Here is a 70,847-nt window from a genome sequence, read left to right on the forward strand (position 1 = left end):
TCTTGAGTTTTTAATTAATTTATCAAATTTTTAAGTAATTTTCAATTTATTAGTTTTATTTTGATTTTATGTATTTTTATTTGTGTTTTGTATTTATTTTGTTTAATTATGTCGTTACTAATTTATGTGTGTTTAATTTCTTTATGTAGGTGTATTTGTTGGGAGCAAATAAAATATTGGTATAAAGAAATGAAGAAATCAAGCCCAAAATGAAAGGTCCAATCCAATTCTTGACAATGCCATGTCATCAATCCACGTGCTTCTTTCTCCACCATTGGATTTGTAACTATAGGAAAAAATGACAATTTTGAGCATGAATCCATGTGCTTCTTTTTTTAGACCAATAGGAGTGTTATCATTTACCAAAGAATTTATCTATAAATAGGAGTCTCATTTCACCATTTCAAACACACCTTCTCTTACACCACTTCTTCCATCTCTCTATTCTCTCCATCTTTTTCTTTTCTTAGATTAGTTTTTATGTATTTTTAGAGGAATAATTTGGAGGCTCCTCCTCCAAATTTTCCTATTTATGTTGTAGTTTTTATTTTGTTTTTGATAGTTATGGGTTTCTAATCCACTTAAAATTATTAAGGTGGATGATGAACCAAGATATAACTATATAGTGTTTATTTTATGTTGACCTCTCAAAATGAGCAATAAAGTTTATGATTTTTCTTCTTCTAAATATTTCTGTCATCTATAATATCATGTATTTTAGATTGTTAGAACATATTTTACTTGGTTCTTAATTGTACAAAAACATAGTATTCTTTTAATAAGATGTGCCATTAAATTGTTCACATCCAATGCTTAGAACAAAAATACTATATTTTGCTTTAGAAATAACATAATTTGATTTTTTTTGTAGTTTCATTAAATTGATTCACAACTAATGCTTTGAAGTTATACTATTGAAGTGAAGAAAAATCTATATTTTTTAATTAAAGGGAGCTTAATGGAAGTATAATGTTTTGGAAAAGGTAATTAGATTCATTTCAATTATCACTAAAAATTGGGAAGTCAACATATTAATAAATATTATTATTTATATTTTGTGGATTCTAAAATCTTAATAATATTATAAATAACTATTAAAAACAAATCTTTTTAGTTTATTTATTTTAACTTTTTTTAGTATTTTATTTCTTTATTTTAAAACAAAACACATCAATCTTTGGAACTAGGTTAGAAATTTATTTCACTTTGGTAAAAATAGTTTTGTCTTATGATTTAAGTCAACTCCTTTGGGTTCGACCTCGTGCTTACACGAACACTATTCTATAAATACGATTTGTGCGCTTGCGAGTATAAATATTTAAAACATGTTTGTTTTGGGTCTATCACCTCTGAGTAGATTAAAAAATGGAACGCACTTGTCCGTTGATTTTGAAATAAATCTATTGTTAGCGGCAATTCTTCCGGTCAAACTTTGAACATCCTTAATCTTTGCTGGCGATTTCATATCGATCAGGGCTTTGATCTTTCGAGATTGGCTTCAATTCCTCTCGAGTTAACTATAAATCCCAAGAACTTTCTTGATCCTACCCCGAATGAGCATTTGAGGGGATTCAGCTTCATCTGATATTCGTTCAAGACGTTGAAGCACTCTTGCAAATCCTCTCTATGCCATTCTGCCTTCTTCGACTTAACCAGCATGTCGTCGACATAGACCTCCATGTTTGTGCCGACCAGCTCCCTAAACATGTGGTTGACTAGTCGTTGGTAAGTCGCACCAGCGTTTTTCAAACCGAAGGGCATTACTTTGTAACAGTAAAGCCCGGTGTCAGTCCGAAAGCTAGTGTGATCCTCATCACGAGGATGCATACTAATCTGATTATACATGGGGTATGCATCCATGAAAGTGAGAATCTCATGCCCTGTAGTGGCATCGACCAGTTGGTCGATCCTAGGGAGTGGGAAACAATCCTTGGGGCAGGCTTTATTGAGGTCTGTGAAATCCACGCATGTTCACCATTTACCATTCGGCTTGGGAACTAACACGGGATTAGAGACCCACGATGGATAAAACGCTACCCCGATGAACCCATTCTCCTTCAGCTTCTCGACTTCTTCTTTTAGGGCCTTTGACCTATCTTTGTCGAGCAGCCTTATTTTATGTTGCACCGGTGGAAAACTCTTGTCAATGTTCAGGACATGGCTGATGACTGCAGGGTATATTCCAACCATGTCTTTGTGTGACCAGGCGAAGGCTTCCTGGTTCTTCCTCAAAAACTCCACCAGTGCTTGTTTTGTTGTTGTCTCTAAGTTTTTACCGACTTTCACAACCCTGGTCGAATTTTCTTCATCTAGTTGGACCTCTTCAAGGTCCTCGATGGGTCATATTTCTTCCTCAAAATCCCCAAAGCGAGGATCCAAGTCTCTATCCTCGCTTTGGGCAACGCCCTATTTGGTGACATTATCACCTGACTGGGCCTGAACATCAACTACCATTTGCAACTCTTTTCCGGGAACATCTCTTGACATACCTTTCTTTGCTTTGGATATCGAGGCGTTGTAGCATTCCCTTGCTTCCCGCTAATTTCCCAATATGCATCCTACCCCTGCGTCCATTGGGAATTTCATGGCAAGGTGCCATATTGAAGTAACGGCTCGTAGGTCCCAATTACAGCGTTATATGCTGAAGGATAATCAACTACTATGAGAGTAGTGAGTAATGTCCTATTAGCAGGTGCAGTACCTGCTGTAACTGGAAGCCTAATCGACCCAGTTGGGGCGAGCCCTTTGCCAAAAAAACCATAGATGGTTTGGTTGCATGGCTCTAGGTCCTTAACGGACAGCTTCATTCTCTCTAGTGAAGGCTTGTATAGGATGTTGACCGAACTTCCTATGTCAACCAATACCCTCTTCACCATCAAGTTGGCGATTTGCACGTCTACGACCAGTGGATCAGAGTGTCGGAATCGTACGTGCTGGGCATCATCTTCAGAGAAGGTTATCAACTCCTCCTCTGTTCGAGCCTTCTTTGGTGCTCGATCCTCCACACTCATCATCTCGATGTCCTGGTCGTGGCATAAGGTTTGAGCGTATCGTTCCCTTGCCTTCCCACTATCCCTTGCAAGGTGTGGGCTGCCACAGATAGTGAGTAAAGTGCCTACCACAGGAACTGGATGTAGGGGTGGCAAGCATTGGCGTGCAGGCGCCTGCTCGTTGCCACCTTGAGTCTCTCGCTGAGACCCTCTTGCGGCTCGCACATACCTTCTTTGATGTCCCTGCCTAATCAGGAACTCAATTTTGTCTTTCAACTAGTTGCGTTCATTAGTGTCGTGCCCGTAGTCGTTGTGAAAACGACAGAACTTCGTCGTATCTCTCTTGGAGATATCTTTCCTTATAGGTGCGGGTCATTTATAAGGCACGTTGGAGCTGGTCGCCTGGTAGACTTTCGCTCGGCTTTCGACAAGGGCCGTGTAGTTGGTGAATCTTGGCTCATATTGATTGCCTTTGGGGCGTTTATTGTCAGAGGCTGACGACTCATTGTTTGCCCATTTTCCACAGTTCCTACCATTGCCATTCCTGTTGTCCTTGTCGTTGCCATTGGGTTTCTCTGACTCGTTGGCGGCCTTGGCTTGTTCTTCCTTTGGCCCCTTTTCTTTTGTTGGCGATTTCCCCTCATTGGCAATCGTGTTCTCGAGCTTGATATATCGATCAGCCCGATCCAAAAACTCCTGGGTACTTCTTACCCCATTCTTTCTTATGCTACTCTAGAGGGGTGAATGGCGCCTAACCCCAGCAGTTAGGGCCATCATCTTGCCTTCGTCACCCACTGTCTTGGCTCCAGCTGCTGCTCGAATGAAGCACTGGACGTATTCCTTTAAGCGTTCTCCTTCATTCTGGTGTATCTCGACTAGCTGGTTAGCCTCTGTGGGGTGTATAGAATTGTCCGTAAAATTCCTTCACGAACATCTCCCAAGATACTATACTAGCAGGAGCGAACTTAAAGAACCACTCATGGGCGGTGTCAGATAGTGTCGCGGGGAAGATCCTGCAGTGAGCATCTTCCGACACTTTCTATATATCCATTTGTATCTCAAACTTGTTAACGTGAGATACTGGGTCTCCGTACCCATCAAAGTTCGGCAATGTTGGCATCTTGAATTTACTGGGGGTTTCAGCCGCAGCAATCCTCTGTACAAAGGGAGTGCCCCTCCTCCTATTGTACTCTATATGGGACGTCCGTCCCCCGACCAGCTGTTGTACTGCCTGGTTCAAAGCATTAATCTGAGCCTGAACTGCTTCTGGGACCGCAAGGGCGACCTGAGGCGGGGGAGCGTAGTCATCATGCCTTTCACGACTGTCGTTGAGTACGTCCCTTAAATCTTCATCCTTGCGTCTCTGCTCGCTAACCCCTAGCCAATCAAAGACGTTTTGCTGCCTGGGTTGCCCCCCAGCGTTATGGTTAGCTGACCTATTTTCTCTAGGTGGGGGGCTTCTGTCTCCGCCTCTTTCCTCATTCCTCCGACCAGCATTTCCTCTGCTAGAGTCATCTTCATTATAATCGTAGCCGTCTCTAAACTGGGGCCGGCTATGGCGTGACCGACTGTTCACGCTATTTCCTCCTCGGGCTGGAATTTCCCGAGCGTCAGGGGGAGGCCTGCGCTGGTCGTTGGGTCCCTGTGCATTGTTATGTCGTGGGGGGCCCTTGACCGCAGAACCTGACTCGATGTTCCTATTGTTGGCAGAAGGATGCTATCCCCTGCTTGGTGGATTTGACTCTTCATCCCCTAGGCATTTAGGGCTGTGGGGCGGCTGCCCGACCCTATTCTGCCTCGGGCGCTAAGGATTTCCTCGACCAGTCTGAGATGGAGGCTGCTGCTCAAGATCCCTAGCTGGGACATCATCCTGAGCCACAGGTGGCTGCTCCGGCCTTTGAGGGATTGCTGGCTGGAGCGGAGGACTAGGATTGGGAGCCCTCTGAGGCGGCGCACTCAGCGGCTAATCTGGCTGAGAGGCTGGCACAGCCTGGCTCTGAGCCAATTGGATGGCTGCTTCGAGAGCAGCCATGGCATCCCTCTATCGACGGTCCATGTCCGCTTGTCGCTCACTCAGCTCCTGACGCTGTCGTTCTATTTCTCTCTGTTGTAGCGCCATTGTCTCCGAAACATTCTCCTGATTCTCAGATTAGCCAACTCATCCTGCAACACCCCCAGTGTTGGCCTCAGTGTTTCCGAATCTAACTCCTCCTTTTCAAACTCCAAATGTGGTTCATTCTCAGCCACATTTGGGGGAGGAAGTTGGGATGATGCAGCGCCAGTGGTTTGTCGAGCCCTCTTGGATGTCTTCGCCATTAGATTTTCTTACAGTTTTTTATCAATCTCTCAATGAAAGCACCAAAATGTTGACCCTCGATTTGGCCAACGACACAGAGTCAAATATACGACAAGTAATGAGATGACAATTAAGAGTTTAATCTAATGGTAAAGAAGAAAACACCAACGATTTATAGTGGTTCAGCCCCAATAAATGGCAATGACCTACGTCCACTTAGTGTTATTATTAATATTGAATCCCAATGCCGTGATCAAAGAACTAGGGTTCTTGAGTTTCACAAACCTTGGGAGAATTACAATACGACGATGGATAATCGCACTATAGGCTCTCTCTCTCAATATTCAGGAAAAATATTCAAAGGTCCAATAGTCCCTTCCTTGAGCTATTTCATGCATATTTATAGGCTCAAGGGGGGTTACATTGGCCATTGGGCCTTAACTCTCCTTAATATCTATGTATCAAGGTAATAAAGATGAAATAATAAATATAATTATTACAAGATCACAATCTTATAAGGGAATAACCCGAATCATACGACCAGCTTGGTCGTACCTAATAGTCAGTCTTGATGAAGCAATGTGTAGCTAGTCGATAACCAAACAGCACCGCCTTATTTCAATTATGCCACGTGTCATCCACGTGTGAGAAATACCTGCCACGTCATAAGCAGTCGTTTTTGGGTAAACAAAGTATATTAAAAGTTATCGTGTAGTATATTTATTTACCAAAAAAAGACTTACTTGCTGACGTGGAAAAATAAGTACGCACGCAGGTTTCACGTTACTATTTAAGTGGTTACGTTCAGGTCGACCATCGACCAGAGGTGAAGTTGCTCAATAGATCAAGAAGATGCTTAACCGTACGATAGAAGACGTGTTTCATATGCAACCAGGTTGGTCGTAGCATATCAGATATTTCTAAAGATATTTGATCCTATTTTTATGTAAAGATTGTAATTTCTGTTATTATTTAAATATGTTTGTATCAAAATATATACACGGCCCATCGGCCCGTAAAGAGGGCCTTGAGCCTATAAATAGGACTCGAGGGACTCTTTGGAGGGGGGAATTTTTTTTGTAATCAAGAGAGAGAAATATAGTGTTTTTATCCATGAAATTTGTACTCACCTCCAAGCTTGTGAAACTCGTGAACCCTAGTTCACTGATTGCAGGTTTTGGAGTTCTTCTAAAATAATAAGAACACGAAGTGGATGTAAGTCATTACCATTATTTGAGGCTGAACCACTATAAACTTTGGTGTCGTTTATCTTCTTGGGTTTAATTGATCTTATTTCTATCATTTTTATTGACTCCATGTCGTTGACCAAATCGATGGTCAACATTTTAGTGCTTTCATTGAGAGTTGAACTCAAAACTTTCAAGAAGATCAAATGGAAAAACCAACCAGGAGAGCGGGGCAAACCTCTGAGAATATGCCAAATTAACCTCCTCCATAAGGTGTAGCAGAAGATGAGACACATGTGGAGTTGGAAGAGGAGGATATGGATTTTAAAACCATGCGGACGACTTTGATTGTATTGCAAGAGGAATTAGCTAATTTGAGGGCTAATCAAGAGAACGTAGCCGAGACAATGGTGTTGCAGCAAAAGGAGACTGATCGGCAGTGCCAAGAACTGAATGAGCGGCAGGCTGACATGGACCACCGACAGAGGGATGCCACTGCAGCCTTAGAAGCGGCCATTCAATTGGCACGAGGACAGCCTATACCTGCCTCCCAACTGGATCAGCCACCCAACACTCACCATCAGCAAAATCCACATTCAGAGCATCCTCAGTATCACCATATTCCACCACAACCAAGGAATCCTCAAAGACCAGAGCGACCTCCTATTGCTTAACAGAAGAGGCCAGTCCAAGCTCCTTAGTAGCGACCACCCTCTCGCGCCTAGCAGCAAAGGAAGAATAGGGCCAAGCAGCATCCCAGAAGCCCTAGACGCCAGACAACTGAGGAGAAAAACCCTCCTAGCAGGGGACAACGTCCCTCGGGAAGTAGAAGACAGATGGATTCAGGTTCTGCGGTCAGAGGTCCCCCACGACATAGTAATGTTAGAGGACCTACCGACCAATGCAAGCCTCCCCCTGTTTATCGAGACATACCAGCAGGGAGAGATGGATACAGTGCGAACAACAGGTCACACCCCATAGGTCACAATTTAGAGATGGCCATGATTATAATAAGGCGGATTCTGGCAGGAGGAGCACTGGTCGACAGCAGGAAGAGAGAGGTGAATGACAAAATCCTCCACCAATGGAGAACCGACCTATAAGCCAAAACACTGGGGGGCAGCCCAAACAGCCCAATGTCTTCAACCGACTAGGTGTAAGCGAACAAAGGCGAAGGGATGAAGACATGAGGGATGTACTCAACAATCGAAGGGAAAGGCATGATGAGTACTTCCCCCCGACTCGGGCGCTCCAGCAATACCAGATGTTGTACATGCCCAAATAGATGCCTTAAATCAGGTCGTGCAGCAATTAGTTGGGAACAAGGCGTCCCATGTAGAATTTGATCGGAGGAAGGGCACCCCATTCATCCATAGAATTGATGTGGCAGAGACTCCAAGCAAATTTAAGATGCCCACTTTACCCAACTTTACAGGAGGAGAAGATCCTGTATCTCACGTAACAAGTTTGAGATATAGATGGACATCCAAAATGTGTCAGATGATGCTCGATGCAGGACTTTTCTTGCCACGTTATCCGAATCTGCTCAGGAGTGGTATTTCAAGTTCCCTCTTAATAGCATAGTTTCCTGGGAAATGTTCGTAAAGGAGTTTTACGGACAGTTCTATGCTGGTCAAATACACCCAACAGAGGCCAATCAGCTGGTCAAAATTCGGTAAAAGGAAGGAGAAACCCTAAAAGGGTATATCCAACGATTCATGCGAGCCACTGCTAGGGCCAAAACTGTTGGAGATGAGGGAAAGATGATGGCAGTCACTACTGGAGTACGACGCCATTCTCCCCTCTGGAGTAGTTTACAAAAGAATGTAGTCAAGATCACTCAGTAATTCCTAGATCGAGCAGACAAGTATATCAAGCTCGAGGAAGCTATCGCTAATGAGGGGAAGTCTCACGTGGACGACCAGGGCAAGAAGGAAGACCCCACCAAAGCCGCCAATGGAACTAGTAAACCCAACGACAACAACAAAAATAACGGAAAAAATGGGGGGAAAAGGGCGAACAACGAGCTAGCAACATCTGATATCAAGCGCCCCAAGAAAAATAAATACGAGCCAAGGTTCACCAATTACACTACCTTGGGCAATAGCCGAGCTAAATTATATCAGGCCAGTCACACCACTATTCCCTTTAGGTGGCCAGCACCGATTAGAAAAGATATCGCCAAAAGGGACACAACCGAGTTTTGTTGTTTTCACAACGACTATGGCCGTGAAACCAACGAGTGTAACCAGCTCAAAGACGAGATTGAGTTTGATATTAGACAAGGACAATTAAGGTGGTATGTATGAGCTGGTGGAGGTTCTCAACAGGAGGCTCGTGGAGGCAATGAGCAAGTGCCTGTACGCCAGCGCTCGCCTCCTTTACAGCCAACTCCGGTCGCTGATACATTGTTGACCATCTGCGAAGGACCACAAATAGCAGGTGACAATGGTAAGGCAAGGGAAAGATTTGCCAGAACCCTAAATCATGATCAGGATATCAAAATGCTAAGGGTCAAGGAGCGAACTCCCAAAAAATCTTGAACAGAGGAAGAGTTGATAACTTTCTCCGAGCTGGACGCTCAGCATGTTCGAGTTCCCCCTCAGATCCTCTAGTTGTAGATGTTCCGATCACTAACATGGTGGTAAAACGTGTTCTAGTGTATATAGGAAGCTCGATCAATATTTTGTATAAATCTTCACAAGAAATAATGAAATTATCAATGCAAGATTTAGAACAATGCAACCAAACCATCTATGGTTTTTCTGGCGAAGGGCTCGCTCCAATAGGGTTGATCAGACTCCCAGTCACAACAGGAGCTACACCTGCGAATAGGACATTACTCACTACTTTCATAGTAGTTGATTGTCCTTCTACATATAATGCCGTGATTGGGAGACCTATACTCGTCGACCTGCGAGCCATAGCCTCAGTCTGGCATTTAGCCATGAAGTTTCCAACTGACTTAAGAGTTGGGTGCATATTGGGAAACCAGCGAGAAGCACGAGAATGTTACAATTCCTCGATCACAAAAGCAAAAAGAGGCAAATCGGGGGATAGAGCCAAAAGAAGATTGTTGGTAATAAATGAAACACATGCCCAACCAGGTGAACAAGTCACCAAATAGGATGTTGCCCAAAGTGAGGAAGGTAGCTAGATCCTCGCTTTGGGGATTTTGAAGAAAACATTGGACTCATGGAGGACCTTGAAGGGGTCCAACTAGAATAGACAGATCCGACCAGGGTTGTGAAAGTCGGTAAAAACTTAGAAACAACAATGAAACACAAGCTAGTGGAATTTTTGAAGAAGCACTAGGAGGTCTTTGCCTGGTCACATAAATATATGGTTGGGATAGACCCAACAGTGATCAGCCATGTCTTGAATGTAGACAAAAACTTTCCACCTGTACAACAAAAATAAGGCTGCTCGACAAAGATAGATCTAAGGCCTTAAAAGAAGAAGTTGAGAAGCTGAAAGAAAGTGGATTCATTAGGATAGCGTTTTAACCATCTTGGGTCTCAAATCTCGTACTAGTTCCCAAGCCAAATGGCAAGTGGAGGACGTGCGTAGATTTCACAGACCTTAATAAAGTCTGTCCGAAGGATTGTTTCCCATTTCCAAGAATTGACCAGCTGGTCGATGCTACATCAGGACATGAAATTTTATCGTTCACGGATGCTTACTTTGGTTATAAACAAATTAGTATGCATCCACCTGATGAAGATCACACTAGCTTTCGAACAGATACAGGACTTTACAACTATAAAGTAATGCCCTTCGGTTTGAAAAATGCTGGTGCGACTTACCAGCGACTAGTTAACCATATTTTCAAAGAGCTTAACATGAAAATCGATGTCGATGATATGCTGGTTAAGTCGAAAAATGTCGAAGAACACATCAAGGACCTACAAGAATGCTTCAACATCTTGAACAAATATCAGATGAAGCTGAACCCTCTTAAGTGTTCTTTTGGTGTTGGGTCAGCGAAATTTTTGGGATTCATAGTAAACTCACGAGGAATCAAAGCTAATGCCGAAAAAATTCAGGCACTGATCGAGATGCAGTATCCTGCCAAAATTAAAGATGTCCAAAGCCTAACCAGAAGAATTACGGCCCTGATTAGATTCATATCTAAATCAATGGACAAATGTGTTCCATTTTTTAATCTACTTAGAGGCAACAAAAAGTTTGAATGGACAAAAGAGTGCAAACATGCCTTTCAAGCGCTAAAATCCCACATGTCGCAACCACCAATCTTGTCCAAACCGGTCGAAGGAGAAACTTTGTTCATCTACTTAGCAATCATAGAGTACGCTGTTATTGCTGTTTTGATCAGAGAAGAAGACAACATCCAAAAGGCAGTATACTATGTAAGTAAGAGGCTAATGGGAGCAGAATTACGATATCCGCCCATAGAGAAATTGGCTTATTGCTTGATTCTAGCCTCTAGGAAGCTGCGACCCTACTTTCAGGCTCACCCCATCATAGTACTCACCAACCAGCCACTACGGCAAATCTTACAAAATGAAATGCCCCGAATTCTCCGATGTGGTTTAGTGGCGGGATTAGTAGGCCAGGAGGGCCATACTTGTTTAATTAAGCCATTAAATGATATTATGCATGTATATGTGAATTATATTATAATATGATGTTAAATGCATGCATGTGGGTCCACATTTTAATTACAGGGGTGTGATGGTAATTTAGCCCATTGAGGGCATAACTGTATATTTGTATGCATGTCGGTGATATATGTTGAGACCACATCATAATGTGGGTTTGTTCGAGCCATTCGGCATGAGACAATCTTGGAATGTTGATTAGTGGTCTAGTCACAACAGGTTTAAGATCGGGGCTCGGGTTGAGTCTTGGGGTGATTTTAATGATTAGAGCGTTACCGGGTATTAAAGGGTAACAGGATGTGAATTATTGGTGTTTGAGATTATTGGGAATATCGGGAATTGGAGAGCGTTAATTATGATTAGCGAGATAGGTGGAAAATACCAGATATGCCCTTGGGAGCCTTTAGAAACTTTAAATTGACCTAGGGGTAAAATGGTCATTTCACCCCTAGGATAGATATAAGTCATTTTTGGCTAAGGAAGAGGTAGAAAAATAGAGCACGTTTAAGAGTTTTCCCGTACCATCTTCCCTTCAGTTTTCTTTGTGATTTTTGAATCAATCTTGAGGATTCAAGCTTGGGAAGCAAGCCTTGGGAGTTTGGGAGTGTGTTTCTCCATTGAAGAGCTTCATAAGCTGAGCTTTGGGTAAGTTTCTAACCATAGAATTCCCTGGTTTGCTCTGTTTTAGCTTTGTTTTGCAGTATTTATAGTGACTGCGACACGATAAAATAAGTAATCATGAATTACCTTTTTCAAAACATGGGGAAGTGTAATAGCCGTCAGACAAGTTTTTGGAAAGCTGAAAAGACGTGATTGGACATGATTGGTTACTTTTTTCGAGAAGGCATGAGCAGCTCTGACAGATTTGGTGGGGTAAGCGAAGAGTCAGTTTCCTAAGTTTACTTTATGCTGGTCGCAGTAAAGTAAACTTGGGGGGCAAATGTTTATCCAAAAACGACTGCTTATGACGTGGCAGGTATTTCTCACACGTGGATGACACGTGGCAGAATTGAAATAAGGCGGTGTTGTTCAGTTATCGACCAGCTACACATTTCTTCATCAAGACTGACTATTAGGTACGACCAAGCTGGTCGTATGATTCGGTTTATTCCCTTAAAAGATTGTGATCTTGTAATAATTATATTTATTATTTCATCTTTATTACCTTGATACACGGATATTAAGGAGAGTTAAGACCCAATAGCCCATGTAACCCCCCTTGAGCCTATAAATATGCATGAAATAGCTCAAGGAATTGACTTTTGGATATTTGAATCTTTTTCCTGAATATTGAGAGAGAGAGCCTATAGTGCGATTATCCATCGTCTTATTGTAATTCTCCCAAGGTTTGTGAAACTCAAGAACCCTAGATCTTTGATCACGACATTGGGATTCAATATTAATAATAGCACTAAGTGGACGTAGGTCTGCCATTCATTGGGGCCGAACCACTATAAATCGTTGGTGTTTTCTTCTTTACCATTAGATTAAACTCTTAATTGTAGTCTCATTTCCTGTCGTATATTTGACTCCGTGTCGTTGGCTAAATCGAGGGTCAACAGACTTTTTTAGTCACTCATGTAATTCATATGCCTTATTATTTAAGATATTTTTACGTTAACTTCAAGTCTATTTTATAAACTAATTAGTTATCATATAGTATAAAAAATTACTCCTCTAATTCTAAGTTACCACAGATATCTTATTAGAAAATTATATTATTTATTATACTACATAGTTACTTTTAAAAGCTACATTTTTCGTTGCTTTTAAAATCATTTAAGATATCACTTGATTACCTTTTGACATATGACTAAATTTTTGGGTATGTCACAAATTCAAAGCAACTAAAAAACTTAGTGAGTTACCAAAAAGAATCTTCTTATGTTCTTTTTAAAAGTTACCAAACAATATCCTAAAGAATCTATTTCAAAAAGTTACTTGAAATATTTCTAAAATATCTTTAAAGTTGTTTAGAAACCACATGGTATCTTTTAAATGTAAAATAATAATACAAATTTTAGTATAATAAATTTTGTTTAAGTTTAAAATTTAGTTACTTTTTTGTTAACAAAATATAAAAAATAAACTAAAGGTTGCATTTTATTATGGTTATCTTCTCCGACGATGGCGAAAAAATATATGCTTCCCATATATCAAAATGAACACCTTGAAGAGTAAGTCACAATGGTTGAGCCTAATCGACTAGCGGTGTAATCAGAAAATATTTTTGAAGTTAAGGAGAAGAGAGAGTAAGAAAGAAACACATATAAAAAAAAACCGTGAAAAAAGATAGAGAGAGGGAGAGAGATATAACAAAAGATAAAGTAGTAACAATATTTTTTTCTTTTCTTTTAAAACGTTATATTATTTAATAAAGACGGTACATCAAAACAGTAAAAATGTAAATTAAATAAGCAACGACATTTTTGTAATTAAGTTAGAAAAAACGCTACCACATGTAAATTTTCATTTCTTTTTTTTTTTCTTTCTATTGTACGATCTTTCCGCCCAATAAACGCGGATTAATTTTAATCAATGTACTTGATAGACAAAAATAATAAATAAGTGAAAAATAATTATGAAAGTACCTAATAACTTATACCCAATTTATAAGGAATGCATTTTGTTCATACCATTTTGTTTTTTAAAAATGTTGTTTAAGTTAACAAAATATTTGTGTTATAAAATATCCTACAAAGTGTGAGGCTAAATCCCACAAAAGCTTAGCATTTGCCAACTCTGCATGGAAAAACTAAAGGAAGTTAGGAAGTCGATTGTTTTGTTTGTTTTTTTTAGGTTTTTAAAAGTTATCTTTTAGACTGCCTTTAAAATTATTGTTGTTTAAGTTTTTAAATATGATTTATTTTTTAGGTTATATTATAATTACTTATTATTTAAGATAAATTTTGGTTTCTTTCAAATCTATTTTATAAAATTAATAGGTTATCAAAAAGTGCATTTTTATTTCACATTTAAAAGTTACCATATAGCTTATTATCAAGATTACAATTTAGAATACTATATGGTAATTTTTAAATGTGAAACAAAAATATATTTTATGATTATCAATGGAATTTATGTTTGAATTAAAGTTATCATGACACAAATATATATTTTGGCGACTCATTGAAGTTAATTTTTGGTTACCAATATACACTTTTGAATCATAGCATAACATTACCCACTCAAATCATATTATTTGGCGATGATAAGAAACATATACTTAAATGATCATCTCGAAGAGTATGTTGTGATTGTAGTATTCTTAAGCCCAAATGGGCAATGGTGGATAGGTTTTATTATCGAAGTGCTCGTTCCAATGGTACCACCCTAGCCTTGAAGTGGATAGAGATTGTCGAAAAACTTAGTCAAAATCTCATCAGCATTCAGTTTGACCGGCGCATGCGACATCCATTGATAGTGTCTGGTGATAAGCTTTAGACGACAAGGTCGTCAGTAGATGGGATTTCATAAGGGTTGGCGCGTGTGGCATTCAGAACTCTAGTGGTCGACGGTCAGCACTTGCGTAGTTAGAGAAGGAAATATGAAGAAAGATGCGATAGGCTAGATCTGTAAAAAGTGGGTAACATGAAAGAAAGGGGGTTGTTAAGTTTTTGGGAATTCATTATTTTTAATATGCATAATTTTTTTTATAAGTAATGTATTAAAATTTTGTTGGACAATTTTGTCAATAAAAAAAATTTAGATGTAAACATAACCATTAAAAAAAAGTTTGAAAACACCATAGACATGTAAAGATTCCTATAAAATGGCTATAGAGCTCAGTTTATCAGTCTTGTACGTTTAATAATGGGATTTTTTTTATAAATATGGCTTTTAAGCCATTACTATGCAAAATTATGGGAATAAAACTTTCCCTAATTTGAATGGAAATATTTAATTAAAAAAAACCCAGTTCATGGGAAAAATAATCACATATGGTAACTCAAAATTAAACAAAAACACATCGGCAAAAGGATGGGTACTATAGCAAATAAAATTGCAAATACTCATTTGCTGAAACTTGAGTCGATCAAAAGCATCTCCAACATAAATGTTTCTTCAGCAACGACACCCATCTCCGGCAACACCTTCCATCTCCTGTAACAACTTCTAATCTCTGAAGAGATCCTCAAGATCCGATCAAGAACAACAATCAAAATCAATTCCAACAACAATCAGCAACCTCCAGCCAACTCCGATCGACAAACCTCCAGCAACAATCGGCAACCTCCAATCGATTCTGCTGCACTCTTCGACATCTCCGACGACGTGGTTTTCCAGCGTCCAAAGCATCCAAGAAACAAGGTTTGCAAATCTTTTTCTGTCGATTCCTATTTTACTGCAATTTACTTCAATTTCAAAACTATTAAATTCCTAAATCTTCTACTTATTCTGGAACTATTAATTTTAGAATTATTTCAGAACTATTTTATTGATTATAATGATAATGATGAAGTTCTTGATGTCCATTCTCAAAACACAAACCAATTTATGAACTTAAAATTTGAAAAAAAAATTATTTAAACCTACTAATATGTGTACATTCATGGACTAGAAATAGACAAAAATCAAGAACTGTGAAATTTTTAGAATTTGTAATTTGTCTTGTAAAAAAAATCATTTGATATTGGTAAAGTTTATCTGCTAAAATATTCTGTAAGAACAGGGTAACCAGTTACCTTGTAAAACAGTCAATATATTCAATAAAGCGTTTCAGTGGGGTATGTGATTACAGATTAAGATAACCAGTTACCTTCCCTAGTTACAACCAACTAATTCCTTAAAATATTGCCAAATTTTGCAAGTATGAACATTACTACTTCTTTGGTTCAATTTGGGGGCAAGTGGAATGAAAATAATGAGTACCAAGGGTACACAATGACTGAGATATTAATTCTACCAAATTTTTCTCATGACAACTTGGTGAATTTGATAAAAAAGGAGATAAAGAAAACAAGGGAAACTATTAAAATTCCTTATCAAGTAGCCAAAGAAACACCTCCAATTAAGTTGGAAATAGACAACTCAGTGTTGTTCTACATGGAAATAAAGAAAAAAGCTATTGCAATCATAACAGACTTACCATTGTGTGTCACTATAGTTCAAGAATCATGCAATGAAAATAACCTCCTTCTACTAGCAAATCAGATAGCTACATTAGATGAAATAGAGGTTGGGACATTATTAATGCAAGCCAACCAAGATTCCATCAATGAACAAATGCTACTTGAATAAGGAATGTCAAGCACAACAAATGAGGGCAGCAACGTGCCATACATACCTCGTCTTGTTGAAGAAGTAGCAGATTTCATAATTGAAGACCATACAAAAAGAAAAAAGAAGTTGGAGAAAATCCAAACAGTAATATCTTATCACAGAGTCAACACAATAGATCAAGGGCAAATTTACAAGGACAAGAACACAATCAAATCAGCTCTTAGTTACTATGCCATGATGCATAACTTCCAGTTCAAAACTGATAGATCAGAACCGAGAGAGTACCTAGTTTCTTGCACAGATGACACATGTAGTTGGTTTGTGAGAGCATCTAAGTACAGAGACCAAGATTTATTCAAGGTACGAAAATGCATTTCAAATCACATTTGCTCTGTTGAAATTGTTATGGAGGACCATAGGCAAGCAAAAAACATCGTAATTGGTGAATTAATAAAGAACAAGTACAAGTCAATCAAAAGAAATTACACTCCAAATGACACCATGAATAACATAAATGATGACTTTGGAGTAACCATGGGAAACACAAAAGCATGGAGATCAAGAAAGAAAGCTTTGCGCCTAGTAAGAGGGAACCCCGATGATTTATATCAAAAGTTGCAAATGTATCTTCACATGTTGAAGCAAGCAAATCCAGGAACAATAACACACCTACTCACAGACAAGGAAGATAGATTAAAATACCTATACATAGTTTTCTCTAACTCAATCAAGGGCTGGAGATACTTGAGGTCTATAATTGCTGTTGATGGAACTTTCTTGAAAAATGCACATGGCGGTTCCCTATTTTCAGCATCAACGTTAGATTCAAACAACAACATTTTTGTCTTGGCTTTTGGAATAGCAAACTCTGAAAATGATAACTCATGGCTTTGGTTCTTCTCCAAACTGAGAGACACCTATGGAGAACATAAAGGCATGATAGCTTCAAATTATATATTCTTTTTTACATAGAAAAAAGAACTAGTTACCCAAATTAGATACACACATACATGCTATTTCTTTTAGTATTTGATTAAAGTAACTGGTTACCTTCACCAGAAATAACAAAAATGAATAATACATGATTTTTTTAATTTTATAGTATTTAAATTCCACATGATTGGCTATTGTTTCCAACAGACACAAGAGCATAGACAATGCAGTACATATGGTGTACCCAAATGTTTTTCATGGAGCTTGCATGTTTCACTTGCTCAATAATTTGAAAAGCTAGTATGGAAGCCATGGAGAAGAGCTACAAATGAATTTCATTGCAACAGCAAAAGCATACACACAAACAAAATGTGAATGCTACATGAAAGGCCTTGATAGACGCATTAGACCCTATTTAGGGAAAGCCAAGTATGAAACTTGGGCAAGATCATACTCGCCAACAAAAAGATACACCATGATGACATCCAACATCACAGAATTACTCAACGCTACACTAAAAGTTGCAAGAAATCTCCCCATTGATATCTTGGTTGAATGCCTTAGAAGTTTGGTTCAATGGAACAACTCAAATAATGCAAACGGAACATTCACAAAAGTCTCTACACCAATAGAAAATGAGTTAAGGCATGACATTGTTTCAAAAATGAAGTATAAGGTATACAATTAAACTTATTCTTACTATTCTTTAATCTATCAATGGATGGTAACCAGTTACCTTACGTAACAAAACAAAAAACCCATTAAGTTACACAGAGAGGTAACTAGTTGCCTTCAATGTTAATTCTACATAAAATGTTTATTATTTGATTCTAATTCATGACAAAAATATTTTCAGGTCTTTCCTTTCAACCAAATAGAATACCAAGTTCATGATGAAAAGGGAATCAATTTCATAGTAAATATACAAAATAGAAGATGTACTTGCAATAGGTTTCAAGAATATGAAATGCCTTGTGGGCATGCGGTAGCTGTAATTGCAAAGAGAAACTTGGGAGTGTGGGATTACTGTACGAAGTTCTACAAAACAGAAATGTTGAAAGCATTGTATCAAGAAAATGTTCATCATTTGCCACATAAAGATGAATGGAATCTCCTACAACACTTGGACATAGTGGTGCTACCTTCAAAGGTAACAACCTGTAGGAAGACCAAGAAAAAAAAGAATAAGATCAAGAGGGGAACTAAAAGTAATAATCACCTGTGGGAAATGTGGGCAACCAGGACATAACAAGAAGAATTGCAGGAATCCTCCAATTGAGAAGCCAAACAAGAAGAAAAGGAAAAAGACATGGCTTCATATTTTACAGAAAAACAAACCTATCATAGCTTTATTCATTGAAATTGTGACTTTCATATTCATCAAGTATTATCGAATATTTTAATAAGTTTGTTTCAAATTTAAACACATTAATTGATTACACAAACTTATAAATTCCTTTCAAACTAATTTCTTGAGTTTGTTTACTTCTTATTTATCAATGCCACCATCAACATAAATATACCAGCAAAAAAAGTAATTGGTTACCGAAAAAGGAAAAATAATCAAACATGAAGGTAACCAGTTGCCCAAAAATACCAGCAAAACAATGATATAGGTAACTGGTTACCCTGATATAGCAATACAAGAAAAATTACCCCACTATAACAATCTAAAAGCCAAAAAAAAAAAAAAAACTTTACTTTCTTCTATCACAAACTCTCCTATATTAACCCACTGTAGCAATCTAAATTAAAATATAATATTAACTAAATAAATTGGTTACCTTACTTTAATAATATAAACCTAGGGGGAAAAATATAAAAAAAAAACACTTAAGTAACAAGTTACCTTGGTATATTAGCAAAGAAACAGCCTGTGTACCTAGTTACCCTCAAAATCATTATTGCCCCCAATTACACCTGGAAAATCTGCTAAATAATCCATCTGGGGACTGGTTACCCTTAAATAATTCCATAAAACAAAGGAAAAAAATACAAAAACAAATAGAAAACTAGCTACCTACTTTAAAGTGTTATGTACAAAATATATTAATAATTGAATTAAAAAAAAGAATGAGCAAGAAAAATAAAATAAAACAAAAAATGAACTAATAAAAGGCTAAATTGCTATATATAGATATGCAATGATCTTAAGAATCACAATGTTTTACATAAACAGAAATTTAAAATAGCTAAATGTAAAACTAGAAATTGTCCCATCATTTAATAAATGTTATAGCAAAATAAAAAACAAAAGAAACATAACATCACTAAAAGCCTATGCAGCAATCTTCATTCTCTTATGTCTCCTATCCAAAAGTCTTTCACTAGACCCATCACTAGTTAAGTATCCCTCAAGTTCTTTCTTCTTTCCTTGAAAGTACAAGCTGACAGCAATATCTTCGTGAAGGAGACAAACATCAATATGTTTAGGCATCTCATTCTCCTTCCCAAGTATTATTTGCTCAACAAAATAAGTAGAAAACACCCCACAATTGCTGCATATTGGAAAAAAAAAACTAAGAACATATAACAAAATGACACAGAGAAAAAAAAACTAAAATCAAACAAACAAACTAACCAATCAATATGTTGAGGAATGGCTCTAGCAATGGTCAACTTCAAAGCATCATTCTCTGCCACATCATAAGGACTAACATCAATATTTATATCTTGACGATAATAGAAACAAATCTTCTCCAATAGAAGAGAAATCAAAATAACAAATGCTTCAACAACAGGTTAAGTCTGATTTTCATGCTTTGCACCAGACGTTGGATCATACACCTTAAGTGATCTCTATTGTATATCAAAGTGCAACACAATCTAGTGCATAAGAGCCTTCACATTAAAAGGCATAATGACATCATCAAGTAAATTCCAATGAATTGCATAAAACATGGATTCCCCCTTCATTTTCTTCAAAACAACGCATATGTCATCTACTTTGAATGCACCACTTCCTTTTTTTTAAATCTTCATACATAAAATCTATGTTTTTCCCAAAATAATTGTCAGTGGTAGATACTCTCATCTTCAAGCATTTACACAATTTAACATTTCTCCTCAAGTAATACAGCATCACATCAATATGTTGCATAATAGAAAAAAAATACATGCATGTAAGATAATGTATAGAGAAACCAATCAACTATAACAGACAAGAAAAATTTATTACTCAAGGATAATTGATTAACATCATCAACACAACACAGTTACACGTCTTGGGTAACTAGTTACCCAATGAACTACAACATAGCAAAAAGTTAGGTAACTGGTTACCCAATAACATCATAATATATAATTGAAATAGATTACTAGACTATTTTTTTTTTTAAAACAAAAAAAGAAATCCAACATGAAAAAATAGATAAAATAAAAGGAAGAAACTCACTGATGAATCAATGGATTGCCTAGAGAAATAAAGGCTATGGAACCAAGTCTTATCAGCAATAAAGACAAAAGTGAAGTTAATTGGTGGGTCCACAGTATTATCATCATATTTCTTGATACTGTACATACCTTAAAACACAAAAGAAAAAGTTAACTAATTAAACAAATATATTACATATAAAAAAAAAGTTAAAAAAAAGTAATAGTTTTACATACTTGTTCCTTTTCTTCAAATCACGTTTAATCCAAGAGTAAAACTCAAAAGGTTGTTCTTCAATGTGATTATGACCAAGATCATTGGAAAATGGACAAATATTATCCAATATTGTCCTCTTTCTTTTTTGTTTCACTCCGTCTTCAGAAGATCCAAAATTTGTCAGGAAATGAGACTTTACTACGACACTCGACTTCGCTTGCCTTTTCTTTCCCAAAACCAATCTAGTATCAATAACTTGTGCATCATCATATAACACAATCAACCACTTACTTTTATCCTCCAAAAAACTACTGTCTTTAAGTGGCCTCTCAACTGATTCATTAATAATTCTCCACATTTCATTAGAGACATAAAATATGGGAGTTCGAGGACTTGAGCATACAATTGATTCACCTTTAATTGCCTCCTAAAAAAGAAAAAAAATAAGGAACCAATACTCCATTACAAACAACAAAACAAGAGAAAAAAAGCAATTGCTTCAACAAATACAAGGAAAGAAAAACTTACTTTATTAGTACTAACACAGTGTGAAGCAATCTGATCAGAATGCTCCAAATCAGCCCCCAACTCCTCACGAATATCAACATCTTGGTAACTCCTAGAAGAATGGTCATCAAAATAATCCTAAAAATATAAAAACCATCATTTTTTTACAAATATTATAACCAAATTAGACATAATAAAGGGAAACACACAGACAATAGTAACCAGTTACCACAGAAGAAGTTTTAGCATGAATAGCATCTTCAAACTCTCCACCACCATTATCATTACCAGCACCCATAGATGTCTTAATATCACCCAACAAAAATATGACAGTAGCAAAATCAGCTGCAAAAGTGTAGTGTCCCATAATATTTACTTAGCTAGCTAGATAATAGTGGTAGTTAGTATTAGTTAATAGTATGTTAGTTACTGTGGATTTTGGTTCAAACTGGGACTTAGTTGGAAACTCATAGCAACAGTTGTGGATTTTATAAGTTTATTATATAGTTTAAGAATATTAATTATAACATAAGGTTTGATTAATATTGCTGGTCATAGATATATATTTATTATAACTATGGTTTAGATAGAGCTAATAAGAGTGTGACACTTGTCATAATTATGATTATTAAGGAATTAAGTATTTTTTATGGATAGTTTTAATAAAAGAAAGATCTAGAAGCTCTAGAACATTCCAGCAGTTGTTAGGATCGTATTATGACTCAGTCAAAGTTGTTTATCCAATTCAAAATTATGCTGAACAAGTGCAAATACGTGTTTAATATATCAACGTATGCCGATATATCGCGACATAGGGGCCGATATATCGCGACATAGGGGCCGATATATCGGCTCCATGTATGTATTTTTGAAAGCTTGATTTTTTGAATTTTAAAAATACCCTTAACCACTTATACTTGCCTTTGAACGATTTTGACCGAGTTATGGGCGTCTGTTGAACGAAAATTCAAATATTTTACATTTTATAATCATTTATTTATTCAAATTAAAAGGGGTTAGTTTCACTCATTGAACTCTATAAATAGGACTTAGTGCTCAGCCATTTTCTTCATTCTTCAAGCATTTGATTAGAGCCTCCAAGGTGCTAGTGTTACTATAGAGAGATACACTTGAGTTTTGGGTTAAAGTTTTATCATTCTAAGCTTTTATTAACACTTGGGAAGTGAAAAATAGTGTGATTTTGGTATTGAGGTTTAGACCAATCCATAAGGTCATTCAAGGTATTCCTATTCCTAAGTTCAGTTCTATATGGTTCTTTAGTTTTCTTTTATTCAGATCCTAACTCTTGTTATTGATTTTTGATTAGGTATTTAAATTCTTGAAACTTAATTTTTTGTAAGTTTCTTCTTGGATGGTTTTGTGTTCTTTTTCATCTCTTTTTCTTTAGATTCTCACCATTTTATTGATGGTTTATAGGAGTGTTCTAATCCCGTTCTTGTTCGCAAATATCCCAGCTTTTGGTAAGAAAAATAGGATAGATTTTATGTGCTTATATGTTATGATATGTATATGTATAGTATGTTTTATAGTCCTTGGGTATATGACTTGTTTAGATAACAAGCCCCTAGAATATGATTTATAGTCCTTAGGCATATGACTTGTTTAGATAACAAGCCCCACAAATTTATGGGCATGTGACTTGTTTAGATAACAAGCCCCAAAAATTTATGGGCATATGACTTGCTTAGCTAGCAAGCCCCAAGAAGTATGATGGCCATTGTAGTCCTATATGATATATGTTTATGATAGTCATATATTTTTATAGTATATGATATAGTCTTATGCTTATAAATTATGATGTATGTTTTAATAGATTTTCCTTGCTGGGCATTAGGCTCACTCCTTTATTTTTAGTGTGATACAGGAAAATGATATGGAAGGCAGAAGAATTCTTGGTAGCTTGGCTTGTGTGTTAAGGATGAATGGATTCAATGGACTGCGTGTTGATCGATGACGACGTTATTTATTTTATGTCTTTTAAATTATGTTTTGATGTAATTCCGCTATTAGTACTTAAATTATGTTTTATGTTTTATTAAATAATGGGTACCCATACTATATTTTACATCTTATTTTGTAACTTGCACAATATTTATTTTGGGGTTTTAATAAAGTTATGATTATTTTCTTATGTATGTTTTCTAAAAAAAAGTAGCTAGGTCTAGTAGTTTTAATGGTCCAAGGTCTTAGAAATAGTTGGGTCATTACAAAAAGATTTCTTCAATTCAGTAATTTCAAGCAATATACACTTCTGGGAATCTTGCACTTCAACCAATTTTGATTCAATGGCAATAAGGTCCTCATGCAAATCTGATGGACTATCACCATCATCAGGTGGATCTATTGGCAAAAATATACTCTCAAATGACAACCCTCTCAAAATAAGTAGTTTCATTTCTTCATTGGTAGGGATCATGACATTAACATCATACTACAAGAATGAAAAAAAAAATTAAACAAATTGTAAAAATAACTTTAATAAGTAACCAGTTACCAAAATAAAAAAACCAACATAATAAAAAAAGAATACAATGACAAAAAAATAAAACAAAACCATTACCCTTCCTCTAAAAGCACTTTCTCAACCAGATACTGGTATGACACACTTCCCTCGCTTGTCCAATTTAGAATCCTTAGAAACAAGGAATTAACCCTTCGACATAATGCTTGAGAACAAGAAGGAACGATCTCATAAATCCATATAAGGAAAGCAATAGGGAAACCATAACACTTATAACTATGGTTATCAAGTGACCCACATGCTTTCTTAGCAACATAATCATACATGGAATTCCTATCTTTCAAGACTGATCACATGACACACCTAGTCCGTTTCCACAAAACTTTCCCAAAAGCAAACTTCTTCTTCTCAGCAAAATCAATATCAACCATAGCAAAAAAGGAGTTGTCAACCCGAGTCTCAAGCTGTGTCCCAAACAAAAAACTGCTTAACAAATGAACAATGACCAACTTAACGACAACCTCATCACCCTTCTTCTTTAATTCTTTATCATTGAAAGTAGATGCAACCTCATCTTTCCTAAGTTTCTCTTCTTTCCTAGGTTTACCTTCATACAAAGAAAAATGAGATTTCCTAATATCCAAATCAGCCTCCTTGAAAATTCTAAAATCAACACTGTGATAGTCAGAATCCCGTGATCCGTAAGGGGAAAGACCGAGTAAGCTGTGCAATCCCACACCGCCTGGGGAAGGTCAAGTGTGATGATTCTAAGACTGTGTAGGTATGAGACTACACAGTTGAAGAGGGCTTAAATGGATTGATGGGTACTACCTATATCAACAAGATGCATCTTCTTTTCGGTAGCCCATCACTTGAGAACTCCAAAGTTAAGCGTGCTTGACCTGGGGTAATCTAGGGATGGGTGACCTCCTGGGAAGTTTTCCTAGGAAGCATGTGAGTGAGGAAAAAGCACGGTGAAAAGACTCGTGTTGGTTTGTAGGGCCAGTCGTCATTCCAGAAAGCAGCCATAGTGACGTGGGGCGTCACAAACACTACCCACACATTTCAAGTCAATAATGAGGGCAAACTCATTGATTGAAAACACAACTACTTTACCACCCAACTTAAACCAAAACTCAGAATCTTCATTTTTTTGATGAACCCCCCTCATCAAAACAGTGTGAAATAACTGGACCTGAAATATAATACCAGGTAAATCCAAGAAATGAAAAATGGGGTTCTTCGAAACATCACTTTTTGTTTCGAACTTAAAACTGTCTTAATCTCACTTATAACACAAGGCTTATTCCATTGTTGAACTTTACGCCCAAATCGCCTCTCAAGATTGATTCTAAAATGAGCATCCTACAAAAAACATGGCAACTTGTTAGTCACTGGTTACTTAACTTTGAAAAAACATAAGACAAACAACAAAAACCATTTCAAAGTAACTACAAACCTAAAAAAAACACTAAACATTATAAAATAACTATATACCTATGAAGGCAAAAAATAACTACAACAAAATAACAATGGACAACATAAAATGCATGGTTACTTAATATTAAACTAACACGTACAATAAAAGCAAAATAATTCAAGGTAACCAGGGACCATATGAGAACATTACAAAACACTAAACATAATAAAGTAACTCTGGAAATATAAAGGCAGGAAATAAATAAATACAACAAAATAACTAGGTACCTATAAAAAACACTAAACATCATAAACCAAATGGGTACCTATAAACCAAAAAAATATATAAAAAAAACACAACAAAATAAAAGTGGGCAACATTCAATATCTGGTTACTTAACATTAAAATAATGCAAATAATAAAAGCAAAGAATTTCAAGGTAACCAGGAACCACATGAGAACATACTACAAAACACTAAACATAATAAAGTAATTATGAAAATATAAAGCCAGAAAATAAGTAAATACAACAAAGTAACTAGGTACCTATAAAAAAACACTAAACATCATCAACTAATTGGGTACCTATAAGAATATAAAAAACACAACAAAATAACAGTGAACAACATAAAGTACCTGGTTACTTAACATTCAAATAACACATGAAAGCAAAGCAATTCAAGGTAACCAGGGACCACATAAGAAAATACTACCAGAAACTTAAAAAAAATTGAAACTTATCAAAAATAAAATAAAAACAAAAATATATACACAAAAAACCATATAAAAGTAACTAGGAACCCATAAGAAAATACAACAAACACATAACAACTTGAAACTTATAATATATATATATATGCATACATGTAAAACCATATAAAGTAAGCAAGACCGCATAAGAAAATAATACCAAACACATAGAAACTTGGAATTTATAAAAAATAAAAGAAAAAAAACATACATATAAACATGGAAAACCATATCAAAGCAACGAGGTACCTTAACTCTACTCCCATGATCTTTCTTTGTCCCAGTAGTTGTACTCTTGATCTTTGATGACTCTTTACCTCGAGGGGAAGAACGCAAACCACCAGCAGCACTTGAAGTGAAGCACCAACATTATCTCCCTAATACACATAAACATAAAATAAAAATAATGAATACCAAAGAAAAAATATATGAGAATAACTCTAATTAAAAAAAAAACTAATAACCAAACCAAAATACAAAAACAAAAGTAAAACCAATAAAAATAAAGAAACCAAAATACCTTAAGTTAGGTGATTCATTGTTAATAGGTACTGTTGGACTTGGAGAAGAACAATGCAAACTTAAAGAAAGGCCAACATCATCAGGACATTTTGAAGGACCAACATTATCTCTCTTTTTAACCATTTCTAATACAAAAAAAAAAAAAAAAAACCAAGCAAACCTAATAAATATAAATAAAACAAATTCATAAGAACTAAATACTAAAAATAAAGATAATCGTGACAAACTCTAAAACAAAGATAGATCAAGCAAAAAACTTCAAAACTCACCCATCACAAAAAAATATCTACATGACAAGTAAAAATGCAAAAAAAGACTTTGGAACAATATGCTTATGGCATTTCTACAAGACTAATGAATGATCTCTTAATTATTTTACACCCTTACCAACCTTAAAGCAAGAAGTACTATGTTTGCTAACATCTATCTAGTTCATGCCCTAGCATAATATTTGAAATTGAATCTAAATGTGTTACAATTCCTATGTAATTAACTATGTGCCTTTGAGTTTCAATATACCTTACAAGCAAATGAATACCTCTGATAAAACGCATTACACATTAGCAGTTAATATCGTCAAAGATAAAATGGAAAAACACAAACATGTCGACTAGAGAAAACGAATGCCCAAAACAGAACCACAAACGCATACCTCTGCCGTAGATAATGCCACCCACGCCGCACTCAACTGCACTGCTGTCGTTTGGGACCGTTCGCCGAGCTTGCAGTCGTTCCAATTCGTTCGCCGAGCTTCTAGTCTGTTCGCTGATCTTCCACTCCTTCCCATCCGTTTTCCGAGCTTCTAGTTGTTCCATCCATTCACTGAAGTTGCAGAAAATGGCAACGCCAAAATCACCAATAAGGAAGAGAATAAGAAGAGTCGGGTTGTAAAAGTTACATGTGAAAACTGAAAGGTAAATTTTTTGAGTGAAAAGTAATATAAATTTTTTTAAATAAAATAAAATAAAAATTGAAAAAAGTAAAATTTTTGAGTGAAAAAGGTAATATAAAATAGTTGAAATTTTTTTAAATAAAAATGAAATTACATAAGTACCCTTCTACTTAAACAAAATATCATTAGTAATAAAAATATGGCATAATCAAGATTTGTTACAAAAATATAGGAAAAAATCCATAAAAATAATAAAAATTTATAAAAAGCCATAAAATAATTATGTTGAAAAAAACCATTTACTTTTTTGGTAAACTTCAAAAAAAAAACTCTTGTAAAATGTAATTTCCACGCCCAAAAAAAAATGTAATTTCCACTTTAATAATAGAACATGTCAAAGCCCAATGCTTAAGGGTTACATTAGTTTTGAATTCCGAACTGGGCCGAGACCTCAATTGATCACAGAAAAGCACGCGCGCAACTTTATTCGAACACGTGTCGATATATAAATGGGTAGAAACTAAACAGGCAAAAGAGTGTACTGTTCCTGATTTTAACCAATTATCCACTTGCACGTGTAAAAACTCACGTAATCAGGCTACACCAAAAGCCGTCGGTATAATCAAGAAATATCAATAGAGGGTTTATTTTTGTTTTTATATTTTTCAAAAGAGAAAGTATATTAATTTAAGAAAACTTGCTTAGATAGAGACCGCAGGGCTTTTTGGCTTTTAGAGAGAGAGAGAGAGAGAGAGAGAGAGAAAGAACCCTAGTTTCCATAGTCAGTCAGATTAAGAAGAGGAAGAAGAAGATGTCCGGGACAACCAACCAGGCGCAGCAAGAGGAGGACAAGAAGCCCAACGATCAGTCCGCCCATATCAATCTTAAAGTCAAGGGCCAGGTATTGTTTCTTTGTTAGGGTTTCCAAGTTCGAATTTTGTGTATTAACAAAAAATCCATGAAATCGTTTTAGACGGGGATGTAGTTTGATTATTGAATTCTGGGTTTGTGTTACTATTACCGTTTCCTGGAAAAATTTAGGCCATGCCTTTTGATGTCTGGGGTATTCTGATCTTTTGTATATATTTTAATTATAAAGTCTCTGACCCTTTGTATATTTGCTTTTGGCGTTATTGTTTTGTGCATCTTTCTTGTATTTGGTCTGTTAAACCCTGAGGCCTACACCAAACCTGAAAACATAATAAAAAGTTGGTTTGTGTCATTATTCTTATTTTAATGGTTTTGTAAAGGAACTGCTAAGCTGTATGTTAAGACATTTTCATTAATATTAATCCATTTTGGTGAGGAAGTGGGCAAGTGTGTACTCGTGGCAATGTTCTGGCTACTTGTGTCTATTTTGATTCTCTACTTTCTTGAAATTATTTTGCGGATTGATGTGCTCATTTGGTAATTAAACGGGTCTAAAATATGCTATATCTGGATGAGTACTTACTGATTAGGGGTCCTAAGAAGATGGTAATATTCTAATTTTAGATTGGGTTTAACTTGTAGATTTTGGTCAGAAGCTTTCTTTTGTTTGGGGTTTGTTTGGTGGATGGGGGAGAACATAGGAAGTGGATTAAATTGGAGGTGTTTGTAACTGTGTTAGGCTACCCGTTATCTTGAATTTTGTTCACCTTAGGATGTCCTTGTTTGGATTATTTCTTTTTAATGGGTACTTGCGCGGTGGTTTTATTCTGGTTAAGAAAAAGCATAGATTTTCTTTTAATGATAACATGCAGAAGTTTTTATTCACAGTTCCATTCTATGTTTTTTATCCTTCTGTGTTATTTACTGTACTGTACTTGGTAAGTTTATATCTTATCTAAACTAATAGTAATTTCATGATCGAGATATTAATGATTTTATTTGCTGGCTCCACTTTATTATAGTTTGGTATATAGTGTTCTTATATACAACTTATCAATATGTCTTACTATTTCCTTAACGAATGTTTGAAATGTAGGATGGCAATGAAGTATTTTTCAGGATCAAAAGAAGCACCCAACTGAAAAAGCTTATGAATGCATACTGCGATCGACAATCTGTGGAGTTCAACTCTATAGCGTTTTTGTTTGATGGTCGTCGCCTTCGTGCTGAGCAGACTCCTGATGAGGTCTTTCTCTCAAGCCCCTTGTAAACTATAGTGTTTTGCATGCATGCATAGCTGAGTGAGTTTTTTTTCTTTGTGCACATATTATTGCAGCTGGAAATGGAAGATGGTGATGAGATTGATGCTATGCTCCACCAGACTGGAGGAGCTTCTCTTATGTAATCATAAAAATTGTCACTCTAGTAGTACTATATATCGTGAACTACTTCATGTGGATTGGGTTATGAAGGATTAGGTGTTTAGTTTATCTTTTTTTATTTTCTTTTAAGACCTATTCTAGTTATCGGCCTCGGACGAATCGAACTTATTTTTGCTATACTTCTTTTCTTGGTCTTTGGAGTATGAAAGTATCGGTTTATGCTTAAGATGGATGTGTTTGGCCTATGGCTTGCAATTTGGTTAGCTTGTGATTTTCACTGTAGAACAGCATTGAAACAGTGAATAAAGAATTTGAACAGTTAAGGTAGTGCAAGTTTTGTGATATACCATTCCTCAGCAGCAATCGTGCAAAACTTTATTTAATTCTTTGGTACGGTACGAGATTTAACTGATATCCTTTTTACTTGTTATCAATTGCTTATATGAAAATACAATGTAGATTTGAATAAGAAATTTCCTTTTAACTTATTATTATCACTATATAAATACACGAGCAAGTCTTTACATACTATTTACATGGATACACATTTGAGTACAAGTAACTGGATCCCCTGGGATTTAGAGCAAAGGGAAAAATAACATTGTGAATGACTTTAAGGCATCTGAGAGGGGAGAATGGGCATAATAACAAAAGGCGATGAAGACAAAAAGAATCAAAAGAATGAAGCTTGTCCAGTGGTACATTCAGTAATATATTTCTGTATCAGTGGAAGACATGAATACCCTGTTCACCCAATTTTGTTGGATAAGACTTTTCTCTTGCGTTGTTAACATGTCATAATATAACACAAGCACTACTTAGTGAAGTGCCTTGATCCGTTAGCTTTGGCGGAAGTTGTACAAGCCTAATTTACATGAAGTTTCCTCCTCACTTCTGGCTGCAGACCAAAAAGAAAAGGAGAAAAAGATGTTGCATGAGAACATGTGCATTGACTGATTCAAAAACCAACAAAATTTGAAGAACAAGGACATATGTTGGCTGTGATACAACTGAGGAACATAATTAAAGTACAATCCCAGTGTAAGAACAAAATAAAAGACATTAACTCGTGGGGTGCATCGAGGTTCACATGACAGACACACGCACTCTTTTAAAATCTACTGCATTCTCTTGAGTCCGGTATTAAACTTGATAGGACTTAATCTCCCTCTCCCTCTAACCTATTATTTTTCCTCTGTACAAAATATTAGAAAGTGTTTCTTTTTAGACGAGACAATGTGATTCTCACTTTCCTTCCCTCAATGGATGCATCATTTAAAATAGGCAAGTTTCTTTGGTTCCCTTGAAACAAAGTTTATTCTCTACTTTATGTTCGTGAATAATCAAAGAAATAAAAAACTAGGTCCGGTATTCTTTGAATTATTAGCCACGAAAGAAAGGAAACTATTGACAGCAAGCCCTATCAAGCAAGGAGCTGGACCTTCAACTAATTGCCAGTGAACTACCATTCAGATAATGTTTTGACTTGAAGATATAGATTATTTTGTGGTAGTTGTGTGTGTGTGCGAGGCCTAATGCTACTCTTTCTGAAATCTGGTGTATAAGTCCAAAAAAGTACAAATTCAAACATATAAAGTACTAACCATATTCTGAGTCTCCTTTTTAGGTCTACTTGATCTAGAATCTTCCTGCCTTGATGTCTGGGTTCGACCAAATAATCTTCCAATGAACTCCAGTAAATGATTATAAATGCTGTATACCATAACATCAAACATCATCAGTGAGATTGGTTGATCAATATTACCAAAACAATCTCAGATTGTTAACAATTTAAGATCACAGTGGCTAAGCTGCATGGTGGTAAAAATATCAATAGCAGTGTCCATAATCAAATTAAAGCACGCTTAAGTGAGGACATTTATAAGAATTATCTTTGTAGCTTGTACTTCTTAATTAAAGCTGATTTGTATATTCTTAACCAATTATTTTAACAGCCAAATCCACAAGAAAAAGATCAGTACATGATTAACTAAGTCGAGAGTTCTATACAAAAATATAATACTACACCACACAAGCTAGAAAATAAAATAGGTGCATATACAACAATAATATAGATTCAAAAACAGCTTTTCAACAATACAATAAGCCTACCTCAGGCGATGCCTGTTGCAGGCTGTGAAAAAGGCAACAAAGCCATTTAATATACTCCTGACAGCGCGAAAAATCTGCGAAATTGGAGAAACATCAAGGTGATCAATAAAAACATTTATATAATCAAATCCTACATCAAAGAGACAAGTAATCAGTGCTTCCTGACCTGGGAAAATAGGTCATTCCAAAGTGACCGCCACATAGAAACTTCATATGTGCTCACTGTTGCCTCAGAAGCGGATGCAAGCTGAATTATGCTACTCATAAACTCCCATATTTCCCCAAGCATCTCATATATAGAGGTACAAACAAATACTATGAAAGTGGCTAATGCCAAAACAATGCGAACTGGAGCATAGAGTAATTCCCAAAAAACCCAAAATATGGGGCATAAAATTGATATTGCTGCAAAACAGAAAGCAATAGAAACTGTGAGAAATGCTATACACTGTAAGAGCCCCCCAAAAATTGATGTTCAATGTAAATCTTTTGGCAATAGTCTAATTCAAAAAACAGCATGAAAACGAAAACCAGCCAATGACTTACCAACACTCCAGATAACAGAGACTACAAACCATATGGGGAATAGGAACATCTCTACCACATTCCCCACAAGATTGCAAGAAGACTCAATCAGAATCCAAATAACTGAGAACAATTTCTCTACGACTTCAATCATCACATTGGACACTGGTAGGAGAAACTCAAAAAATTCTACAAGTGGCTCTGCCAATGGTTGAGTGAGAACTGACAAGAAGGATCTGGTGGTGCTCCTAATTGTAAGAAACCAGTTAACGGCCTTTTGAAAGTTGTGCAGAAATAGCATTGTTCCCAAGTATTTAATCCTTGTTATCATCTCCCAAGTTTCAATCCAATCAAAAAGAGGCCCAAACAATCGAGACGCAGTAGCCTTCAGAACTGGGACATTCTTGTACAAATCATAAAATCCTATGAGGACAGTTACAACAGAGATAAGTACATATAAAGCTCTTGCCAATGGGCACATCCATGGTCGATATACATGGCAAAACACTGGATATGACTGTAGGAAGAGAACCCAAGATGGAAGCCCAGCCTCTAATAAAGTCAGTAACCGCAAATCGGACATTATTACTTTTCTTAGAGTAAATGGAAGGTCATGGTCATTGAACCTGAACAAGATTAAAACATCCATATACTGGGTAGCTTCCACATCATTTTCATCCCAGATCTCAGAGTTCCTGATTCCCTCAGTACACATGCCAGATTTCACACTTGTAATGCTGGAGTTTGTTAGTTTCCTTCTTTTCCAAAGTCCACTGAGAGGAGGTGGACTGAGAGGAGGTGGAGTGTGTTGAACATCATTTTCATCAATATCAGATACGGAAGATACACCAAACTTGCTACCCAAGCTCAGGAGAGAATCATCCTCAATAGACAAATTATCGTTGCAGATATTTTCGGCAACATCATCAGATACAGAATTCAAAGTATCTTCTTCAGCATCATAAAAGATGTCTCCTGGAACATTTGACTAATTGTCACTGGATGCTCATTTCAATTGAATCTCAGGCACAAACAGAAATTCCAACCGCTACTAGGTGATGGCAAATTGTCTAATCAAACACTTGTTGACTTTGATAAAAATAGATTACTAGCAAATGATAATATTCAATGAACTATTACTTACAAGTTACAAACTAACTTATATTGATTAGTACAAAGATAACAAAGCAATGAAACACTCAAAAAAAGAAAAATAAAATCCGGTCAGAAATCTAAATGGTTCATGGATACATGCAATGAAAGCTTTTGGTCAGATGCAGCTTACTATTTTCAGCCAGAAGTATAAAATGAAGTATTTAATTATCTCCTACTACAAGCATGTCAAAAAACTTGTAAATGCGCACACCTATGATAAGGGATGTTTAGAAAGTTGGCTATATATAAATGTATATTTATTTATATAATTTTTTCAGAGAAAAATTGGCTGTATTTAATTTTAGTGTAAAGTGTTATATCGTGGTTGTCAATATGCAACATATATGAGATTTGAAAAGGAATTCATTTTTAATGACAATCAACGACATCTCTAAGTTATCTCCACTTGAAAATGCATATACGCAGACAAAAGGGGGTAGGGAAGAAGTAAAAGCCAACAGCAGTTTTTTCAAGAATATCCAATAGTCCCCCTAGCATTGCAATTTCAAAGCAGAAGACTCCTAGATGTGTCCTAAAGAAACCAGGGATTTATTATCTTTGCAGACAAACAAGGGATAAAGTGAAAAATACCTACTGCAGAATCGAGATACTCTTTTAACAACCGCTTTTCTGAGGTTGTTCCAGAAAACCATGATGATATACTGCTTGCTGCTTGAGCAATACTGTCAAATTCCCATCTTTGCATGAATTTAGCCTCTATAGCCAGAGAGGTATCAGTCTGCAAAATAATATAATACGATATTGATAGAAGATTCTCTATAAACAGGAGATGAAAAACATGTTGAGGTTATAGTACCTGAAGCTCATTCAAATAGTTGATACCTCGAACATTGCTCCATGCAACTTCAAAAACGATGAAACCATACAAGGTCCTATGCAGCTCTCTGCTTAAAAGTGACGATTGATGTAGTTTCTTTACAGGTAGCAAAACCCTCTTTCGAGACAATGTAATCGCATCAATTAGTCGAAACCATTTGTCAAATGTCTTTGGTTTTATAGCATTGGAACTGGAGCAAGCCTCTTTGTCCACCTTTTTCTCCCTCCGTACTTTGGTGTTTGCAAAAGGAGATAACCTTGACTGAAATGAAACACAATTTGATTACATTGTTCTATCAAACAGAATGGGAAAGAAAAAAAGTACAGTAATATCAAAATGCTTATAGAAACCTTGGTAACCATCAACTGCCACAAGTGCGCGGGACGAGAACCTCTGTCTCTCAGCCATGGCCGGTTGTCTACCAATATATAAAGTTTGTTACTTTCAAGGGCCACGAAGAGGCTAAGATCAGAAAGGTAAGTCTGCAAATCTCTGCAATGCAATCATGTGTAGAGCAATATGCATCAGACAAGGAAAAAATGCTTACAAACTTTGTTAGCAAACAGACACTAAATGAAACCAGATATGTAGAATAGACGGCAATTGAATTTAACTTAACTTCCCCTACCAACAAAATTTAGTCAAATTATTTTACAATATTTATGTAGCAATGTCATCACATATATTATAAGTAGAATTTATCATACCTTTTTATGTGTGCAATTCAACAAGGTTATAACCTTTTAATATGATAAAAATAAAATCAACGAAGTTATTACGCTTTTTATAAATTTATAATCAAGCAAAATGAAATAAAGGAATTTTTGTATTATAAAAAAAAAATCTCAATTACCATAATGACATGATCCCAACAAAGTTCAACTCAATCTATTAATTAAAGGAATAAATCTAAATATAATTATATAAAATGGAAACATTCCAATTCAATTCTTTTAGAGTAAAACATCATTCAAATTCGAAAGGAGTTGTTCCAGACAAAACTTCAAAGAAGCATGCGCCATAATTAGAAATGATAATCGGAATAACAAATATAAAAAAGAAAAAGCCAAAATTGGAATCATAGATACCCAATTTGCAAACTTGTGAGAGGGAATATGCAGCGCCCGTTATCACCATTCCCCATCAAAGTCTCGCTTTAAGTTCAAATTACCAGCAATCACTGCTTCACAATCCCAATTCACCATTATTAACTAATGAATTCAACATACAAATACATATATAATCATGTACAGAGAGAAAGAGAGAAAGAGAACCTTCTTGGAGAGAGGAGTTCCATGAAAGAAGAGGGAACAAGAAGAGAAAGGAGGAGAAGCAATAACCAGTGAGCTTCATAACATTAAAAAGAGCCACAACAGGAGAGGAGTAGGAAGAAGATCAACGGCGGTGAAAGGAGGACCGCCGGGAGATCAAACGGAGGAGAATAAACGACACGCGCATCGAGAAACCCAAGAAAAGAAAGAAAGGTAAAACTCAGATACACATAAATACATACATAGACGAGGCACGACTACTGATACATGTCGGAGCCCAGGCCATTAATGGAACTTTTTTTTTTTTAATTTAACTACTCTTTTTCATTTTCCATTTTAATTTAATTTTATATATATTTTTTTAAATAATTGAAGGGGAAAAATAAAAATTAAGAGAAAAAGGAGCTGGATTTGCTTGGGTCGAAAGGCTTGTGAGGAGGAGAGAAGAATAGAATAGAAAGGTTTGGGCATTAATTTCTGGATTTGCATAGGGTCAGGTCAGAGAGAGATGACGTCAATTGGTTTGGAGAAGGGTAAAATAGTAAAATCAAATGGGGATGGGGATCTGATTATCTAATAGATACTTACTTCCCGCGCAGGACCGTCCAAACAGTCCAATACAGAAATTAGAAAAAGACTAAAACACCATCACAGCCTCACACTCGTTGAAAAGACATCGGTTTGTTTTTTTTCCCAGTTTCAAACCGAACCAAGAAGGGCAATATCGGAAACATAAAATAACCGCCACATCCGAGCCTCTTAAACTTAATGTCGTTTACCCTCATAAAAAAAACTTGTCGTTTGGTAATTTGGCTGAAAAGGGTTGACATTACAGACAACATTAATGTGTTTAATACTTTTATATATAGTTATCACCAAAATATGGCCATTGATAACTAGACATGCCCTCTTAATTGGTTAATGATAATTAATTATAACCCATTGTGCTCGAACTATTCATTACTTATTTTTTTGTTTTTTCTTTTCAAATATAAATACCATGAATATTCTAAATGGAAGATGCTATTATACTTTATTTCTTACTTTATCAATCAAATATAACACTATTAGAACTTTATAGAAATACATAAATAAATTGTAGGAAACTATATGATTAGGTGAAATGTAGGTGCATAGAGGGAGACTAATATCTAAAAGCTTATATATAAGTTAAAGTTATATAGGGCTCATATAGAGGTAATTAATTAGTATAAACTAATTTGAATTTTGAAATATAAATTAATTGTACCAAAGAGAATATATACATGGGTTCATAGCCTACTCTACTCCGAATCTATGACATAATTGTTCCTTGCGTGCTCTTAACCTTAATTGATCCTTACATGTGGAGAAGAGAGAAGGTCTTTTCTTTCTTTCTTTACCAAACCCCATTTAAAAAGTTATACTAAAGAAAATTGCCATGGAGGTGTAGATGATATATTGGTATTAGTATAATTTAATATTGGGTCTCACTTATTTAAATTTAATAAGTATTATAGAGTATCATTAACTAATCTTGAGATGTTACAACATCTTAAAGTATAACAAGAGTATACTAAATACCCTTATAAGCATATTCTTACTTCTAATAAAATACCTTCAGTTGTTGCAACTTTTAAAAAAATATTAAGATAAATTCAATACGGGGAATCAAAACGCCTCATACTATTAATAGGAGGAGAAAATGTTGTACTATAGACACACACAAATATTTATATATCTATATACCCCTAATTCATACTCATATTTCGTTATTTTCATACTCGCTTCTCCATTTTGAACCATTTATTCTTAGCAAACAAAGCGTCAAGTCCACATCAAGTCATTACACAAAACGTGTCCAAGTTTTTTCTTCTATTTTTCCTTGGTTTAAGGATAGTGAAATGTGTCATATTGATAAAAGATAGGCCAAAATGCCAAGTCTTGTAGTTTGAAACATCAATATGTGAATCTAGTCATGTAGATAAGAATACGATGCTGCTAATTTTTCGAAAGAGGAACCTACTTTTGTTTTATTTTTATTTTCAGTTTAGAGGGATGTTTTCCATGTTTCATGATTCAAGAGCTGTGGGGCCCACCAATATGGGTTACAATGATAAATTATGGGACCCACCACCCATTTTGGCTGCATCTGAGTGAGCCGAACAATCTGCTGATTTCGTGGTAGGGCCCAGAAGCCGTTCACAGAACAGAACCCTTTTCTGGTTTTGTATTTGTAGGTTTGTGTCGTAACATGTTGAGAGGGAAATTATACTATAAAAAAAACAACTCAATATATACGACAGATTCTAATTTGCGTTTCATGTGTTGAGAGAGTGGCATCTAATATATATATATATATTATATATATAAATATTCTGAGTTGGCACTTATTAGCTAAGGGAGCAAGCAAGGGAGAAGAGACTCTGTCAATGAAAATATAAGACAAAAAGGCCATGCATGATACGCAATTGCCATTGCAAAAGTTGAATAATTCATATATATATAAATATAAAGAAATAAATAATATTCCTGAGATTTCTAGACTTATTTAGGGGACCAATTTTTTAATGGGAAGCTTTTGTTTTGTTCTTCTGTAGTTCTGTTATTAGAATGTGATCAATTTTAGTGTATTATTAGGCAAATCAAATCCATGGTCACTTTTTTCTTTCTTTATTGTCTGCCCAAGTTGGCATAACATATTGGTCTATGATGCTTAGTTTATTAATGTATATGCATGATTGAATTATATCTGATAATTCACTTGGGAAATTTTTATGCATTTTCTTTTTCCTAGAATAGACAGGCAATTTATGTATTGACATTAATTTGCAATGACTATTATACCCTCATCTAACTTCAAAGGGTTGGACTTTTTGATTGTGATGTTTTGAGACTCTCAAATCTGATATTAATTTAGGGAATCTAGTGGTTGATATCTTAGTTTCTAAGGCAAAAAAATTTTAGTAGGTATAGAAGAATGCACTGAGTTCTAATTTTCAAATTGTGTGACCGACTTATTTCATTGACCAATAATTAAAAAAATAGAATAATACGTTGCAAAATTAATTTCTATCATGACATTTTACCATTTTTCTAATCAGTGTGATCTATAGTAAAATATATCAAACTTACTCAATAAGTCTGTCTCTATTACATCATTTAATTTATATAATTGTTTCATTTTTTGTGTCACTGTTACATTACATAACAATTTACAACTTTAGTTGAAAAAACAGCTTGTAATAATGGTTGTGCTTTTGACAGTTTTTCATAGTGTCCCTTTTAAGGGCAGTAAATGTGTGAAAGCACATAGAGATGGATGCATTTCAATTTTCAAACAAAAGTTCACACTAACCAGCTCTAGAAGATGCCACATGGCACCAATATTAAACTTGGATTTCAATATTTTATTTTATTGAATATTAAAGGTGCTTTAAAGCTAAAGGGTCTTAAGTAGACTGCAATATACACAATTACAAAAGCCAAAAATAAAATAGGAAAGTCCATAGTTGAAGTCAGTATCAGTAACACTAACCTTGGCAAAGTAACAATATTTTGAAACAAGTGTAGCACAGAGACCACTAAAGATGAGTCAATAGATTAATAAATATTATAGGCTGCCGTTATTATTCGTACTTGTAACTGAAATAAATGCAAATTTTGAGAAAGAAGCTTTTAGGGTTGAAATAGTTTAGGGTGTTTAAGTCTTGACTGTTGAGATTAATTAAATAATAAATACATATGATTATGATTGAGGGGAATCAATCATGTTGGCCTGCCTCCTAGGACCTAGGTTCACTACTCCCTAATTTTTTTCAAAACTATCCTAATGCAAATAGAGGTTTTTCATAATAAAAGTGAGACTCCATACACCCAAGGAAGATTATAATGTTAAAATACAGTGTAATTTGAGTTAATGTATATGTATATATATATATATATTTATATGAAAGCCCAATTGTACGAGCCCACCCAATTGTCTGTTTTTTTTATCACAAACTGCTCTAAATCACACAGAAATTGATTGATTGAGTTATTTATTTACTTATCATTTTAATTAGAGAGATTTTCTAAACAATTTATATATATATATATATATAAGTAGTTCACTTGAATATACGATATAATAAATACCCTTCATTTTATTATTGAAAAGTGAAAACCATGTTAACACATTATATTGGCAAAATTTGATAAACCAGAATTATACTGACAAAGACAAATAGGTTCTTCGCTAAATCTAATTCAAAAACTCAAAAAATAGATCATTTTTTTCAAAAGAGCTCCTTTCTATAATCGCTACTAAGTGGCACTTGAATATAACACGTCAGTGTCAACTAAACACCCACATCTAATGTGAAAAGTAAAATTAACCCCACCAAATGGGATGAAATTAGTGGAATGTATAATTTATCGTAAAGTTTAATTTTAATTTGACACCAAGTGGATATCAGGTTAAAAAATCGTCATCACACCCACCAAACATTTCAAGAATCAAATAATCAGAATCTTATAACTGCACAAATAAGATAGTCAAAACTATTCCATTAAAATGACTATTTCACACATAGTACAAACTAAAAGAAAAGTATCTTTCTCTTGACTAACTACAATTCTTTTTTACTGAAGGAGGCCAAGACAATCTCCTGTGGTCTGTCTGATTCAAGTCCCCTGGTATGTTGTTTCCATCTTCTACTTTTTGTTGCTCTGTTTCATGCCTCCTAGAACTTCTGATGGCTAAGTCATCAAAACTTGGTTCGGTTCTCCATGGAGGTGGAGTCACACAGTCGGTATCCCCGTTAGCTCTTTGGGAGGGATCCTTGGCCGGTGTCACAGGCACAGACGAAGTAGAATGACCCACTCTCAGATTCTGAAGTGTTGAAAACGATTCTCTCATTGCAGACATTGCTTCAAAAAACCGAGTGCAAGATGCTAATGCAACAGGAATTGGACGAAGCATTTCCTACAATGATTTAAACAAAATGAGGCCAAATGACATCACATACAAATACTTGTTGCTTAGTTTGACAGATTTATGATAATGAATTCGACTCAATACACTGTGCCATGAAATCAACACAACACAAGACACAAGAGCACTATATATACATTACAATGAAACAAAAAATGCAGTCGGTACTTCTTGGAGTTGTTCCTTCAACTTATCAATTACTAAAATGCAATACTTCTGTTCTCATGTGGTCGCTAACAACTCAAGGTGGTTAAAAAAAACAAAGAACAGGACAAGATTACCTGTTTTGTACCAGAGACGCTAGTTTATGAACTATAGACTAATTTAGAAAGAAATAAATTATTCTATAAGCATACCCCCCATACTGAAGGTGGCTCCTTAAATGTTTGACTCCATTGAAAATCTGCTACTGATGCAGTCAAGGCACCGTAATCACTTGCAGCTTTCATCAATAATTCTGAAAATTGTTTCTGCACAACCCCAACCAAAATATGACATAAGATTAAAGTAGTTTTATTGAACTTGAATGGTACTCGTATTATTGGAACAGATGAAATCAAAACAATTAGTAACTCTAAGTAAATTAAAAACAAAGTGCACTTCAACATTTCAATTATATTTTGATGAGAATATGAATGACCAACCTGATACTCAGCCTCTACCGGGATGCAATCTAGTGAATATGGTTGTTGAAGACGAGCAATAATGCGATCCTGCAAACAAAACATAACACAATAAATTAGGTCTCATGAATTAGAAAGCATAGCTCAAAACTATAAGACAGGATCAAGTATGTCCTTCCTCTATCCCCCAAAAGAAAGGGAAAGAAACAATTTCCAGAAAAATGAAGCAGCCATTGATTCTGGTGTAGAACTCAAAATAATTATATTTATTTGAGATCAACAGCCATGGAACCAAAACATCTGGTTAAAAAAAATGCAATTTACAATTTTAGATTGATATTAATCACAATTACAGTATAATGTATGCTGGTAAATCTGTGGAAACATAGAAAATTGAAGCCACAGGAAATTTCCGGAAGAGACATGAGCTCAAACAAAAAGTTCAAATTTTCATCATATTTGTCCAAAAAAATAAAAAGATATTGAAAAGAAACCAAGTGAACTACCTTATTCTGAATAACATCCTTCAAAATAGTAGTAATCCTTCCCAACGTTTCACACTTCTTTTCCATTTCACTTGCATGAGTCAAATATGCCACGTTTTTGTCATCCTAAAATATTAAATTTTGAACTCAGTTGGACAGGAATCAGTATAAACTAGAAAGTAAACCAGTGTTATCTTACAGTATAATTGATAATTCATGGAAAAACTAAATGCTGCAAACTGAAGAGAAGGCAACTCAAACTGTAATACCTTACCTTTCTCCCCTGAAGTTCCACTTGCAGATCTGCTATTTTCCTTTGTACAGCAGTAAGTTCTCTTAAAACTCTGATCAAGTCATCACCTTTTTCCCCAGTGGTAGTAGATAAATTCTGAAGTTCTTCCTGTGAAAACTCAGGTACATACATTGAGATTAAGTTTCTAGCATCTATCATAATTACCCTAGAATGATTAATATACCCTGCATGGTAACTTATTTAAGGCAATCAAGTAGCTAGGCACATTGAAATAAACAAACAAAGAAAAAAACAGCGGAAACTGAAACATTTCGTAAACTCCAAGCATCTAAATTCTAAAGCACAGTATCTCTCTCCCTTTTAATCTTTAAGATGATCAATCTAAAGAAAATACATTTTTTAATCTTACAGACGATTTACTTGATGTTTGCTGTTCTAATCATAATTCTAACCAGAAGGGCAATCTTATATTTTTTTTTACTCATTTCTCCAAATAAAGCTCCTAAACAATTTCCACAAAACTCAATTCCACCACCTACACACATATCTTTCTCCAAGGTAATTGGGCAATCGAAGTTTGAATTCATATAAGGAAACTTTAATTTAAGCACACTCAAATCCAGTAAGATGCACAAACGAATAGATCATAATTTGAGTTTATCATCACCCAAATGAAGCAAAACAATAAAAATCAGAATTTAGATTTAGAAAGATCATAATCTGACCTGTGTAGGAGGTGGGGAGACTGAAAAACCAAGATCGGAGGCGATAGAGAGAGCATCAGACATTCCCCCAATTCGACGCAAAGGCTTCCGTCCCACCCAAGTAGGGTCACTCCCCATCGACATTTTTTAGCACTCAAACGCACAAATTTCCAGTCAATGAAACTACATCCAGACAAGAAAAAACTTTAACAGCAATTCAAAAATTCAAAATTCTAAAACTGCTTTACAGGAAATCTCGCTGTAGAGAGGAAGGCAGATGCAAAGATAATTACTTTGGGCCGAACTCTAGTGAAGGCCCATGTTTGTTGAGCTGTCAAATTCATTGCTTATTAAGTTCTTTACCAGTATTTTTGTAAATGGAATTATAAAGAAAAAAAATATTAAACTTGCATGAAATTTAATACCATATAAAAATATAAAATTAGTTATCAAGTTACTAGTTAATGAAGAAGATAGGAATTATTTTATTTTATATTTTTTAATGATATTAGCATTAATGTAATGAGTAAGTTTCAGATTGTTTTGTTATTGATTCGTGTAGATGTGATTTCTTACAATGGATTAGACGGACACCAGCAACCTGTTAAGAACAAAGAGAGACACGAGAGTTCAATTGAGAGCACCGGTGGGGTGTTAGCCAAAGGGACTCTATTAGAGAAGTTCCCTAAGTGATTAGACCAGCTCATTTTGTTACAACCAATTTGTCATGTAGTTTGTTATAACAGCTGAATATTAGTTTTGACAGCCGGAAATAGTTGTAACCATTTAGCTTCTCTTGTACTATTCTACAATATATATATATATAATATATGAGCTTCAACGTTTCAGAGGTTGAGCTCTCAGTTTTGTCTTTTCCTCTGTGAAAGTTGTTCTTTCATTTTTTCTATGTTTACTTCATTTTGTTCACTTCAACTTGGTATCAGATGCCATGGCGTCCGATGGATCCTCCTCCACATAAAACAATGCTTCTGATGCCACTACTCCGGCGACTAATGCTCCTCCACTGCGCGCTGCTATTGCGAAAAAGATTAAAGAGTAAAACTAATTTCATTGATGTAAATTTCTGAATAATTACAAATGAGTGCAGAGCACTATATATACAATCAGGTGGTGAAGAAGGTTAGTTAGTCAACTAACCGTACATCAGCTTGGACAAAAGAAAGAAAAACTAACTAGAGTCAAGAAAGGAGACCAACTCAACTAACTCCTAAGCTAACAAACTAACAACCAGAAAACAGAAAAGCAAAATAAACTAATTCCTAATACCCCCTCCTCAAGGTGGAGCGTATTTGTCATATACAGACATCTTGGCAATATGAGAGCTGAGAACAGGAGAAGAGAGTGGTTTGGTAAAAGCATCGGCTAATTGAAGGGTGCTGGAAACAGGGATTAGTCTGATTGTTGAGTTATTGATTTTGTCCCGGATGAAATGGCAATCTAGCTCGATGTGTTTGATTCTATCATGGAAGGTGGGATTGTTGGAAATATGAATCGTAGACTGATTGTCACAGTATATGAAGGCAGGAGTGTTTTGACGAATTTGGAGGTCATGAAGTAAATATTGCAACCATGTAATCTCACTGGTTGTGGCAGCCAAAGCACGATACTTAGCTTCGGCTGAGCTCTTGGAAATGGTAGGTTGTTTCTTCGTTCTCCAAGAGATAAGACAGTCCCCGAGGAAGATGCAAAAACCAGTAGTTGATCGACGAGTAACAGGACAAGATGCCCAGTCAGAGTCTGAGAATCCCCGTAAGTGTAAAGTAGACTGGGAAGAGTATAAAAGTCCTTGGCCTGGGTTCCCTTTGAGGTAACGAAGAAGGTGATGTGTGGCCTGAAGATGAGTGGTGCGAGGGGTTGACATAAATTGGCTGAGACTATTGACCGCATATGTGATATCAGGTATAGATAACGTTAAGTACAGAAGTCGACCAATCAATTGTCGATAGGGAGAAGGATTGTCGAGTGGCTCTCCTTGTTCATTGTCAAGCTTGATGCGTGGATCCATGGGTGTTTTACTTGGTTTACTACCAATGTAACCCATGTCTTCAAGAAGCTGGAGCGTATACTTTCTTTGTGAGAGAAAAAGGCCATCTTTTGCTCTTGCAATTTCAAAGCCAAGGAAGTATTTGAGAGGTCCAAGTGCCTTGAGTTTAAATTGCTTGTTGAGAGAATTTTGCGACTAATGAAGCAGATGAATACTGGGTCCAGTAATTATTATGTCATCGACATAAACAAGTAGAGCGATGAAAGTGTCATTTGTTCCTTTAGTGAATAAGGTGTAATCTGCCTGGGACTGCTGGAAACCTTCAGAGATGAGAGCTTCTTGTACCATTGCCTAGAAGATTGTTTGAGTCCATAGATTGATTTATGTAGCTTGCATACCAGGTTTGTATCTACACAAGAAGAGGAAAGCAAAGTGAGTCCTTTAGGCAGGGTCATGTAGACTTCCTCATTGAGGTCGCCATTTAAGAATGCGTGTTGATATCAAGTTGTAATGTGTGCCAACGTTTAATGGCAAAGATAGCTAGTAAGAGTTTAAAGGTAACCATCTTAGCAACTGGAGAAAAAGTATCAAAGAAATCAAGCCCTTCTTGTTGCGTGTAACCTTGTGCAACAAGTCGAGCCTTGTACCGTTCTATAGTGCCATCACTATTGTATTTAATTTTGTGTACCCAACGTCATCCAATTACTCTTTTGTTGGGTGGTAATGGCACGACAGTCCAAGTTTTGTTTGCAATAAGTGCCTATAATTCAGATTGCATAGCACGAAGCCAAACTTGAAAGAGGATTGCTTGATTGTAATTCTGTGGTTCCTTTTTAGATGTTACTGCAAAAATGAAAGCCCGATATGAGTCAGAAAGTTGAGAATAAGATAGAAATTTTTGTAGTTTGTGGGGTGTAGAGGAAAGATATTGTATGGTAGAGTAACACTCAAAGTCTTTTAGATAGCTTGGAGGGTTGGAGGTCCTACTGGATCTTCTAAGAACTGGTGCTGCATTATCAACATTATGTGGAGTTGGGGCAGCACTTGGTGAATGATCTTGTGCAGGAAAATTTGCATTAGAATTTTGGATTTCAGAAGCAGCAGAATTGTCGTTTTGCACCTGTGTGGCAGTATCTGTAGTGACATGATCATCTAAAGGATAATCTTTAATAGGTGTGTTAGAAACTTCATTATTAGGTAAAACTAATTGAGAAAAAGGATCTATACAGTTAGCATCAGTATTCAATTTTTGGAAAGGGAAAATATGCTCATGAAAAACAACATTTCGTGAGATAAAAAATTGATTGTTGTTAAGGTCATACAACTTGTATCCTTTTATGCCTTGAAAATATCCCATGAAAACACACGTGCGTGCTCTAGGAGCAAATTTGGTTCTATGAGCAGTGAGTGTGGATGCAAAAGCAAGGCATCCAAAAGACTTGAGTTGATTATAGTCCGGGGTTTTATGAAAAAGGAGCTCATAAGGTGTCTTATTTTTCAGATTGGGTGTGGGAATTCTGTTAATAAGATATGCAGTCGTTAATACACACTCAGACCAGAACTTGATAGGTAAATTGGCTTGAAAATAAAGAGCCCAAGACACATTTAGTAGATGTTGATGCTTTCTTTCAGCAACAACATTTTGTTCTGGTGTTTCTACACAAGTGAACTCATGTAGGATGCCATATCTAGAAAAGAGTTCTTTGAAAGTTAGTTTAGGTGCATTATCAGACCTAAAACTTTTAAACACACAACCAAACTAAGTTTGTACATAAGACAAGAATTGAGGAATAGTAGTAATAGCATCAAATTTCTGTTGCAACAAATAAACCAAGTAAGTCGAGAATGATCATCAACTAAGGTAAGAAAATATTTGTGATTAGTATGAGAAACTATATGGTAGGGTCCCCAAATGTTACAATGAATTAGATCAAAAACATGATCAAAAAATTTATTTTTCTTTGGAAAAACTAATTTCTTTTGTTTAGCCAAAGGGCAAATGTAGCAAGGTGCATCTTTATGTAAAGAGGAAATGTTACAGTTCAAATTGTCTTTGAGTAATTCCAATCTTTTGTGAGATAAGTGTCCAAGTCTTGAATGTCAAAGTTCAGCAGAAACAGAAAGCACATGGGAGGATGTTGGTGTCAAATCCAGCAAGTATAGACCATTGCAGGCTCCACCTTTTCCAATCATCCTCCTGTTGTGGTTGTCCTGCACATTGAAACTGTCAGAAGAAAAATGTATAGAAGTGGAAGTATTACCAGTTAGATAACTCACTGATATTATGTTATACTTAAATTTTGGAGCATATAATACATCTGTTAAAGTAAGATTGTTATCTATAACAATAGTCCCACTGTAATGCACAAGTGAAAATTCATTATTTGGCAATATTAGCTTGGTAGCAGGTATCTTAGTAATGTATTGAAAAGATTTTATATTTGAACAAATGTGTCTAGTAGCTCCTGAGTCTATTATCCAGGAATTAAGTGAAGGCAATACGGTATTGTTGGAGAGTATTATACCTGTATTACCTGTTGAAGTACTAGGTTCTAAATTGTTCATACCAGTTTGTTGTGATGCAAGAAAATTAAGCAGTTGTTAGTACTGATTTGATGTCAATTGAGGAAGCATGGCGTGGCCATCAGCAGGATTAGGACATGATTCATCACTGGTTTGAATTTGATTTGCACTGGCTTCTTTTGGCTTGTTTTGCTTTTTGTAGCTAGGAGGATAACCGTGTATTTTGTAACACCTCTCAATAGTGTGTCCCAACACATTGCAGTGTGTATAGAAGGGCCTATTCCTCTTTGGTGGATAGGTCTTGGGAGCTTGAGAGTCAGCTTTCTGGTTTTTATCCCCTTATAGTGCAAAAGCCATAGTTGGAGCAAGATCCGAATTGGATGAAACAGTACTCCTTTGATTCTCCTCTTGAGTAACCAGGTGAAAGACCCTATTTACTTCAGGTAAATGGTCCATTAAAAGTATACTTCCATGAACTTGGGAATATGAATCGGAAAGTCCCATAAGGAATGACATAATGTATTCCCTGTGATAGTGATCTTGGAGTTTCTTAACTCCTCCACACGTGCAGCCGTTACATGTGCAAGAAGGTCTGTAGTTTGTCAATTCTTCCCAAATGGTTTTAAGTTTTGTGAAATACATGCTTATGGTTTGAGTTTCTTGTTTCAAATTCATCAAATCTTTCCTCAGATTGTATATGTGAGGACCGTTTCTTTGATGAAAACGAGTCTTTAGATCATCTCATATAGTAGCAACTGATTCATCATAGAGTATACTAGAGGAAATATCTTTAGAAACAGAATTTAAAATCCAAGATATCACAATGTTATTATTTCTAATCCAAGCATTGTAAAGCATGTAATCAGAGGAAGGAGGTTTAAAGATAGAACCATCTAGGAATCCCAATTTGTTCTTGACTGAAATTGCGAGCTACATTTCTCTACTCCAGGAGACATAATTGCCTTGTCCAGTGAGAGGCTGAGAAACCAACGTGTTTCCTAGATTGTCGCCATGGTGGAGGTAATATGAATTTGCAGGGTCTTCGAGTGGATTCCTTGATTGAGCAATTTGACGATTCTGGTTCGCTTGAACAACAGGATTCTGCGGATCACCAATGGCAATCGGAGTGGAAGTTTGATCTCTGTGTTTTGAGCCGGGTTTTGAGTGGTTTGTTTGGCTGTAGACATCGTGGAATCTCAAGGAAAATATCTGAGAATCAAGAAAGACCTGAAAGAAACCAGTCGGAGAAAAAGAAGCAGCGAAAGATGAAGGTGATGAACAGAGGAAACGTAACTTCGCCGGAGAAGACGCACGGCCTAGTTGGTGAGACAAGATTGGAGAGGAAAGCTTAACCTTCCCGCGCTGATACCATATTGCGAAAAAGATTAAAGAGCAAAACTAATTTCATTGATGTAAATTTCTGAATAATTACAAATGAGTGCAGAGCACTATATATACAATCAGGTGGTGAAGAAGGTTAGTTAATCAACTAACCGTACATCAGCTTGGACAAAAGAAATAAAAACTAACTAGAATCAAGAAAGGAGACCAACTCAACTAACTCCTAAGCTAACAAACTAACAACCAGAAAACAGAAAAGCAAAATAAACTAATTCCTAATAGTTGCTCCTCCGCCTAACGCTGCTCCTCCGAACAATGTTCTTCCGTTCAATCCGAGTCATTTGCTTCCTCTGCAAATTCGTCTCGATCGCACTAATTACTCTTACTGGCGATCCTAGGTGCTTCCCGCTGTTAGAGCTCATGACCTTAATGGCATTCTTCTTGGTACCGTTCCTCCTCCACCTCCAATGGTGAACGGTACTCCCAATCCTCTTCATTCTTCTTGGCTTAGATGTGACCAATTTCTAATGAATTGGATGATGAATTCTCTTACCGAACCGATGATTGGCTACATTACTGAGTGTCATTCTTCCCATGAGATCTGGTCTGTGTTTACAAATTTGTTTGCCACTAAGTCCAGAGCAAGACAACTACAACTTCGTGGACTTTTTCAACTCACCAAGAAAGGATCCACTCCTATGGATGCTTTCATTCTCAAAATGAAGAGCTATGTTGATTCTCTTGTTGCTGCTGGTCACAAGATTTCTGATGATGAGTTGATTATGTACATTCTTGCTGGTCTTGGATCTGAATATGAATCTATCATCATTAATATTACCTCTCGCTCTGATAGTCTTACTCTTTAGGATGTTCAAGACCTGCTTCACAATCACAAATATCGCCTTGAACAACTTGCTACTCATACACTTGATATTGTCCACGCAAACATGGCCACTTTATCACTTGGAGGACGCGGCATTGGTCATGGTAATGGTCGAGGATACCGAGGCACACCTCGTGGTGGCAGGGGCGTCTTTGGTCGCAGTGGTGGTCGATTCAACAAAATTATTTGTCAAGTCTGTGGTAAACCAGGTCACTCGGCTCTCAAATGCTTTCATCGTTTTGATATTCGCATTCAAGGCAATGACTCCACCTCCTCTGGTGCGCAAGCTTCTCAACCTCAAGCTTTTACTACTGCTACAACACATCATCCTGATGGTGCTGGTCATTGGTACCTTGACACTGGTGCTATACATCACATTGCTACTGAGGCTTCCAATCTTGACTCTAAGATTGACTACAAAGGAAAATCTAAAGTAGTTGTTGGTAATGGCTCTTTTGCTCCTATTCTTCATATTGGTTCTTCTACCATTGTTTCTTCCAATTGTTCTTCACCTCTTTTGCTCAAAGATATTCTTCATGCTCCTAACATCTCCAAAAACCTTCTGAGTATTTCTAAGTTTACTACTAATAACAATGTTCTCCTTGAGTTTGATTCTTTGTCTTGTTTTGTTAAGGACAAGAGGACGAGGCAAGTACTTCTGGAGGGTACTCTTAAAGATGGCCTCTATCATCTTGATTTGTCCAAGTCTCCCTGTTCCAGGTCTTCACTTGTGTCTACTAAAGATTCGTCTGCTCGTGTCTCATTTGGTTGTACACCATCTGTTTTGTCTTGTACTGTTAATAGTAGGAGTGATGTAAATAAAGTCAAAGAAGTGTCACTTTGGCACCAACGACTTGGTCATCCATCCAAGTCAATTTTATCTCAAGTTTTAAAAACTATACATCCTACTTTGAAATGTAATAAAGATCATTTTTGTGATGCTTTTCAAGTTGGCAAACTACATAGCTTCACCTTTAAAAGTTCTACTCCCAAAACAAGTTCTGCATTTGAGCTAATTCATACAGATGTCTGGGGTCCCTCTTTTTACACTTCTTCTTATGGTTACAAATATTATGTAAGTTTCATTGATGATTTTACCAAATATGTGTGGATTTTTCCTATGTGTGCTAAGTCTGATGTTCCTCTTATCTTCAAACAGTTTAACAACTCTGTTGAGCGTATGTTTCAGACTAAAATTCGCCAAGTGCAAGCTGACTGGGGTGGGGAATATCGAACCTTAGCCCCTGTTTTTAAAGACTTAGGCATTGTGTTTAAACATCCTTGTCCCCATACTCACCAACAACAAGGTCGGGCTGAACGAAAACATCGACATGTCGTTGATATGGGACTTACTTTACTAGCTCAAGCTCAATTACCTCTCTCTTTTTGGTGGGACTCTTTTGTTTCTGCTAGTTATCTCATCAGTAGGTTGCCAACTCCTATTCTCAATGGTGTGTCACCATATCAGGTTCTTTACAATCAACTTCCTGATTATACTTTTCTCAAAGTTTTTGGTTGTTCATGTTTTCCATTACTTCGTCCTTACCAAAACCACAAAGTTTCTTTCAGGTCATCTAAGTGTGTTTTTCTTGGCTATAGTCCCTTACACAAAGGTTATCGTTGCCTTCATCCTAGTGATCGCATTTACATAGCTTGGTCTGTCACTTTTAATGAATCTGAATTTCCTTACAATTCTTTGTTTAAATCTGTTAATGCTAATGTGTCTCTGTCTTCATCTCAGTCTATTGTTGATCTTTCTTGTTTTCAAGTTCCATCCTACACTCCTTCTACTGTCACTGAAACAGGTTCTTTGGTGTCTCATTCTTTGTCAACAGAGTCTACTCTCAATTCTCAGCATCTTTCTACTACTGCTATTGTTGCTAACCCTTCTTCTGCAGATGCTTCTTTTACACCGATTGCTGACATTCCTGTAGAGTTGCTTAGACCACCTGCTCCTATCAACACTCACAATATGACCACTCGGTCTAAAGCTGGTATATTCAAGCCTCGTGTCTTCAATACTGTTACAGACTCTCTTCACCTATCTCTTGAACCGAAGAATGTTGCTAAAGCCTTAAGTATTCCTCACTGGAATCAAGCTATGCGTGAAGAATATGGAGCTCTTCTCCGCAATAACACTTGGCAGCTGGTTCCTTTCTCCAAAGATATGAATGTTGTCAGTAATAAATGGATTTTTCGTGTGAAGTATAACTCTGACGGCTCTATTGATCGCTATAAAGCACGCTTGGTCGCTAAAGGCTTTCAACAAACCCCTGGTTTGGATTTTTTTGAGACTTATAGTCCTGTTGTTAAGCCCTGTACTATCAGAGTTATGTTCACTTTGGCTGCTACTTTTGGATGGGATATTCAACATGTTGATATCAATAAGGCCTTCTTAAATGGGGAGCTTCAAGAAACTGTGTATATGTAGCAACCTGTGTATATGGAGCTTCTCATGTATGCAAGCTTACCAAAGCTCTTTATGGACTCAAGCAGGCACCAAGAGCTTGGTTTGATAAGCTGAAATCTTTTCTGCTGCAGTGGGGTTTTCAGAATTCCAAATCTGATTCCTCCTTGTTCTACACTCGCAAGCATGGTAAGATTGTTTTATTACTTGTCTACGTTGATGATATCTTAATTACTGGTGAGGATAAGGCTCAAATTCACAAAGTTATTTCTAAACTCAACTTGCAATTTGCTCTTAAAGCTCTTGGTTCGGTTCATTATTTTCTTGGCTTTGAAGCTTTTCGGAATAGTGATGGCATTTTTCTCAACCAGTCCAAGTACACAAGGGATTTATTGGAGTAAACTCATTGCTCGGTGCTAAACCAGCCCCAACGCCTTTATGTCCAAGTATGCAACTTTCCCTTGATCATGGCGTTCCTCTTGCTAATGCTACTACTTATCGTAGTATTCTTGGTGCTTTACAATACCTTACGATGACGAGGCCCGACATTGCTTTTGTCGTTAATAAACTTAGTCAATTTGTCAAAGCTCCTACTACTAAACATTGGGTTGCTTGCAAACGCATTTTGCGGTACTTGGCTGGTACTTCTAATCTTGGTCTCTGTTTTAAACCAGCAGCTCAACTTACCCTTCATGGTTTCACTGATGCGGATTGGGCGAGTTCTATAGATGATCGACGTTCTACTTCAAGGTATTGTATTTTTCTTGGTGGTAATCTTCTCAGCTGGTGTTCCAAGAAACAAAATGTGGTTGCTCGGTCCTCCACTGAGTTCGAATATCGTGCCTTAGCTCTTGCCACCACTGAAATTATTTGGTTGCGTTCTTTGCTCTCTGAAATTGGAATTGTGCTTGCTGAATGTCCTATTTTGTGGTGTGATAATCTTGGTGCTGGTTCCCTTGCTTCCAATCCTGTTTTTCATGCCCGTACTAAGCATATCGAAGTGGATCTTCATTTTGTTCGTGATCATGTAGTGGCTAAGCAGCTTGACATTCGCTATGTTCCCTCAGCTCATCAAACTACTGATGTTCTCACGAAGCCTTTGGCTATCTCACAGTTTCAATTTCTCAGGGACAAGTTGACACTTAAGGTTTCCTCGTGTCACTTGAGGGGGGATATTAGAGAAGTTCCCTAAGTGGTTAGACTAGCTCATTCTGTTACAACCAATTCGTCATGTAGTTTGTTATAACAGCTGTATATTAGTTTTGACAGCTGTAAACAGTTGTAACCATTTAGCTTCTCTTGTACTATTCTACAATATATATAATATATGAGCTTCAATGTTTCAGAGGTTGAGCTCTCAGTTTTGTCTTTTTCTCTGTGAAAGTTGTTATTTTATTTTTTCTCTGTTTACTTCATTTTGTTCACTTCAACTGACTCCGACGCTCAAGTTAGTCGGGTTATAACGAAAGTTGATAAAACAATGATGCAAATAATGAAATAGTGATAAATGGATGAGTATTAGAATGGTCAGAGTGACGGTGGCGACTACAGCGGAACTGAACGATTGAATCAAGTTCGGTGAGGTCAGATCAAATTGACTGATTTGACTTGCTTGACTGTATCGCTTAGAGAGAGTAGTACTTTTTTTTCTTTTTCAGAAAGAGAATAAAAGAGAGTTAAATAGTTATCAGCTGCCTTGCCATCTCCCCTTAGGGTCTTCTTTATAGTCCTCCTCCTTACCGTTGCCCCTCTGTCTGCCTGATCTATTTGATTCGCTCCAAGTGATTACCTTCCAAAATTCATGGAAAATGTTACGTGTAACTTGACTGTTTCAAGTTTCCTGGTTGACTGAGTGTATCTTAATTGTTTCAAGGTTTCTGGCTAATTGAGTGTATTTGAATGGTTTATTTAATATATAGAGTCCATTTTTATTGGGTTGGATCGGACTTTTTTAACATGCAATTAGTAATGTTTGTGTTGGAGATTTTTTAAAATAATCCATTTACATTAGATTTTATTGTGCAATATCTGGTTAGACAGTTCAGACATAAATGCATAATAAATTTCAGAATTTCTTTTGTTAAAAAATTTAACCAAAACTTAGAGTTTTCTATTAAAAATTAAGCACTAACAAAATATACAAACCAGGTGTGATCATCATTTCTAAATCAATAAAAAAGAAAAAGAGAATTGAATTCTCTAATTTTATTAATTATTTGCATCTACAAAACATGGAATGGATCAAATGCTCTCTCTACAATCCTAATTTTGGACCAATTAAACTACAAGGTCCACCAAAAAATAAGCTAGACAAAGGATGAATATTGGCAATTTTTTTTTTCTTTCTTTCCAAAGATGTTAGAAGAAGAGCTTTCTCTCTCTCTCTCTCGACTCTTGAGCTTGGCTAAGTAGGTGGAAAAAATCTGTTGAGATTAAATGGAAGAGTGTAAAACTCTTCATTTCTATTATCTCCTCTGAATGTTCTGAACTTGACCCACCATGGCATCCCCCTATCTTTCTTGGACTTTTCCACTTCTAAGGTGTTATCAAGGAACACTGCCACTATTAGACCAACTGTTGGGGGGGATGAGAATATGGTATTCAAGAATGCATTGAACTGCCAAACACAACAAACCAAACACCACATCAATATGCCAAACAACAACATGTCGTTCGATCGCAATAAAATATGAGTTTATGATTCTTACCCATCCAGCATTTGTATGAACCAGACCATGATGTGAGGCAGTCCAGTATTCATTGAAGAATTGTGGGATAGATATTCCAAGGAACAGGGAAAGCCCGATGATGATGAGGTTTCTCATGGAGTTCATGTTTGTAAATTGAAGAAATGATAATCCAACTGAAGCTGAAAAACCCGGTAAGAAAATGTTATGAAATGAATTAAAACGTGTAAGGGTATGATTATGATCTGATCTGATACTTCTTTTGTTTAACTTCATCACATACCAACTAGGCCAAAGAGGATGCAGTACAGTGCAGCGTATATAGGGAAGGGTATGGATGCAAAGACAGCTCCAAATTTACCTGCAAAAATATAACAAATAAAACATATTTTTCTCAGTATGAAAACAACAGACACAAAGCTGATTAAAATTTCTTTCTAGACCAAAAAGAGTTGATTTAAGAACAGCTGCTTCTCTATTTCAATACTTGAATTGAGTTTAAAATCTAAATGGTTACTTACCTAAAGTAGAAAAGAAAATCATAAAGCCAGCTGAAATTTGAACAACTCTGCGACTCCCAACTCGGGTCAGTCCAAGAAGTCCGACATTTTCCCTGTAATACATGACCAAAATCTTGTGTTAATTATTAACGCTACACATCTAACATTGTGAAGCTGCAGCTCACTGTCTTACACAGATACAGTAGAACCGGAGCATGTTCCGAAAAGACCATCGAGCAGGACACCAATTCCCTGCAAAAGATACATATTAAATAAATAAATAGAAAAACTACTCAGCTCTTAATACTATGTCAAAAACAAACTAAAAGATTGAGAAGAGACTTGTCGTGGTAAAACCAAAAGAAAATATGTTTCGGTTTGCTATAATATGTTTCGTAGAAGCTCACCTGCCAGCCAATACCCCGACTCAAAACATAAGCTGGAGGAGGAGTGGCAATTGCCAGCCTAGATGCTGCCTTGTATGCACCGGTTGACTGCAGCATAAAAAAGTCGGTGGATTAAAAAAGGGATACTTTTAACATAATGTAAGCCATTCTGTTACACCCACGAAATCAGTCACATGCATACCTCAACCATTGAAACAAGAACTGCTGACATCATTGCGAATGAATGACCTGCTGAAAATGTAGGAGGGCCCCACTGCAGAGGATATGGGAACTTAAACCTGAAATGGCATATGACATGGTAGGATTTCAGAACCAGGAAAAACATAGAACAAATTGAGATGATACAAGTTTCTTTTATCCTTGAAATTACCATGGAGCAGTAGATATGAGGTTTGCTCTGTCAGTTCTACAGCTGACTTGAGTTCTATTGGACTTGCCTCTGTAGGCCCCACTGGCAGTCAATATAAGGGCATAGATCCAGACAATTGTAATACAGATCAATACTGGAAATCTTTCAAAAATTGGGACATCTCTAAATGGTCTCACATGCTTCAAATACTGCATTTTAGCCAGCACATTGGTCTGAGATGAAAATCATTTAGACAATAAAAGATTAAATCCAAATCACAAGACAAAATCACTTACTTGTGAAAATCCAATGACCAACAGCAGCATAGGAAGTCCAATTTCCACACAGTTTCCCAACTGAAACAAGTAGAGAATGATACCATTGTATAATCATTATAGAAATTGGTTAAACAAAATGGACAAATATTATTGTGTATCAATCTTATGTATTGTGTCGGATGCTTTAGACAAACATTGTGTTAATGAAGAACCAAAGGTACATTACATAGCTAAAGTTTCATTGTTTTATTTATAATATATATTTCCTGGTCAGAGGCTGAAGATATGAGTCTAAAATTTCAAGCAGTTACAAAGCTAAATTAACAGTCAGAGGTAAGAATGTTGGATATTAAACAATGATAAAAGATTTCTCAGACTCTGTAGAATAAAATAGGAGCTGGCCTATACTGTTCCTTAATTTAAAAAAAAAAAAAGTTTACCGCAGGAAATCCACGTTGAAACAGTCCCAAACCAACCAATCCAACTACAGGTGCCATACCAAGAGGACTGAAAAATCTGCAAAAAGAAAAATAAAAGGAATTAGGAAGTACTCCACAATGAATCATTTAGTTACTGATTGATAGTTTTATGAATTTAAGTTGTTTTTGGATTAATGGTGTACCGTGAAAAGAGGCCCCAAACTTGACTGTAACCCATGATAATTTGTATACTTGAAGCTACAATTAGAGCTCCTTGAATAGCTCGCATTGTTTGAATAAATCTCTGCAAACCAAGGACATGGGAAGATCTCTTTCAATACCCTACCAAATAAGAGAGTTTCTTAAGTACATTGACTGAAATGGAAATAGAGACAGATATCTTGGGGTACTTAGATACCACTGACATGAATTATGACATAGGCAACCTTAGATGCAATCTTCCACACACACACACACACACACATATATATATATATATTAACCTGTTACTATAATGAAATTTGGGAAAAAGTTTACAAACATTTCACTCTACATGGTTACCAAACATAATGAAAATAATTTTTTTTAATAAAAAAGGAGAGAAAGACTAGTGAAAGTGACTTGGAATGAAATTGAGAAGGGTGACATAAGCCAGAGTAAGAAAGCATCTTACTTCTTGGGGATCATTAATGCGTTGCAATGAGGAGTCACCGACAATGTAAGCTATTGGAATGACATAGGCAAAGGAACCTCCAACAACTGCTGGCAACCTGGTTCCAAAAAGTGCTTGGAGAAGTGTGTTAATACCGGCCACAAAGAGGAGGGTCTGTATTACACGTGCCTTGTCACCCTATTCAAATAGTAAAAATATTAAGAAACATTTTTTGGTAACTAAAATAGAAGATTAAAACTATGACGAACAAGCATTCAAATATAAGTCCCATTCGGATAAAAGACAAAAATATTGTTAAAAAAGAAAAAGGATGATCTGCATGAAACTGCATGTGTCCATACCAAATATGAATAAAACCTAAAGAACTATTCAGAGGTTTAAGAGAATAGATAATTTACTGAAGGACAAGCTTACATCACTTCCACCCATTGCAGGCACCAGCATTGAAGGAATCATAACACTTGTACCCAACATCATGATGTAGTTTTGAAATGCCAAAAGGATGGTTTCAGCTGCAACATAAATGGAAATGTCAAGCAAACAAACAATGATAAGTTGACGAGATACAACATATCATTCTATAATACAAATTTTTTGCCTGGGCGGCTTAGATATATTGGGCTTTTCAGCAGCATACAATGACATGTAATAACAATACACTGCTTTCCAGGATGATCCACTGACTAAACTCTTAAGAATTTGGAGTTGATTCCAATATAAACTAGGCAATTATAATCAAACAATAGGAGGAAATAAAATAATTTTCCAACATTGTTTTGAGTCAGTGAACTGATCAGAAAGAAGAAAGCTTTTCGATAAATTCTTCCATTACGAAGGCAAGAAGTGTTCTTTGCATTATTTTCTTTTCTTTTTAATTATAATAAATTTCCTCGTCATTAAGCGAGGCTATCTAGCCAAGATGAAACCCTCCATATGCAAAGAGATTTGAGGTGGCCATGACAAAAGCACGAGCGATGTGCAATTGTGCATGACATGATCATACATCCAAGTTGAGTTCCATTTCGATTCCTGGTCAAAGCAAATGACACCAGTCAATGCAGTCATTTGTGGTCAAAACATACCACGCCATGAATATTGAATTGTACAAACCAGTATGGAATGGCGGAAATTCCACGAGCAAAAGAAAAAACTTTTCCTTGATAGATAAAAGATAATGTCTCGGAGCAACACAGCAAATGTGGCAGGAAACAGACCCCTGATGGCCATTAAACCTTTATTTTAAGGCCAAGGAAAAAGAAAAGAACTTTAAAAGCATGGAACTAGACCCCATCAGCATGAAGATGGACCCAGTACAAGATATCAAAACTTACAAAAGCTTGATATCACAAAGCTTAAAAAAAGGTAAAATCTTGGGTTGGAGAGTTCATTTTTTGCAATCAGCTATAAAACTTTTAATAAAGGTGCAATATCACATTTTCTCGGCCATCCATTCTCCATGTCAGGAAACCAGTAAGGAACCTAAAATAACACATTTTCTCCAAACAAACAAACAATGTATATAGTTTTCTTCTCCTCGTGTTAATAAGTTGCTAATGACACAGTCACGCAGTGTTTCTTAGTCTTAAAGCACAGTTACCATCCATGAAGTTTATCAACTTCTCAAAAACCCTGAGCTCATTATCCTTCCTTCTACGGTGTACTCAAGTTATAGACAACATTAACATAACATGAACCCATAAAAAACCGTACAGAAAAGCTTCTGGAAATTTATATTAACACCCACAAGTCCATTACTTATTCAAGCTTTAAGATGATAAAGAAAATAATAATGATAACATTTTGAGAGAGACAGAACATTACCCCAAGGAGGGTTGGAGTCTATGCAGTACTCAAGGTCTTGAAGTTGTTCCATGGGAGGGTGGCTGATGTCTGTCATTGTTGAAGCTTCTGAGAGAGCGAGAAACTTCAGAACAAACCCAGATAGCCAAAGAAGAAGAAGAAGAACAGAGAACAAAGTAAAGTAGTAGAGATATAAAGTGGAACAAAAAAAGCAAGTAGTGAGAATTTTATTTAATTATTTATTTACTTTTCCAACTAACATAAAATAAAAATTAAAAAAAAAAAAAGAAAGAAAGAAAAGAAAGAAGGAACAACAATATGCAAAGCAGAAACCCCTCTGTGACGCTCCCCTGCTGTCGTCGATTAGCCTGTTCTTGAATCAGTGTAAAATTACATAGCTACCCCCAACTTATTCTCTCAACTGCAAATAAGCCATTTTCCAGCTCCACAATATCCCAACATAATAAATCATAGCATAGTATAAGGGTACAAATTTTTGGTACAAATCATAGCATAGTACGGCAAAAATATTTCAAATGGGGTCAAGAGTGATACCCATCATCTGCCTCAATAATTTCACTACACCATGACATCATCAATCTTGGTACATTGTAAAATATAATAATATACCAAACTTGGTGAAAAATAAAGATATCAGAATAAATCAAAATTTTCCCACATTGGGATGGATTGGTAAATATCACTATTCAATTTTCATGACCTTATAAGTAGGGTGACATATTCTTTGAGTCATTATTATTATTACATACCAAACTAAAGATGTTTTGTTTCTTATAGTTTACATAACACTTTGTTTGTACAATATCATCCGTGAGTGAGGAGGACACCCTGAAAGATCACTTTGTAATTTGTACGAGTTTTCAAGTGTGAGTGAGATTGGCCTATTAAAAGCATTGGTTGATTGCTTAGAAGGGTCCCCTACACACAATTTCGTCTCAGGTGTACATTTATAGAAGAGTTTTATAGTCGTTGGGGGTATTTGGTGACACATTAAATGTGTTGTTACACTTTTTTGTTTTTGTTTTTGGGGAATAAAATAAAGATTAAAGGAGAAGGAATATCAAATTATAAGGTAGGGTCATAGTAGTAAAATTAAAATCCGTGGATTTGATAGTGAAAAAAGTCAAAGGACCAACCAAGTATGGAAAATTGGGAGATGGGTTGCACGTGCCATGCACAGAGGCTGAGCTTTCGGCTAAATCTATAATAAAATTAAAATTAAAAATATATGATATTCCCTCCATCTCCACGACTGTGACATTCCCCACAAAATCCGATTCCCATGGGAAATGGATTACCCCAATAACCCAAAAAGAAACAAACTCACTCTCTCTCACTCCATTTTTCAAATCCTTTTAAAAACTCTCATTTTCAAGATAAGAATCTCACGCTCACTTTTCGTCTTCGTTTTGGTTTTTCCAGCCTCAAAATTAGGAGGAGGAGGCTTCAACCCTTTTGATTTATTCAACACTCTGGATCATTTCACCCTCTTTTGAAATATTCTTTTTATAATTAAACGAAGTTTGTAAAATAATATCAATCATATTTATTTATAAAGACCAATTATAGTAGTTGCATGCATACACTACAATTAGGAGTATCAATCCTCTCAAAAAAAAAAAAATTAGGAGTATCAATTAGAGAAGGCACTCGTGAAGTTTCAACATGTGGGACCCCCATATTTTTGGTGTCATGAGAATCATAGTCCACTTGGGTTTTGCTTTTTTTCTTTTATTGATCTCATCTTTTTGCTAAATATATAATGAAGCATGGTCAATTTCAATGGAGTTTAGCACATAAATACACTACTATCATTATATGAATGCCTCTTTGGTTAGTTATTTACACACTTGGAAAAGAGTGCATTATTTCATTTACATTATCCAATATAATGGTTTATTATGTACCAGGTTTTTACATGGAAGCCACTATAAAGTGACTAATTAAACTAATCCAATAGGATATATTATTAGTTTAAAATTAATTCCTTAATGGGACAAAAGTTTGACCTACTTGCAAGAAAACTAGAGCCTTGTAAACCTAAGAAGACACAAGGCAAATGACATAAAACTACATACCTTGGAAACTTTTAAATAATAAAGGAATGAACAGATAAAGTGTACCTCTTGAACATGTTTGACAAAATAAGTAAAAAAAAAGTAATAAAGAATATATATATACTTGTATATAAGCAAACAACGAACAGATAAAGTGTAAACCTTTTTAATGTTATGGAATTTGGAATAACTTTGGTTAGCTTCCAAGTACCACCCTACAAACAACCGCTTTTCCATGAATTGCCTAACCCAATGGGTTATTATGTCTTCCAAGTTCTAACCTCATTTTTTTAATCTACAAAATCTATTCCTTAGTAGCTTTAGTGGCAATTACGTAATAACCTCTAACATTTGGGGGTATTAGTGACCTCTTGATCCACTATGCCAACTCTATTTTTGTGTACACTGTAGTCTGTACAGCAATTGTTCCCTGCTTTTGGAATAAATGCTATGCATTGATAAAAAGAAATGATATGTACCATAAAAAAGAAAACACGACTAGAAATTGCTTAGTGACACGTGGCACTTAGTAGAGTTGAGCTTTAAATTTTGATGACAATTAGAATAGGAAAATTAATTTACTTGTGTTGCCCTCGATTTGAAAGAGGGGGAAAATTTAACTTGTGTTAGGCCAAATATTTGTGGCATTAATTATAATTAACTATGAATGGGAATAAAGCCAGTTATGTGCAGCTGATGAATGCAGATGGTTTTTGCCATAAATTAAATGTTTTTCACTCAGAGCTGTGAGTTGTCACCCTCCATGTATTAATGGTACAACAGAGACATATCAGCGTTTGCCCTAATAAGTCCATTCCATATGGACCAAACCCACTCTTGGTTTTGCAAGATTCTTCCTTTCTTTTACTCTAAAGAAAATGAGGATACATGGAGAGCGGAATCCAACTTTTCAAGTTTCGAATATTGAACTTTTAGAGCTTTCTTTCGAAAAAATAAGATAACATTTCAGAAGCAAAGTAAATATGGTACAAAAAAGAGTTTCCTCCAGTATAACATATGAAGTGTGGTTTATCATAATTGAGATTTTTTTTCTCATATAAATAATAATAATAATAATAAAAAGATGAGTTTTATTGGAAAGAGAAAAGGACTCCATGATCATTGCAACATAAACAAACTACAACTTAGCATGGAGAGTGGAGATTGGTCCAGTGTTCTTGAGAATATTATGCGGAAGATTTTCAAGAACTTGTTTTGAATAGGTATATTATAGATACAAGCATCTATCTTAATATTGTTATAAGCATGTAAAGTATCAGACAAACTAAGAATGAAAGAAGTAGATATACCATTCAAAGCTTGTATTGATTAGACAGTTAAGTTGAGTGTAGTGGTACATATGCTCCGCTAAAATGGAGAATTCGCTATAAACTTATTAAAATTATCATACAGTAACTCTTTTAAATCAATTCTCTAAAATAAAGTTACTTTTATATTCTTTATTTTCATGAGCTCATTTAAACATTTTTTAAAATTTTTTTATTCACTTTCTTTCCTTTCTCTTTCCAAATTTATTAATTTTTTTTACCATTTTGATATAATATTTAAATGATAAAAATAAAAAAAATAGAGCTTTAGTAATGTATTTAAAAAAATAGAGTCTCAATGGTTGCTCTACTTTTTTTTTCAAATACATCACCAAAACCTTATTTTTTATATTTTACATCAAACATTTACATTACATCATACATCATCTTTTATTTTTTCTTTATATTTTCTATACATCATTTAAATATTATTTTTTTATTCAATAAAATACTAAAATAGGAAAGAGAAAGAAGACAACAATATAAAATATAATTAATATGGAAAGAGAATTTTTTTTTTTTTATCTTAATGAATAGTTATCTCTAAAATGTAGAGTAATACTGTTTGTTAAGATAAAAAATGTGTAAAATAACGCAAATTTAGCTCAGTGAAAGCTCATTTTTACCATTCTTGTCAGTATTTTAGAAAATGAGCTAGTTTAACGAGTGCTCTCTAAGCAACCAAAAAGAAAAGAAAACGTATCTTTTCAGTTTACTTCTTTATCGGGTCCAAAATACATGGTGCAACACACTGATATTACAATAAGCAGACATCCAACAAGTCGACCGAAAGATGGAGCTATGCTTAACGAACCAATGCCCCACAATTGTGATAGGGCTGCCTGAAAGATAGGAAAAAATAAAATAAATGAATTTGGGTATGTCCAAGTTACCAAGATTTAAAGTGCAATACCATAGGATCTTCCGGAAAAGAGAAATGAAAAAGTGATACCAGCCAGAGGAAAGAAAGATTACAACATGAAAATGGCATCTCTAAGATTCGAAAATTTACAGACCTCCACAATTGAACCAATATATTTTATTAAAGGAGAAATCACCTTCAGTAACAGACTAAACTGAATTTTTTCATGTTTATCAAGTAAATCTTTCAAAATTTTAACAAGTAAAGATCAATTAAGACCTTCATTGGTGATATTGAACCCTAAAAATTAGCCAATAAACAAGAAAAAATATTTCTGACCAGTAACATATAAATAGTACCTCAAAGAATTGAACATTTGCAACTTTGCTAGTTTTCTCGAGCTGAAGTGCACGTGCTAAAAATACCTGATATTGAACAAGTTTAGAAATCACCATGATGCCTATAGAAATTAATATGATTATGCTTAGTAACTTGATACTTGTGAAAGTAGTTCAGAATCAAACCTCTGCAAAAAAGGCTAAAATGCCAAGTACAACCATAAGTGTAAACGAATATAAACTTGGTAAAACAAAATCCTGCAATGCGAACAACAAAACGATTAACAGAATTATAGTGAACTGATTATAAGGACTTTGGCAAACTTTAAGCAACCTCATGAATCAATACAACTTAGTAACATAAATGAACTTTGTAAGTTTGGAAGCCACATTTTTCCTCTTAAAAAAGTTTCCTAATTAAAACCAAATCTTAATTATTTGTTAATCCAAATTATATCAAGTTTATTTCAAAGGGTTTGGAGAAAAATATAAAGTACAGTATTGTGGCCAAATTCAATTTACCTCAAGAACAAAAGAGCAAATTCCTGCAGCAGGACTAGACAGTACACCAAATGAAAAAACCGTTGCCCTGAAAATGTAGAGAATCTTCTAAGAGAAGAGTAACGTAAAACTATCTTTCCAAGATTCCATGTCAGACGTATCGCAAAAAGAAAATGGATTCATTTCTTGACATATAAATTGCATTATTCAATTTCCCAAGTTATCTTTCTTTTTTGAGTATCAATGTCATCCATAGCACAACAATAATTGATGAGAAACACTCAGTGGCCTTACATTGGCTGATCAGATGCCTTTGCACCAGCCCTTATAAGGCAATAGCTGATTCCACCTGTTAAAGCTGAGAATAAACCAACTAATATGGCATATATATGATTACTTCCCCAGATATATGATGCATTGCCGCCTTCCCCATTATTAACTAGATCTCCTGCATGCATCTGTAAATGATAAATAATTGCACGCAATAGTAGTTTCTCATAAGCTGATCTAGTTTGTTTTGTTTTTCAAGAGCATAAATGCACAATTTGACTGGGTCTTACCACCCAATTCTAAGTAGGTTCTTCCGTAAACTCAATTTCATACCTTGTGTCGTAAGCACTCCACGGCAAATGAAGAGCACCCCAAAGAAACTGCAAGCTAGACCTGAAAGGTTGATTACAGCTGAAAGTCATCATTACATGCCTAAAAGAGATAGCTAAATTTCTGATTATGAGAGCAAATTAGCAGCCACCAAGAAGTTGCTCCTTACAACCATAGGAAAATGTTGCTCTCAGCCTCTCAAGGATCAACCCATGATTAGTTGGAGTCAATATAACACAGCATCAGTAGTACCCAACATGATTATGACTAATTTCAATATGCACCAGGCCACACATCTGATTGGCTCAATGCAAGAAAGTGTTATAATATTAGCACAACATGCATGAAGGTGCATATAGATTGGTAGGCATTCCCTCTATTGTTTCACGCAGATTGATTGTTTTAAAGTAAAAATTTAAACATGTAAAAATAGATACCTCCAATATCAGCAACTTTCAACTTTTCATGAAAAAATATCCTTGCCATAACTGAAGCCAAAATCGGAGTTGTAAAGCTCAAAAGTGTAGCCTGGGAAAAAGGTAATCTCTGAATGCTGAAACAGAAAATAAGCCCAGTTTTGGTTATTTCTACTAGCCTACTGCAGTCCATCATCAATCAAGGTCATGTATCACAAACAAGAATAACCAAAAAATGAAAAACTTACCAGTAAATAAAACTCATCAATGACAAATATCCCACAAAGGCTCTTGAAATCAAAAGACACCTAAAATTTGCTAGACCCCGTATTGATTGTCCAGTTTTATTCAACCAAATATATGAACAAATCAAGATTATTGTACATCTGGTGAATGCAGTCTCAAACAACGGAATTGACTGAACTGTGACAACAACAATAAGCAATAATTAATAAGATTTCTTTATTTATTTTATAAATTATCAAATGATTAAGGTGTTAAGGATGGAATCATTAAGTCAACTGCTTGTGATGCTTGCAATATATTGTTAAATATATAAGCATGCTAAAGCCTCATGCAGTCTTACTTTTAGCACAATTCACAATATCCAGCATATAAGAGTAAAAATCCAGCCACCTAACCCATTTTTGTAATTATAGTTTTCCACTCAGTTACAACCGCACATGGATACAGACTACATTGCAAATATCCAGCTCCAAATGTCCATAAAATTTACTGCAGATCTTATCTTTACTATCATGTTCTACCATTGCAAATATCCAGCTCCAAATGTCCATAATACCTTCTGCCTAATCCTACAATATTTGGGGATTAGAAAACTATAGCAATCGTTATGTAGGTGCTCATAACTACTATATAGGTGCCCAGGAGGGATTCAAACTTGAGACCTTACAAGAGCAAACTACATACCTGACTGGTGACCTTGTGCCATGTTTACTATTTATTTGTTTGTCCATCTTTTCAGAATTTTTGGCTTTGGGAAACATATAATATCAGGCTACCAGAAATCTGAGTAGGTCATGAAAATTATGGATTTTCAATTAAGGTACAGAAATTACTTACCAGAGAAAACATTAGAAACGGTTCCCATGAGAAAGTAGATGGTAGACGACACAGCCATACACAGTATACCAGAGTGTCTAGATCCTCCCCACACCCAAAAAACAAATTGTGAAACCGGAGACGTCTCCAATTCGACTAATCTTGTTACTGGTTCCTATATTAGATAACCCAAAATCAGTAAAATCAACCAAAACCTCATTCGCACAACTTCATCCCAACTTTCACTGCTTGATAAAGCAATGACATCAATTCCCCATGCAATCAATATAAAACAACTTAGACAAGTCAAAGTCCTTCTATTTTCTAATTCTCATTTAGTTCTTAAGCTCAGTAACGAAATTGACCTCTTCAAAGCATTTATCTGTAGCTTAGATATTCAAGTTCACAGAAACTAAAACGAATAATCCAAATCATACTTCCTCAACGAAAAATCATATAATATTCTTATTAACAAAAAAGCTTCCATGATCACGTCCGAAAATCAATGATAAAGAGCGAGAACAATCAATCAATTTTATGATTGTTACCCTAGGTTTTTTCCGGGGATAAGAGATTGTGAAAATGTTGATTTTGGGCCTCTCCGTCTGAATTAGCAGAGGGCTTATCTCCTCCAATTCCGAAGCCACACCCGCATCAGTTTCCGATGCCGACCTCTCGCGCACGCTCAGCTCTACCACGTGGTCACCGCCACCGTTCTCCGTCGTCGCCATCACCGCGAAACTCAATTAAGAAGAAACCCTAGTTGTCCGTAGGGAAGCTGGAAGTTAATTTTGTCAGCCAGACCCAGATAGAAGAAGGAATCATTATCGCAGGCCTCTCCTCTCTGTGTTTGGAAAGTGACGGGGAAACGGTCTCTAGGCTGTTGGGTTGTACACGTGGCAACTAGTTGAAGAGTACGGGTCCCACATGAAGACACGTCGACAAATTCAACGGCCATGATTCTTCCATAATTACGCAGCGGACCCAGGATAATGATAGATATATAGTCAACGGGCAAATTTTTAGTACGAGGCTAAAAATACTTAATCGTTGCCCAAACTGATAATAAGTTTCAATTCAAAGCAACCCCTGGAGACAAAGAAGTGTCGAATTAACTCTAGAGTTGGTGACTTTTACGTAACTTATTTCCAACTAAGTCTTGTCTGTCTTTTGACATGTCCTGGTATTTGCGTTCATAGTTGGCTATTGGTTTGTGTTTTTGGTGATTATGCACTACTTAAAAAAAAAAAATGGCAATTGTGTCGGTGCCACAAATAATGGGACAATTGCGTTATATCATACATTGATGTTGTTTAATGGGGCCAGTGACGGTAACAGGGTGTTTGTGTCAATGGGGCACTGACGCAAATGCCCGTTACCGTCAGTGGGCCACTGACGCAACTGGCCCACATATTCAGCAAAATCTTCCATTGTCCCTAACAAATCCATTTCTCCTAAAAATTTCAGAAGCGCTCCTTCAAAAACTAGTAGGGACCCAACCGACTTTTACTCATTTAGGTATATTTTTATCCAATTTTTTTTCAATTTTAATGTAAAAATAATGATTTTTATATGTGTATGAAACTTATATATATTTTGAATTTTTTGTATAGATTTTGTATTTTTAAAGATTATAATTTGAAAACTCATAAACTTTCTTAGTTTTTTTTTTGTTTTCTACTTCAAGAACTCACACTGCTCAATTACCACAAGTAAGTGTAATTTTATTAATTTTTGTGATTTTTTTTTATAAATTGACTATATTTCAGATTTTTAATTTTTAGATAGTTTTATATTAATGATTACGAAATTGTTTTAGGTTTAAACTTTGCATTTTAATATTTTAGAATTTTTAGAATTTTTTTATTATAATTTATTTATTTATTATAAACTTTTTTTTTAAATTTAATTTAATTTCGAATTTACTTATGTAAATGAGTATATATATTAATGTTTATATTTTGTTAACTTTTTAAATTTATTTTTAAATTTTTAGTTTTATTGGTTAAATATGTATATATATTAAAATTGTTTGTTTTTTTAAGTTATATTTTATTATTGATTTAGTTAGGATATTTATAGTCGATTTTTCTTTATGTGATTTGTTAACTTTTTTTTTAAAAAAATAATTTATTTCGAGTTTAAGTATATAAATGAGTACATATAACAAATTATTTGTTTTCTTTAAGCACTTTATTGTTTATTTAGTTACAATATTAGCTTTAATATATTTTTCTTTATATTTTGTCAACTTTTTTATTATTTTTTTGTTTATTGTTATATTTGAGTAGGTATTTTGTTGACAACTTTGTTGGTGAGATCAAGCTTTGGAGGATTTTATATTAGATGTAATATTTTAAACCTTAATGTATAATTAAGATATTGAACTTAGTGGAATGTACGAATTATAAAATAGTAGAGATAGGTTCTGGGACTGTGTGCTGCGGTGATATAAGGCTGTAATTATGCATGTTTGATTGATTAATTGGTTTGTTGTATTTATGTGATGAATATAAGTTTATTTAAATTTTGGGAAATATGATAGAAATAGGGGAAATGCTGCCCAATTTTTTTTAAGATTTAGTAATTTGAGAATTATGCATATTTGATTGATTAATTTGTTTGTTGTATTTATGTGATGAATATGGGGTCAGAACAGATGAATTAGGATTCACATTGGTGGACTTAAACCGAATAGGACATAAAGCTGACCGCTTTATAATGGCGTCACAAGCCAAGAAATTATTTTATGTGAGTGATCCAGTAGATGCTCGATGGTCAGTTGTCCTAACAAGTCAACCGAAAGATTATCTGATCAAAGAGCCTGGGAGCGATGCCATTATACTTGAACAAGAAACATTTACCATTGATTCACCGCCTATTGATGTCACCATTGATAATGATGATGACTATATACGCGAGAATGGTGAAGGGTTGTGGGTAGATAATTAAAGTTATATATATTAATTTTATGATTTTGTTTTTATGTATTTTGTGAAGTTTATACCAGTTAATATTTGTGTTTACTTAATTGCATATTTATTGATTATGGATCCATCATATGATGAAGAGGGCGATCTGTTTGTTGATGATCATGGTAATGGTCTGGAGGGGATTAATCCTACTGCACCAATAAATACACAAGATAAGAAGTATAGAGGTAAATCAAACTGTAGCGATGTATTCAAAGGAAGAAGTGAGGGTCGCAATTATGAGGTCGAGTACAATCGTTTTGGTCGAGCGATGAGAAAATGGGGGATCAAGATGAACAGCACCATCGGTCTTCTATCACGCACAACCCTTCCTTTAGATATCGACAATTAGAAACAAATGTCGAAGGATAAAAAAGAGACTTTATGGGGTAAAATACAGGTAAGCTATAATATTAACTATTAAATTTATCATAATGAATTAATATATTGAAAAAAGTTTAATATTTTTGGGTTCATTTGTGCAGGAAACGTTCAAACTTCCAAATTCTTCTAAAACAGATGTCCTCAAAGAAGTAGGAAAAACATGGAGAAACTGGAAAACAAGACTAACAAAACATCTTATATATGTATATAAGAATGTGGCTCCTGAGTTTCTTGCCAAGCCGCCATCAGACTACATCGAGTATTACAAACCTGAAGATTGGAAAAAATTTGTTGCAAAAAGACTAACCCCAGATTGGGAAGAGATGAGAAAACAAAAACAAGATGCTCAGGCTCAGAACAAGTATCCACATCACTCAGGGCGTGGTGGTTATGCACTGGTAGAGCAACAAATGGAAGAGGAATTGGGTCATTAGTTGACCGAATATGACAGAGCTGAGATGTGGACACGGGCACGGATGAACAAGAAATGAGAAGTTATTGGTGAAGAAGCTCGAGATGTGGTGAAGAAGATTGTAAGTGTTCTTTGATTTTTTAAAATAATTGTAATGATTAATGTGTGTGTTAAATTCTAATTGATTTATTTACTATGTATATAGGCGGAATACAGGCAAAAATTAGCAGAAGGCGAGTTGGTGGAGGAAGGTTCAAACGATATACTAACAATGGCATTAGGCACTCCAGATTATGGGGGACGTGTTAGGGGGATCGGTGCACATGTCGCTCCTCGTCAATTTTTTCATGTCCCACCGCCAAAAAGATTCAATCACAAACAAAAAGGTGTGGAAGATGCTTGTTATAAATACCTTAAAGAGAAATGATATCAATCTGAAGAAAGGGCACGTCAACAGAAGGAAAAGTTAAACCAGTTGATAGCGCATATTGCATCCCAACAAAGCGGTGCATTTGGATCATCAAATGCATCTGGTTCGGGTGTGGGAGGAGTCTCAAACACACCACATGCACCATATGCCCCTCCACCACTGACACAGGCACAACATGCTCTGCCACCACCGACATGGACATCATATGCTCACAAACCACCCTCACAGCTACCAATTGCTGCTCCACCACCAACACAGGCACCATGTGCTCCCCCACCACCACAGTCAAATTTTCCTGATGAGGTAATAGTTTCTTATTAATTCATTATCGCATATATTTGATACAGTAAAAATAAACTAGTTTATCGAAAAGTCTAACAGATTAATTGGAATGTAACAGATTAATTGAAAGTTGTGTCTTGGTTCGACACAAAATATAGTTGCAGAGGGGAAACTTTTAAGTACCTGTTGCACAGAAATACATAGCGTTCAACTGCCTCCTGGAAATTATCTTGTGAGAGTTGAGGTAGCCATTCAAGAGAACGCTAGTTTACCATATCTGTTTACAATGGAAGGTTATACATTGGTTGGACAAGCAGTTGGGTAT

The 70,847-nt window shown here is 35.6% G+C and overlaps 8 protein-coding genes across 11 annotated transcripts; 4 read left to right on the forward strand and 4 right to left on the reverse strand.

Moving 5' to 3' along the window:
- The first annotated feature begins 16,339 nt into the window (after positions 1–16,339).
- On the forward strand, positions 16,340–17,290 carry LOC133814042 (uncharacterized). The gene has a single exon (XM_062247060.1). The coding sequence runs from the start codon at positions 16,340–16,342 to the stop codon at positions 17,288–17,290; it is 951 nt and encodes a 316-aa protein (XP_062103044.1).
- A 289-nt stretch (positions 17,291–17,579) lies between these two features.
- LOC133814043 (uncharacterized) lies at positions 17,580–18,500 on the forward strand. Its single transcript, XM_062247061.1, has 2 exons — positions 17,580–17,927; positions 18,108–18,500. The coding sequence occupies exons 1-2, from the start codon at positions 17,580–17,582 to the stop codon at positions 18,498–18,500; spliced, it is 741 nt and encodes a 246-aa protein (XP_062103045.1).
- A 9,585-nt stretch (positions 18,501–28,085) lies between these two features.
- LOC133817505 (small ubiquitin-related modifier 1-like) lies at positions 28,086–29,992 on the forward strand. Its single transcript, XM_062250046.1, has 3 exons — positions 28,086–28,314; positions 29,380–29,529; positions 29,620–29,992. The coding sequence occupies exons 1-3, from the start codon at positions 28,225–28,227 to the stop codon at positions 29,686–29,688; spliced, it is 309 nt and encodes a 102-aa protein (XP_062106030.1). The 5' UTR covers positions 28,086–28,224; the 3' UTR covers positions 29,689–29,992.
- Positions 29,993–30,125: 133 nt separating this feature from the next.
- Positions 30,126–36,046, reverse strand: LOC133817504 (uncharacterized). 2 transcript variants are annotated; one of them, XM_062250044.1, is made up of 10 exons: positions 35,570–36,045; positions 35,384–35,475; positions 34,646–34,787; positions 34,275–34,556; positions 34,049–34,196; positions 32,324–33,277; positions 31,944–32,182; positions 31,778–31,851; positions 31,270–31,378; positions 30,126–30,563 (listed from the first exon to the last, which is right to left on the reverse strand). In XM_062250044.1, exons 2-10 carry the CDS (start codon positions 35,437–35,439, stop codon positions 30,531–30,533), a joined length of 2,037 nt encoding a protein of 678 aa, XP_062106028.1. In that variant the 5' UTR covers positions 35,440–35,475; positions 35,570–36,045; the 3' UTR covers positions 30,126–30,530. The 2 variants fall into 2 exon arrangements, with proteins under 2 accessions (XP_062106028.1, XP_062106029.1); XM_062250045.1 differs by lacking the exon at positions 35,384–35,475 and having other exon boundaries at positions 35,570–36,046.
- A 3,983-nt stretch (positions 36,047–40,029) lies between these two features.
- Positions 40,030–42,854, reverse strand: LOC133817506 (AUGMIN subunit 2). The gene is made up of 6 exons (XM_062250047.1): positions 42,607–42,854; positions 41,903–42,028; positions 41,650–41,754; positions 41,165–41,233; positions 40,877–40,990; positions 40,030–40,511 (listed from the first exon to the last, which is right to left on the reverse strand). The coding sequence occupies exons 1-6, from the start codon at positions 42,727–42,729 to the stop codon at positions 40,152–40,154; spliced, it is 897 nt and encodes a 298-aa protein (XP_062106031.1). The 5' UTR covers positions 42,730–42,854; the 3' UTR covers positions 40,030–40,151.
- Positions 42,855–52,276: 9,422 nt separating this feature from the next.
- On the forward strand, positions 52,277–52,936 carry LOC133814044 (secreted RxLR effector protein 161-like). Its single transcript, XM_062247062.1, has one exon. It carries the CDS (start codon positions 52,277–52,279, stop codon positions 52,934–52,936), a length of 660 nt encoding a protein of 219 aa, XP_062103046.1.
- A 980-nt stretch (positions 52,937–53,916) lies between these two features.
- LOC133817507 (nucleobase-ascorbate transporter 1) lies at positions 53,917–59,237 on the reverse strand. Of its 3 annotated transcripts, none has more exons than XM_062250048.1 (14): positions 58,879–59,237; positions 57,472–57,569; positions 57,058–57,234; positions 56,588–56,688; positions 56,406–56,481; positions 55,984–56,043; positions 55,709–55,896; positions 55,520–55,616; positions 55,339–55,425; positions 55,125–55,183; positions 54,953–55,044; positions 54,715–54,792; positions 54,453–54,613; positions 53,917–54,361 (listed from the first exon to the last, which is right to left on the reverse strand). In XM_062250048.1, the coding sequence occupies exons 1-14, from the start codon at positions 58,952–58,954 to the stop codon at positions 54,149–54,151; spliced, it is 1,563 nt and encodes a 520-aa protein (XP_062106032.1). In that variant the 5' UTR covers positions 58,955–59,237; the 3' UTR covers positions 53,917–54,148. The 3 variants fall into 3 exon arrangements, with proteins under 3 accessions (XP_062106032.1, XP_062106033.1, XP_062106034.1); XM_062250049.1 differs by having other exon boundaries at positions 57,472–58,086; positions 58,879–59,233; XM_062250050.1 differs by lacking the exon at positions 58,879–59,237 and adding an exon at positions 58,168–58,182 and having other exon boundaries at positions 57,472–58,086.
- A 3,525-nt stretch (positions 59,238–62,762) lies between these two features.
- Positions 62,763–67,146, reverse strand: LOC133817508 (uncharacterized). Its single transcript, XM_062250051.1, has 10 exons — positions 66,591–67,146; positions 66,064–66,217; positions 65,229–65,403; positions 65,002–65,117; positions 64,568–64,627; positions 64,259–64,412; positions 63,986–64,052; positions 63,650–63,721; positions 63,485–63,550; positions 62,763–63,105 (listed from the first exon to the last, which is right to left on the reverse strand). The coding sequence occupies exons 1-10, from the start codon at positions 66,771–66,773 to the stop codon at positions 62,971–62,973; spliced, it is 1,182 nt and encodes a 393-aa protein (XP_062106035.1). The 5' UTR covers positions 66,774–67,146; the 3' UTR covers positions 62,763–62,970.
- Positions 67,147–70,847: the final 3,701 nt, after the last annotated feature.

The sequence above is a fragment of the Humulus lupulus genome, chromosome 2 (genome assembly GCF_963169125.1).
Source record: "Humulus lupulus chromosome 2, drHumLupu1.1, whole genome shotgun sequence".
NCBI classification, from domain to species: domain Eukaryota; kingdom Viridiplantae; phylum Streptophyta; class Magnoliopsida; order Rosales; family Cannabaceae; genus Humulus; species Humulus lupulus.

Excerpts from the sequence above, each read along its gene's own strand:
- LOC133814042 (XM_062247060.1), top strand. The coding sequence starts at position 16,340 with ATGTCAAGCACAACAAATGAGGGCAGCAACGTGCCATACATACCTCGT.
- LOC133814043 (XM_062247061.1), top strand. The coding sequence starts at position 17,580 with ATGAATTTCATTGCAACAGCAAAAGCATACACACAAACAAAATGTGAA. Across the intron at positions 17,928-18,107 it reads TTTCAAAAATGAAGTATAAG|GTCTTTCCTTTCAACCAAAT; the intron begins GTATACAATTAA and ends AAATATTTTCAG.
- LOC133817505 (XM_062250046.1), top strand. The coding sequence starts at position 28,225 with ATGTCCGGGACAACCAACCAGGCGCAGCAAGAGGAGGACAAGAAGCCC. Across the intron at positions 28,315-29,379 it reads ATCTTAAAGTCAAGGGCCAG|GATGGCAATGAAGTATTTTT; the intron begins GTATTGTTTCTT and ends TTTGAAATGTAG. Across the intron at positions 29,530-29,619 it reads CTGAGCAGACTCCTGATGAG|CTGGAAATGGAAGATGGTGA; the intron begins GTCTTTCTCTCA and ends ATATTATTGCAG.
- LOC133817504 (XM_062250044.1), bottom strand. The coding sequence starts at position 35,439 with ATGGGGAATGGTGATAACGGGCGCTGCATATTCCCTCTCACAAGTTTG. Across the intron at positions 33,278-34,048 it reads GTATCTCGATTCTGCAGTAG|GAGACATCTTTTATGATGCT; the intron begins GTATTTTTCACT and ends CAAATGTTCCAG. Across the intron at positions 31,852-31,943 it reads GGAATGACCTATTTTCCCAG|ATTTTTCGCGCTGTCAGGAG; the intron begins GTCAGGAAGCAC and ends CCAATTTCGCAG.
- LOC133817506 (XM_062250047.1), bottom strand. The coding sequence starts at position 42,729 with ATGTCGATGGGGAGTGACCCTACTTGGGTGGGACGGAAGCCTTTGCGT. Across the intron at positions 41,234-41,649 it reads AGGATGTTATTCAGAATAAG|GATCGCATTATTGCTCGTCT; the intron begins GTAGTTCACTTG and ends TTTTGTTTGCAG. Across the intron at positions 40,512-40,876 it reads AGCCACCTTCAGTATGGGGG|GAAATGCTTCGTCCAATTCC; the intron begins GTATGCTTATAG and ends AAATCATTGTAG.
- LOC133814044 (XM_062247062.1), top strand. The coding sequence starts at position 52,277 with ATGACGAGGCCCGACATTGCTTTTGTCGTTAATAAACTTAGTCAATTT.
- LOC133817507 (XM_062250048.1), bottom strand. The coding sequence starts at position 58,954 with ATGACAGACATCAGCCACCCTCCCATGGAACAACTTCAAGACCTTGAG. Across the intron at positions 57,570-58,878 it reads AGACTCCAACCCTCCTTGGG|CTGAAACCATCCTTTTGGCA; the intron begins GTAATGTTCTGT and ends TTTATGTTGCAG. Across the intron at positions 55,045-55,124 it reads TCCGGTTCTACTGTATCTGT|GGAAAATGTCGGACTTCTTG; the intron begins GTAAGACAGTGA and ends CATGTATTACAG.
- LOC133817508 (XM_062250051.1), bottom strand. The coding sequence starts at position 66,773 with ATGGCGACGACGGAGAACGGTGGCGGTGACCACGTGGTAGAGCTGAGC. Across the intron at positions 65,404-66,063 it reads CGTTTCTAATGTTTTCTCTG|TTCAGTCAATTCCGTTGTTT; the intron begins GTAAGTAATTTC and ends TTGTTGTCACAG. Across the intron at positions 63,551-63,649 it reads TTTTAGCCTTTTTTGCAGAG|GTATTTTTAGCACGTGCACT; the intron begins GTTTGATTCTGA and ends GTTCAATATCAG.